Source organism: Pecten maximus, chromosome 7 (assembly GCF_902652985.1).
Source record: "Pecten maximus chromosome 7, xPecMax1.1, whole genome shotgun sequence".
Lineage (NCBI taxonomy): Eukaryota > Metazoa > Mollusca > Bivalvia > Pectinida > Pectinidae > Pecten > Pecten maximus.
This window is the reverse complement of record NC_047021.1, coordinates 21773808-21834755: the sequence shown is the minus strand read 5'-3', so window position 1 is coordinate 21834755 and position 60948 is coordinate 21773808. Positions and strand designations below refer to the sequence as shown.

Sequence of the window (60948 nt, the reverse complement as noted above, 5' to 3'; positions counted from 1 at the left end):
ACAAATTCTACTGTTGGTACATTTAATACCCTGGTACTATTGGAATACAAATTCTACCTTGGTACACTTAATGCCCTGGTACTATTGGAATACAAATTCTACCTTGGTACACTTAATGCCCTGGTACTATTGGAATACAAATTCCACCTTTTGCCCTTGTACTATTGGAATATAAATTCTACTATTGGTACATTTAATGCTCTTGTACTATCGGAATACAAATTCTACTATACAGTGTTCACATATTGGAGCCGAGTGTCCTACATATTTAGGACATTTAGTTTTATTATGTCAGTATCCATAGTAAAAATCTGTGAATTAGCTGTTAGTTGAATCACCCGTGTCGATTAATACATTGTAAAATCTATATTTCGTGACTGATAATCTAGACCTAGTTTAGAACCACTTTTTCTGTTTCGAATGACCTCAAATATTCCGGTTTTAGTACGGTACTTAGGAAGACTTATCCGTCAATACACTTTCTAGTGCAAGATAATCAGTACCATCTAACATGAGCTCAATGTTATATTTATCGTCTTAAATGAGTGAAGGTAATCTATTAAGTCTTAAATGACTGCTATGTAATCTCTACTGTCTTAAATGAATGCAAATATGTACCGTCTTAACCATAGCGCAAGGTAACCTGTATCGTCTTCAATGAGGGCAAAGTAGTGTGTACTGTTTAAAATTTGCACTAAACAATCTGCTTCATCTGAAAATAAGCACAAAACAATCTCATTTGTATGGTCTGAAATAATGGACAAATCCTAATCTACTTGGTAATTGTGTGATGTGGATACCATAGCTTACCCAGGGGGACAGGAGGATGCCATAGCTTACCCAGGGGGACAGGAGGGGGACAGGAGGGGGACAGGAGGATGCCATAGCTTACCCAGGGGGACAGGAGGGGGGACAGGAGGGGGACAGGAGGGGGGACAGGAGGGGGACAGGAGGGGGGACAGGAGGGGGGACAGGAGGGGGACAGGAGGATGCCATAGCTTACCCAGGGGGACAGGAGGGGGACAGGAGGGGGACAGGAGGATGCCATAGCTTACCCAGGGGGACAGGAGGGGGACAGGAGGATGCCATAGCTTACCCAGGGGGACAGGAGGGGGACAGGAGGGGGACAGGAGGATGACGTTTTCTTATTAACTTCTTATAAAAGGAGAAGGAATGTTATTTACAGTACTTTTTTAATGAAGGGATTGGAAAGCTTTAGTAGCTCCTGAACAGTAAAACTATTTTATGACTAATATTCCACGGGACAACAGGAAATAGTTAATTTAATCTGAAATTTGTTATAGGACTATAAAATAATTGAAGGAGTTTGATTTACTTTGATATAAGTTATCATTACAAGAATACAAATGTAGATTATTAATGTGATCACATCTCTGTACAGATGAAGGTACCAGTAAGTGTTCTCAAAGTTTTATCCGACATCCTTGTGTTTGGTGTGGACCCAATGACAATGGAAAATAACAATATGTTGATCAAGCATAATTTTTTTTTATTCTTTTGCACTAACGTCACCATTCACTTGATAAGTCTTTAATCAGAACAATGGAACTTGCAGCAGAAGTGTAAGATAAAATTCTTACATCGTTATTTCAGTAACAACTAAATATCCTTATCTTATAATGTAGACAGACTAATCTTGAATAAGTTATGGTAACATGCTGTTATTTCCGTCTTGAAGGCGTCTTTGTCTTCTCCAGTGCCCGCTTATTTCTCATAGCTCTTTTGTATTTAGCATGGTATGCCTACAAGATAAAAAATTCTGGTACTGTAACTTGATACATTATACATTATTGTAAGTCTTTATTATCAAAACTGATACCAAAATATTACATGTAACCTCAGGATATACCCAAACAAAGGAAAAACATGAAATGCCAAATGGGGAAAATATCATGTGAGATTGGCATACAGAGTAATAAAGAGTTCTACAGAGGATACAAACATTGATCAGGCAAGAGAGAGAACATAGTCATACCGGCACTCAGCCGGACAACAGAATCAGCATTCAGTTCAGAGTAAATATAAGTGAGAAAATGCTTATTTGAGAGAACACAGTTTCACAAATTATCCCGAGTTGTAAACTGAAATAAATAAACGAAAGAAATCTGACAAATTCTGTATTCACTTATTCAACAGTGCTATACAAAAGAACTAAGTAGATATGTAGGTAAAGAGTGAGAATAAGTATATACGAGATGAAGATGTACTGACCTTGATAAGATCAGGTCTTCGTTCCTGCCAACGCTCACGGATTTTCTCTAAGTCTTCTTGTCTGCAAAAGCTTGCTATCCCCTCTGGTAAACAAAACATGTCAAGAAATTAAAAACTGCCTTGTATCAGTTACATTTCTTACAAATAACTGAAAACTTGAAAAAACTCCTATTCAAAAGTCTCCACTATCCACCATTATTAGTTTATTAGGTCGATTACACAAAGGTCAACAGCTATACGAGGCCTCACAAGTTACAAGTACCAACCTATGCCCCAACTCCCTGTCCTTCTCTCCTCTGTCCCTAGCTACCCACTGTCCTCTTCTATCATGCCCTCATTTCTCTATACCAACCCACTGTCCTCTTCTATCATGCCCTCATTTCTCTATACCAACCCATTGTCCTCTTCTATCATGCCCTCATTTCTCTATACCAACCCACTGCCCTCTTCTATCATGCCCTCATTTCTCTATGCCAACCCACAGCCCTTTTCTATCATGCCTTCATTTCTCTATTAAGGGGCCGTGGTGGCCGAGTGGTTAAGGTGTCCTGACACTTTAACACTAGCCCTCCACCTCTGGGTTGCTAGTTCGAAACCTACGTGGGGCAGTTGCCAGGTACTGACCGTAGGCTGGTGGTTTTTCCTCCACCTCATTTCTCTATACCAACCCACTGCCCTTTTCTATCATGCCCTCATTTCTCTATACCAACCCACTGCCCTTTTCTATCATGCCCTCATTCACTGTCCCCAACCACTGTCCTCTTCTATCATGCCCTCATTCACTGTCCCCAACCACTATCTTCTTCTACAATGCCCTCATCCCCTGTCCCTACCAAGTGTCCTCTTCTATCATGCCCTCATCCCTCTGTCCCTATCCACTGCCCTCTTCTCTCATGCCCTCATCTCCCTGCACTTTCACCCAGTCAATGGTCCCCAAACACTCTACTCGGTCTCCTGCCTTGTATACATCTGGAATGGCCCTCAGCAATTTGGAAAAGCTACAGATATTTTATTATTGTATGACTTGCCATGTTTTCTTATCGATAGCATAAACCTCACAATGGTATAGATATAATCATTGGAAAATATATTTTCTTTAATCATATGATATGATTTTACTAAACATTATTATTTTCACTGATGGACTTTTTCGGCATAGCCGTATAATTTTCTTTTGGCCCCGGATATGATGCGAAAGGTGGCGTTACTGGTCAAGATGAAGTATGTGATTGGTCAATGTAGCGGTAGATGCAAAATGCAGTTAAAAACGAAACAAAGTTAAGATTGAATGCAAGCTGCATAAGTGGATGTATCTATTCAAATGACACATTAATAAATCATATTCCTGATTCAAATGCAGTCTTATTATCACCAAAAATGATTCAAACTGATATACATTGTAATTTTGTTATCCGTGCTGAAACTGCACATTAATTTGTTCGTTAATGTATTTCACCTGATTATAACCACCACCAACTATGCCGTTTATCTTTTTTAAAGATATTTCTTGTTCTGAATGATACTGAGTACCAACCTTTAATCCTCTCATCATCTTCTGTGAAGAAAAATGAATCTTTGCTCTTTGCAGCAAAAACAGGTTTTTCCTCTTCTTTCCTGCAATTATGAAAAAAAGAAACCCATTACAAACAGATACACATACACATGAAAAAGTACATCAAACAGATACCAGCTGGTGTCATGAACATCATATTTTATGTTGAATGTCGCATACCTGGTATATTTTTCCGAGATAATCAAGAAATAAAATTCCAAAATTGAATTAAACAGTACAAGATAAGTGACCACTCTAAATAGACTTTTGCTATTCTTACTTTGAATCCTGCCCTCCTTCAGCATCTCTTTCCTCGTCACTATCATTGCCAAGGTCATCGTCATCACTACTGTTTCGTAAATTGAAACCCTGCCACTTGGGAGTGGGGACGGTAGTTTCCTCTGAAAAGTAAAATGTTTACAAAGAAGACTTAGAAGACTTGGACAAAACAAAATTTCTTTATTATATTCAGCGAGACACATTTTACAGACCTTTCAAAACATTGATCCAACAAGGCAAGTAAAGTAAAACATGATCCAACAAGGTAAGTAAAGTAAAACATGATCCAACAAGGTAAGTAAAGTAAAACATGATCCAACAAGGTAAGTAAAGTAAAACATGATCCAACAAGGTAAGTAAAGTAAAACATGATCCAACAAGGTAAGTAAAGTAAAACATGATCCAACAAGGTAAGTAAAGTAAAACATGATCCAACAAGGTAAGTAAAGTAAAACATGATCCAACAAGGTAAGTAAAGTAAAACATGATCCAACAAGGTAAGTAAAGTAAAACATGATCCAACAAGGTAAGTAAAGTAAAACATGATCCAACAAGGTAAGTAAAGTAGCCTTAACTATCAAACTAACGGGGATGGAATGAAAAAATATCACTTTAATTGTATGTAAAATTGTATTTCTAGGGGAGCAGGCCAATGATTTACACTGTTGCAGCCTGTATATGCTTCCAGCATCCAGTGAGGCCGAATTTGTTCCCATCTGAAAACAAATCAGGATTGTGAGACGGTCAAACCGCGAAGAAACCTTTGCGATTTGACACAATCTCATATACAGTGAAACCTGACATTACCGACACTGTATGGGTCTGAGCTATTGGGTTGGATATGACAGTGAGTGTGTCGGTTAAGACGGTGTCGGCAATGACCGTGGAGTAATTGTTGCCATTCTGGTGTATATGGTCGGATGTAACAGGATGTCGGTAAAGTCAATGGTTGGTAAAGTCAGGTTTCATTGTATTTCACAACCTCAGTGTGAAATTGCCTGAGAAAGGAAGATTTAAAGATGAAAGCCCTTATGCTCTACTAAGTGTTTCTAAAGTTGTAATATATATATATGTAACCCTGGTAAAATACTAGCCGCAATATACCGCTCGGCTAGAGAGATCTTCTCTTTAGCTCGATCGGTAGAGCGTAAGACTAGTAAGCCAGAGGTCCCGGGTTCGATCCCTAGCGGAGGCAGTGATTTAAATTTAATTTATCATGCGCTCTGTTACATTGGCACCCATGTAGGGACTCGGGAATGATACTCATCGCTGCTTGCGAAAGCATCGCTGTTACCCCTGGAAACTCGAGGACGAGTTCTTTCCTGGAGGGGGAGTATGTAACCCTGGTAAAATACTAGCCGCAATATACCGCTTGGCTAGAGAGATCTTCTCTTTAGCTCGATCGGTAGAGCGTAAGACTAGTAAGCCAGAGGTCCCGGGTTCGATCCCTAGCGGAGGCAGTGATTTAAATTTAATTTATCAGACGCTCTGTTACATATATATATATACATGTATATAAACTCTCCTACCAATAGTACATGTAGTTGCATACTGTATAAAATCATAGATAACGGGAAAACAAGATCATTGAGTCTGTAGACTACCTAAAATAACAAGATCATCGAGTCTGTAGACCACCTGAAATAACTTACCTTGCATTTCTTCCACTTCTTCATTGTCCTCCGATTTCCTGCCAAATGCAGCCAACAGTGAGAAAGCACCTGGTCCAGTATTACTGTCATTGTCATCAGGTTTCTTGAAGGCGTCTTCTAAGGCGGAGGTGACTTCATAAAACTTCTCACTGCTGACCACAGGCAAGGCCTCAGCTTTCTCCATTTCCTCGTCATCAGCTTTCTGTTTCTTTGACTTTTTCTTTTTCCTATTTCAGAAGTAATGAATGTATTGTCAAAGACATAATACACATTGCATAGCAAAACATTTTGCACACCAATATTATCAATGTAATGCAGATATCAATGTTGGATACCCATGATTGATTGCACAAAGCTACACTACACTTAAGTGTAGTATAGCGTAGTGCAGTCAACAGTCGGCATCCTTCAATGACAGATATTAGGATTACGAAAAACAGCTGTTCAATACTGGTACTAATTTAGAACTACATGGTTAGATTTTCACAGTGACAGCACAGTTAAAGTAAGTGTCATACATTCTTGTACCAATTAAAAAAGCATGAAAATATAACTCCTATTGTGATAATTCACAATAGGATTATATGAATATATAGACTTAGTCTATGATATGCCGTGAACGGCAAGGTGAGTCTACGGTCAAACTGACACAGAGTGAAACACGTCCGTATGGTAACAGCTTGGCTTTGTAGACTGGCGAGTGCCGCGACGCACCGCTGCACATCGCTTTTGGGGCAAGTTGACATGAGCCAACTGTGTCCTGCCAACTCGTTACATACATTCACAACACTACCATAAGAAAACAAATCTACGTATAATGATGATCAAGTCGAAATGTCAATGAGGCTAGTATTATAATTATACTCTTTACAGTCCACCAACACGGAAATGGTCATTAGGGCCAATAACTGGTATCAAGTGGAAATAGCCATAAAACGAAAACAACATCAAACAAACAATATAATATTTAGAATCTCTTGGACAGGAACACTCAGGTATATAGTCCAAAATTACACGTGTGTTTAATCATATCTTAAGGTACAGACCCAATGCTTTCAGATAGTTCAAAATTTTGCTTATGTTAACAGTTTTTAATCAATTTAAATTGAAATAGACAAAACAGGATTGAAACATTGAAGAAAACAGGATTGAAACATTGAGGAAAACAGGATTCAAACATTGCAGAAAACAAAGAAGTATAACTCTTGTTGAATAGACATGCTGCTCAAGGAATCCCACAAAATTCAACAAACAAGTTAAGAAAGGAGATTCACTGATCATTGTATATGAAAAATGGCTGTTTGACAACTCCAAAGAGATAAATTCTAACCAAAGTTTAGATGTTCAAATCCAAAACACTTATTTTAGGACATAATTTTTTCGAGATTTTTTTTTATTAAGTTAATGCTGTAACCATATAATCATGGCTAGGTCAAACTGGACACCAAACATTCCAATGATGATATTCTAATACAGAATACTTACCTGTCTTTCTTCTGGTCTGGAGTAGGCTGGATTTCAAAGTTCTTGTGGTCTTCTCTACTAGGGTCGTACTGCAGGGCTGATATGTCCCTGAAACATCACAGACTAGAAATCAAACTTCAGGTTCTTCTTCAAATGCATGCTACTATATTAGTAGTTCCGTCCTCACTTCAGTCCTCACATTATTATTATACCTTTAAGGATGGTTGGTTTTGGTATTTTACTATTTTTAAACATCCTATCAACAGTTATGGTCATTTAAGGACAGCTCTTCAAAGGAACCCTTACTTGTTGTGATATCTGTATAAGTAAAAGGAACCCTTGTTGTGATAAGCCTCTGTATAAGTAAAAGGAACCCTTACTTGTTGTGATAAGACACTGTATAAGTAAAGTGTTTTAACATGTAAATAAAACTACAGAATCTAAAGATTGTTGCTCCGTCCTTTTATTTCTTGAGTTTACCTGCCTATATGGAGCTCTATGTACCTTATTCTACTGATCTACAACAACCAGGACACTGACTTCCCTGACCTTTATTTGAGAACTTGTTTTAAAGTAAAGCCCCTGTCACACTTGACCGGATTGGTGTACCGGACATCAACGGATAGAAATTTTTGTTATCCGGTGGTATACGGCGGCAAAGTTGTCAGTCCGGTAGAAAAATCCAAACTGACGACGTACTTCCACCGAATATGGAATGGATAAAACGTACCAATAACGAACATGTAACGTACGGCTACCGTACTACCAACCGGGTGTCTCCGAATGAGTAACGAACAACAAATGAACATGAACCGGTGAATCAGGACGTGTACAGGATGCATTCCGGACAAACCGAACACCTAACGGACATAAACGCGCACATGCAGAAAAAAACAAGATATATGCATTTCTCCGGCGATCAGTTGTCAAAAAGTTACAGTGCTGACTGCCTCGCCAAAATGCCTCGCGGTAGAAAAATAAAAAAAAAACGTTCCTGCAAAAGCGCAAGACACAGAAGAAGTGTCTGTCGATGCTGTTGATGCTGTTGCACAGGAAACCGAAACTGAAACTGAAACAGAGCATGATAAAGGTGGTGATGATATTCCAGTTGAAGCTTCCAAGAACCTTTTTATATGCCTGCAATAATTAATCAGTTTCTGTTGGTAGTCAGTTCCTCCCCCTGTAGGTATCCTGTAGGTATTCTGTATTCATCCGTTCTGTGCGTGTTATCCGTTTTCAATCCGTTTGTCTATTCGTCGTGTCCGGTGTTAATCCTGCAAGCATCCTGTGTTTGTCCGTTATGTGTCCGTTATGTGTTCGTTATGTGTCCGCTGAAGGTCCGGTGGCCCGATACGGTAAAGAGTGACAGGGGCTTAAAGTTTGTTGATGAATGCAGACTGATAATTCCCCTACTATTTTTTAATTGAAATGTATCTTCTCTTACTGTTAACATAAACAACAAATACAACAATGATGCTCAGTAACTAACTTACTTAAATAGTTTCTTCATCTTGTCTTTTTTGTCAGTTACCATGGTGACTGGGACACCCACCACTTCCTGTAATACCTTCAGATTTCTGATTTTCTCGTCTTCCACATCCTCTACATCACCTTCTGACAACAAAATCACAAATATACAACTAAACATTTACTACACATATATCAGACAAAATATTTTAAGCCTGGCTGACTTTCCAGGATGATAGTAATTATATGTGATCAATGGTGCTTACAACTGAAGCATATCGAAGTGAATAACACCAAATTCTAGTAAAACATTACAAAATACAGTGTATGCTGTTAAGTAATATTCTCTACTGTATATATACTTGTTACTTTTGACTTGATTCTATGACACTACCTCCATCATCCTTCTCTTCATCACTCTCTGCAAATCTCTGGTCAAGTTTGAACCGGCTGTCACTAGAAAATTTCATTTGCAGCTTCATCAACTACAAAACATTAGAGACAGATCATTTAATTTCATTATCAATGAAACAGGTAATCAGTTGGAGAACATCATTGTATCATATAGTTCAAACTATCAGTGTAGAGGTATGTGTCAGGCCAAGATCAGTTTGGAGCGATCAATAGTGTGTGAATGAGTTTTGGATGTGGTCACTGTGTGAATGAGTTTTGGATGAGGTCAGTGTGTGAATGAGTTTTGGATGAGGTCAGTGTGTGAATGAGTTTTGAATGAGGTCAGTGTATGAGTGAGTTTTGGATGAGGTCAGTGTGTGAATGAGTTCTGGATGAGGTCAGTGTGTGAATGAGTTTTGGATGAGGTCAGTGTGTGAATGAGTTTTGAATGAGGTCAGTGTATGAGTGAGTTTTGGATGAGCTCAGTGTGTGTGAGTGAGTTAAGGATGAGGTCAGTGTGTGAGTGAGTTTAGGATGAGGTCAGTGTGTGAGTGAGTTTAGGATGAGGTCAGTGTGTGAGTAAGTTTTGGATGAGGTCAGTGTGTGTGAGTGAGTTAAGGATGAGGTCAGTGTGTGAATGAGTTTTGGATGAGGTCAGTGAGTGAGTGAGTTTTGGATGAGCTCAGTGTGTGAGTGAGTTAAGGATGAGGTCAGTGTGTGAGTGAGTTTAGGATGAGGTCAGTGTGTGAGTGAGTTTTGGATGAGCTCAGTGTGTGTGAGTGAGTTAAGGATGAGGTCAGTGTGTGAGTGAGTTTAGGATGAGGTCAGTGTGTGAGTAAGTTTTGGATGAGCTCAGTGTGTGAGTGAGTTTTGGATGAGGTCAGTGAGTGAGTGAGTTTTGGATGAGCTCAGTGTGTGAGTGAGTTAAGGATGAGGTCAGTGTGTGAGTGAGTTTAGGATGAGGTCAGTGTGTGAGTGAGTTTTGGATGAGGTCAGTGTGTGTGAATGAGTTTTGGATGAGGTCAGTGTGTGAATGAGTTTTGGATGAGGTCAGTGTGTGTGAGTGAGTTTTGGATGAGGTCACTGTGTGAATAAGTTTTGGATGAGGTCAGTGTGTGTGAGTAAGTTTTGGATGAGGTCAGTGTGTGAGTAAGTTTTGGATGAGGTCAGTGTGTGAGTAAGTTTTGGATGAGATCAGTGTGTGTGAGTGAGTTTAGGATGAGGTCAGTGTGTGAGTGAGTTTTGGATGAGGTCAGTGTGTGTGTGAGTGAGTTTAGGATGAGGTCAGTGTGTGAGTGAGTTTTGGATGAGGTCAGTGTGTGAGTGAGTTTAGGATGAGCTCAGTGTGTGAGTGAGTTTAGGATGAGGTCAGTGTGTGAGTGAGTTTTGGATGAGGTCAGTGAGTGAGTGAGTTTTGGATGAGGTCAGTGTGTGAGTGAGTTTTGGATGAGGTCAGTGTGTGAGTGAGTTTTGGATGAGGTCAGTGTGTGAGTAAGTTTTGGATGAGCTCAGTGTGTGAGTGAGTTTAGGTTGAGCTCAGTGTGTGAATGAGTTTAGGATGAGGTCAGTGTGTGAGTGAGTTTTGGATGAGGTCAGTGTGTGTGAGTAAGTTTTGGATGAGGTCAGTGTGTGAGTGAGTTTTGGATGAGGTCAGTGTGTGAGTGAGTTTTGGATGAGGTCAGTGTGTGAATGAGTTCTGGATGAGGTCAGTGAGTGAGTGAGTTTTGGATGAGGTCAGTGTGTGAGTGAGTTTTGGATGAGCTCAGTGTGTGAGTGAGTTTAGGTTGAGCTCAGTGTGTGAGTGAGTTTTGGATGAGGTCAGTGTGTGAATGAGTTCTGGATGAGGTCAGTCAGTGAGTGAGTTTTGGATGAGGTCAGTGTATGTGTGAGTTTTGGTTGGTCTCAGTGTGTGAATGAGTTTAGGATGAGGTCAGTGTGTGAATGAGTTTTGGATGAGGTCAGTGTGTGAGTAAGTTTTGGATGAGGTCAGTGTGTGAGTAAGTTTTGGATGAGGTCAGTGTGTGAGTAAGTTTTGGATGAGGTCACTGTGCGAGTGAGTTTTGGATGAGGTCAGTGTGTGAAAGAGTTTTGGATGAGGTCAGTGTGTGAATGAGTTCTGGATGAGGTCAGTGTGTGAGTAAGTTTTGGATGAGGTCAGTGTGTGAGTGAGTTTAGGATGAGCTCAGTGTGTGAGTAAGTTTTGGATGAGGTCAGTGTGTGAGTGAGTTTTGGATGAGGTCAGTGTGTGAATGAGTTTAGGATGAGGTCAGTGTGTGAATGAGTTTTGGATGAGGTCAGTGTGTGTGAGTAAGTTTTGGATGAGGTCAGTGTGTGAGTGAGTTTTGGATGAGGTCAGTGTGTGAGTGAGTTTTGGATGAGGTCAGTGTGTGAATGAGTTCTGGATGAGGTCAGTGAGTGAGTGAGTTTTGGATGAGGTCAGTGTGTGAGTGAGTTTTGGTTGGTCTCAGTGTGTGAGTGAGTTAAGGATGAACTCAGTGTGTGAGTGAGTTTTGGATGAGGTCAGTGTGTGAGTAAGTTTTGGATGAGGTCAGTGTGTGAGTAAGTTTTGGATGAGGTCAGTGTGTGAGTGAGTTTTGGATGAGGTCAGTGTGTGAATGAGTTTTGGATGAGGTCAGTGTGTGAATGAGTTTTGGATGAGGTCAGTGTGTGTGAGTAAGTTTTGGATGAGGTCAGTGTGTGTGAGTAAGTTTTGGATGAGGTCAGTGTGTGAGTAAGTTTTGGATGAGGTCAGTGTGTGAGTGAGTTTTGGATGAGGTCAGTGTGTGAATGAGTTCTGGATGAGGTCAGTGTGTGAGTAAGTTTTGGATGAACTCAGTGTGTGAGTGAGTTTTGGATGAGGTCAGTGAGTGAATGAGTTTTGGATGAGGTCAGTGTGTGAGTAAGTTTTGGATGAGGTCAGTGTGTGAGTAAGTTCTGGATGAGGTCAGTGTGTGAGAGAAAGTTTAGGATGAGGTCAGTGTGTGTGAGTAAGTTTTGGATGAGGTCAGTGTGTGAGTGAGTTTTGGATGAGGTCAGTGTGTGAATGAGTTTTGAATGAGGTCAGTGTGTGAGTGAGTTTAGGATGAGGTCAGTGTGTGAGTGAGTTAAGGATGAACTCGGTGTGTGAGTAAGTTTTGGATGAACTCAGTGTGTGAATGAGTTGTGGATGAGGTCAGTGTGTGAGTAAGTTTTGGATGAGGTCAGTGTGTGAGTAAGTTTTGGATGAGGTCAGTGTGTGAGTGAGTTTTGGATGAGGTCAGTGTGTGAATGAGTTTTGGATGAGGTCAGTGTGTGAATGAGTTTTGGATGAGGTCAGTGTGTGTGAGTAAGTTTTGGATGAGGTCAGTGTGTGTGAGTAAGTTTTGGATGAGGTCAGTGTGTGAGTAAGTTTTGGATGAGGTCAGTGTGTGAGTGAGTTTTGGATGAGGTCAGTGTGTGAATGAGTTCTGGATGAGGTCAGTGTGTGAGTAAGTTTTGGATGAACTCAGTGTGTGAGTGAGTTTTGGATGAGGTCAGTGAGTGAATGAGTTTTGGATGAGGTCAGTGTGTGAGTGAGTTTAGGATGAACTCAGTGTGTGATGAGTTTAGGATGAGGTCAGTGTGTGAGTAAGTTTAGGATGAGGTAAGTGAGTGAGTGAGTTTTGGATGAGGTCAGTGTGTGTGTAAGTTTTGGATGAGGTCAGTGTGTGAATGAGTTCTGGATGAGGTCAGTGTGTGTGTAAGTTTTGGTTGAGGTCAGTGTGTGGGAGAAAGTTTAGGATGAGGTCAGTGTGTGTGTAAGTTTTGGATGAGGTCAGTGTGTGAATGAGTTCTGGATGAGGTCAGTGTGTGTGTAAGTTTTGGATGAGGTCAGTGTGTGAGTGAGTTTAGGATGAGGTCAGTGTGTGAGTGAGTTCTGGATGAGGTCAGTGAGTGAGTGAGTTTTGGATGAGGTCAGTGTGTGTAAGTTTTGGATGAGGTCAGTGTGTGTGAGTGAGTTTTGGATGAGGTCAGTGTGTGAGTGAGTTAAGGATGAGGTCAGTGTATGAGTAAGTTTTGGATGAGGTCAGTGTATGTATGAGTTTAGGATGAGGTCAGTGTGTGAGTGAGTTTAGGATGAAGTCAGTGTGTGAGTGAGTTTTGAATGAGGTCAGTGTGTGAGTGAGTTTTGGTTGGTCTCAGTGTGTGAGTGAGTTAAGGATGAGGTCAGTGTGTGAGTGAGTTTTGGATGAGGTCAGTGTATGTGTGAGTTTAGGATGAGGTCAGTGTGTGAATGAGTTTTGGATGAGGTCAGTGTGTGAATGAGTTTAGGATGAGGTCAGTGTGTGAATGAGTTTTGGATGAGGTCAGTGTGTGAATGAGTTTTGGATGAGGTCAGTGTGTGAGTGAGTTTTGGATGAGGTCAGTGTGTGAGTGAGTTTAGGATGAGGTCAGTGTGTGAATGAGTTTTGGATGAGGTCAGTGTGTGAGTGAGTTTAGGATGAGGTCAGTGTGTGAGTGAGTTTAGGATGAGGTCAGTGTGTGAATGAGTTTTGGATGAGGTCAGTGTGTGAGTGAGTTAAGGATGAGGTCAGTGTATGAGTAAGTTTTGGATGAGGTCAGTGTATGTGTGAGCTTAGGATGAGGTCAGTGTGTGAATGAGTTTTGGATGAGGTCAGTGTGTGAATGAGTTTAGGATGAGGTCAGTGTGTGAATGAGTTTTGGATGAGGTCAGTGTGTGAATGAGTTTTGGATGAGGTCAGTGTGTGTGTAAGTTTGGATGAGGTCTGTGTGTGAATGAGTTCTGGATGAGGTCAGTGTGTGTGTATGAGTTCTGGATGAGGTCAGTGTGTGAATGAGTTCTGGATGAGGTCAGTGTGTGTGTAAGTTTTGGATGAGGTCAGTGTGTGAGTGAGTTTAGGATGAGGTCAGTGTGTGAGTGAGTTCTGGATGAGGTCAGTGAGTGAGTGAGTTTAGGATGAGGTCAGTGTGTGAGTGAGTTTTGGATGAGGTCAGTGTGTGAATGAGTTCTGGATGAGGTCAGTGAGTGAGTGAGTTTTGGATGAGGTCAGTGTGTGAGTGAGTTTAGGATGAGGTCAGTGTGTGAGTGAGTTTTGGTTGGTCTCAGTGTGTGAGTGAGTTAAGGATGAGGTCAGTGTATGTGTGAGTTTAGGATGAGGTCAGTGTGTGAATGAGTTTTGGATGAGGTCAGTGTGTGAATGAGTTTAGGATGAGGTCAGTGTGTGAATGAGTTTTGGATGAGGTCAGTGTGTGAATGAGTTTTGGATGAGGTCAGTGTGTGAGTAAGTTTTGGATGAGGTCAGTGTGTGAGTGAGTTTTGGATGAGGTCAGTGTGTGAATGAGTTTTGGATGAGGTCAGTGTGTGAGTAAGTTAAGGATGAGGTCAGTGTGTGAGTGAAATTTGGATGAGGTCAGTGTGTGTGTAAGTTTGGATGAGGTCTGTGTGTGAGTGAGTTTGGATGAGGTCAGTGTGTGAGTGAGTTCTGGATGAGGTCAGTGTGTGAGTGAGTTCTGGATGAGGTCAGTGTGTGAGTGAGTTTTGGATGAGGTCAGTGTGTGAGTGAGTTTAGGATGAGGTCAGTGTGTGAGTGAGTTCTGATGGGGGGGTGAGTTTAGGATGAGGTCAGTGTGTGAGTGAGTTTAGGATGAGGTCAGTGTGTGAGTGAGTTTAGGATGAGGTCAGTGTGTGAGTGAGTTCTGGATGAGGTCAGTGTGTGAGTGAGTTTGGATGAGGTCAGTGTGTGAGTGAGTTTAGGATGAGGTCAGTGTGTGAGTGAGTTTGGATGAGGTCAGTGTGTGAGTGAGTTTAGGATGAGGTCAGTGTGTGAGTGAGTTTAGGATGAGGTCAGTGTGTGAGTGAGTTTTGGATGAGGTCAGTGTGTGAGTGAGTTTTGGATGAGGTCAGTGTGTGAGTGAGTTTTGGATGAGGTCAGTGAGTGAGTGAGTTTTGGATGAGGTCAGTGAGTGAGTGAGTTTTGGATGAGGTCAGTGTGTGAATGAGTTTTGGATGAGGTCACTGTGTGAGTGAGTTAAGGATGAGGTCAGTGTATGAGTAAGTTTTGGATGAGGTCAGTGTATGTGTGAGTTTAGGATGAGGTCAGTGTGTGTGAGTGAGTTAAGGATGAGGTCAGTGTGTGAGTGAGTTTTGGATGAGGTCAGTGTGTGAGTGAGTTTAGGATGAGGTCAGTGTGTGAGTGAGTTTTGGATGAGGTCAGTGTGTGAGTGAGTTTTGGATGAGGTCAGTGTGTCAGTGAGTTTTGGATGAGGTCAGTGTGTCAGTGAGTTTTGGATGAGGTCAGTGTGTGAGTGAGTTTAGGATGAGGTCAGTGAGTGAGTGAGTTTTGGATGAGGTCAGTGTGTGAATGAGTTTTGGATGAGGTCAGTGAGTGAGTGAGTTTTGGATGAGGTCAGTGAGTGAGTGAGTTTTGGATGAGGTCAGTGTGTGAATGAGTTTTGGATGAGGTCACTGTGTGAGTGAGTTAAGGATGAGGTCAGTGTATGAGTAAGTTTTGGATGAGGTCAGTGTGTGAATGAGTTTTGGATGAGGTCAGTGTGTGAGTGAGTTAAGGATGAGGTCAGTGTGTGAGTGAGTTTTGGATGAGGTCAGTGTGTGAGTGAGTTTAGGATGAGGTCAGTGTGTGAGTGAGTTTTGGATGAGGTCAGTGTGTGAGTGAGTTTTGGATGAGGTCAGTGTGTCAGTGAGTTTTGGATGAGGTCAGTGTGTCAGTGAGTTTTGGATGAGGTCAGTGTGTGAGTGAGTTTAGGATGAGGTCAGTGTGTGAGTGAGTTTTGGATGAGGTCAGTGTGTGTGAGTGAGTTTTGGATGAGGTCAGTGTGTGAGTGAGTTTTGGATGAGGTCAGTGTGTGAGTGAGTTCATGATGAGGTCAGTGTGTGAGTGAATTTTGGATGAGGTCAGTGTGTGAGTGAGTTTTGGTTGGTCTAAGTGTGTGAGTGAGTTAAGGATGAACTCAGTGTGTGAGTGAGTTTAGGATGAGGTCAGTGTGTGAGTGAGTTTTGGTTGGTCTAAGTGTGTGAGTGAGTTTAGGATGAGGACAGTGTGTGAGTGAGTTTAGGATGAGGTCAGTGTGTGAGTGAGTTTTGGATGAGGTCAGTGTGTGAGTGAGTTTAGGATGAGGACAGTGTGTGAGTGAGTTTATGATGAGGTCAGTGTGTGAGTGAGTTTTGGATGAGGTCAGTGTGTGTGTAAGTTTTGGATGAGGTCAGTGTGTCAATGAGTTTTGGATGAGGTCAGTGTGTGTGTAAGTTTTGGATGAGTACAGTGTGTGAGTGAGTTTAGGATGAGGTCAGTGTGTGAGTAAGTTTAGGATGAGGTCAGTGTGTGAGTGAATTTTGGATGAGGTCAGTGTGTGAGTGAGTTTAGGATGAGGTCAGTGTGTGAGTGAGTTTTGGATGAGGTCAGTGTGTGAGTGAGTTTAGGATGAGGTCAGTGTGTGAGTGAGTTTAGGATGAGGTCAGTGTGTGAGTGAGTTTAGGATGAGGTCAGTGTGTGAGTGAGTTTTGGATGAGGTCAGTGTGTGAGTGAGTTTTGGATGAGGTCAGTGTAGTGAGTGAGTTTTGGATGAGGTCAGTGTGTGAGTGAGTTTAGGATGAGGTCAGTGTGTGAGTGAGTTTAGGATGAGGTCAGTGTGTGAGTGAGTTTTGGATGAGGTCAGTGTGTGAGTGAGTTTTGGATGAGGTCAGTGTGTGAGTGAGTTTAGGATGAGCTCAGTGTGTGAGTGAGTTTAGGATGAGGTCAGTGTGTGAATGAGTTTTGGATGAGGTCAGTGTGTGAGTGAGTTTTGGATGAGGTCAGTGTGTGAGTGAAGTTTTGGATGAGGTCAGTGTGTGAGTGAGTTTTGGATGAGGTCAGTGTGTGAGTGAGTTTAGGATGAGGTCAGTGTATGAGAGTGAGTTCAGGATGAGGTCAGTGTGTGAGTGAGTTTTGGATGAGGTCAGTGTGTGAGTGAATTTTGGATGAGGTCAGTGTGTGTGAGTGAGTTTAGGATGAGGTCAGTGTATAAGAGTGAGTTTAGGATGAGGTCAGTGTGTGAGTGAGTTCTGGATGAGGTCAGTGTGAGTAAGTTTTGGATGAGGTCAGTGTGTGAGTGAGTTTTGGATGAGGTCAGTGTGTGTGTAAGTTTTGGATGAGGTCAGTGTGTGTGTAAGTTTTGGATGAGGTCAGTGTGTGAATGAGTTCTGGATGAGGTCAGTGTGTGAGTGAGTTTTGGATGAGGTCAGTGTGTGAGTGAAGTTTGGATGAGGTCAGTGTGTGAGTGAGTTTTGGATGAGGTCAGTGTGTGTGTAAGTTTTAGATGAGGTCAGTGTGTGAGTGAGTTTTGGATGAGGTCAGTGTGTGTGTAAGTTTTGGATGAGGTCAGTGTGTGAGTGAGTTTTGGATGAGGTCAGTGTATGGGTGAGTTTTGGATGAGGTCAGTGTGTGGGTGAGTTTTGGATGAGGTCAGTGTGTGAGTGGGTTTAGGATGAGGTCAGTGTATGGGTGAGTTTTGGATGAGGTCAGTGTGTGAGTGAGTTTAGGATGAGCTCAGTGTTTGAACAGTGATGGATGAAGGCAGTTTGAGAGTGTTTAATACCTAGCTAAATTCAGAGTGTCTGGGGTGCATAGTTGAGCTGAGTGTAGGAGTGTCTGATTGCTTTACTGAGCTTTGTGATGGAATGTCTAGCAAAGCCTGGCATGAAAGCGTCTGGCTCTGTGTCGGAATAACTAGTAAAGCCTGGCATGAAAGTGTCCGATTGCCTAGCTGAGCTATGTGTTGGAATGTCTAGCAAAACTTGACATGGAAGTGTACGACTGCACTGCTGAGCTGAAGATGTGAGTGTTAATTGACTGAATTCACAACACTGTCTGTATAACAAGCTTTAGTGTTAACGGCCAAGTAACACAGTTAGTCTCACCTGAGATCCAGCTTCTCCTTCAAACTGGGGTTTGTTTTCAAAGGCCTCTTCATCATCGTCACCACCATCACTCGAAGACTCATCAAAGAGAGATTTTTTCTCTTTCTTCTCTTTCTTATCTGCTGTGACAGTTCCCTGCGAAAAGTATAACAATATTTTATATCACTATAATAAGCTAGTGAAACATGTCCTGTTTTATTTTTTCATATATTTTAAATTTGAATAAACATTGTGCAAAGTATCAGTAATATTTCTCTAAACCTCTGACAATGCTATAAGTTTCTGGTATCATAGTGTTACACTACAATCAACTACAATATAACGATTTTGTCACAAGTTAGCATAAGCTACTTTTTTTCAAATGGGATGAAAAATGATGCCCAGTATATCTATATTATCTTTTACCCCAGATTTGATTTCTTCATCCTTTTCTTCTGCACTCCCCTCCTCCTCTTCACTGCTATCATCTTCACTTTCATCTCCATCATCACTCTCCTGTAAGTCCCATGCTTTCTTGTCAGACTTTTGAGTAGCTGATGTGTTAGCTGTAGACTTCCGAGCAGCAGCATCATCGCTATCCGAGTCAAACACTATCCTGTTGGATCTCTTTGTGTTGTCCTATTTAACATTTAATTAACAATGAGTTAATATTGAAACATTTAAGATTATAAAGCTATTCTACTATTAAATTGTCTTAAATATTTGTTTTATGTAAAAAGTTTCCAAAAAAATAAAATCATTTGATAAACCAGTATTGTACTTATTTTGAATTAAAAAACTAGAACTGTCGCCAAGATGGCTGACTAATACCCCCGCAATCTGCACGAGTCAATGGTGAATTGGAACTGTTAATTAGAGGCTAACTAAGATAACACAGTAATATAGTGACCAGTTGCCATAACAACCATAATTTTGAGAAAAAGAAAGTGGCATGCACATCTACACATGGTCCTCTATATTTGTGTGAAGTTTCATTGAAATTGGCCCTTCGGTTTAGGAGGAGTTGTCCGGACAAGCATAAAGTTATGGCTCTTATCGGAAAACCTGTTTATAGTGACCAGTTGCCAAAGCAACCATAATTTCGAAAATAAAAAGAAAGTGGCATGCACATCTATGTATGGTCCTCTATATTTGTGTGAAGTTTCATTGAAATCGGCCCTTCGGTTTAGGAGGAGTTGTCCGGACAAACTTAAAGTTATGGTTCTTATCAGAAAACCTGTTTATAGTGACCAGTTGGCATAGCAACCATAATTTTGAGAAAAAGAAAGTGGCATGCACATCTACACATGATCATTAATATTTGTGTGAAGTTTCATCGGAATTGGCCCTTCGGTTTAGGAGGAGCTGTCCGGACAAAATGCGTCTACAGACAGACGGACGGACAACCTGATTCCAGTATACCCCGGGCCCCCTAACTTCGTTGCGGGGGTATAAAAATCAATTACTTTACACAATATTTCATGATGTCATGCATGGGAAATCTTTTAACAAAACAATCTGACAAAGTCCCACAATGTATGTAGGTCAAAGGTCAAAATGAAGGTCAGACTGACCTACTTTAAAAGATGACACTGCGTCACCTAGGGGAACTGATACCTCAAGTAAGAATTTCCAAAGACAAGTAGTGCAGGAGTTCTATAGTGGGGACTAATCCTAGTACAGTTATAATAAAACTGACTTATCACATAAATGACCTGTTCCATGGTGTCATATACTGCTATGTCATAAATATAGTCTAATTACACTATTGTGACATCAATAAATGATGTATAATTGTCACAGTGATGAAACTTTCTGTCAGGGTCAACATTTTTTTTTTTAAGCGAAATGAATTTGAGTGTTTTCCTTATTATCTCATCAATATGCATTATATAAGTAACCTGGTAAATGATCAATATAATCTGATACATATGTCAATGTTACTCATTAAACTTGTTTTATAAATTGCATATTACATTGAAATTAATGTAAGGTCCTCTATATATTGAACAGTAGTTCCCCTCAATAATAGATGATTACTTAACATTAATTTAATTCTCTAGGAAAATCAAAAAAAAAGTTTTCTCATGCTGTATTTAAATCATTTTTCTGTCACAATTTGCCAGATACAATCAGAGAGGTTATGGTTCATATAGCAAGAGGAATGATATTCACTGAACTATAATCAACTGTATTCTGTTTAGATAGAGAGCACAACAATTGTAACTTACCACTACCGACAGCGCCTGTTTGATGATAGACTTCCGATTGTTGTATTCCTCCTGTTTAAGTCGAAGTGCCTCCTTCTTCTTCCTATTGGCCTCTTTAGATAGCATTTCCTGGTCCACCTTATCTTTTGTTTTTCCTTTATTTTCCTTTTTGTCTACAGTAGATTTCTCAGTTCTCTCTTGCGGATCTATCTTATCCTTTTTTGTGTTCTTCCCTGCCTCCTTACTGACGTCTTTCATCACACTTATTTCTTTGCTGACCTCTGTATTTTCCTCTATAGCTTTGTTTACCTCAGTATTTTCATCCTCACTGCTGGTGCTTTCATCACTGCTTTCCTTTCCACTGTCCTCTTCATCGCCTTCCTCGCCACTGTTCTGATCACTGCTTTCATCACCACTCTTCTCTTCACTGCCACTATCCTCTTCATCGCTTTCCTCCTCCTCCTCACTGTTTCCACTATCCTTATCATCACATTGCATATCTTCAATACTACTATCACTTTCATCATCATCGTCACTATCACCTGTTGTATCATTATTGTTGTCATCGTCACTACTATCCTCAGAGTCCGACTCTTTAGAATTCTCAAGTTCAGGGCTTGGTACTTTCTTTTCCTTTATCTCACCATCCTTATTTTTCATACCTTTATCTGCAGCAAAATTGTTTGTCACTTTGTGGTTCTTCAATATTTTCTTAGCTACCTTTTCAAAATCATTGGAATCATCACTGTCATCTAACTCATAATCATGCTGTTCCATCCAGCTAGCTTGCCCGAAAGCCTCCCCATCCACCAGTCCCCCACCATATTCACTGATACTATTCTTGAAGGAGGTTTGGAGAGACACAGGAGTTTCTAGTGATCCGTATCCCATCACAGTTCCACCACCTCTCTGCTTCTTAGCCGAGGTGATGATGATGTCTGTATCAGCTGATGAAACAGACTCTTCATCAGAATCCTGCTGTATTTCTTTCTCTTTTTCTGATGGCGTTTTCAACATTGAATTTTGGAAGAGCGTTCTCTTGACTCCTGTCATAGCCTCGCTGTGTGGTTGATTTGGTACTGATGCTGAGGTAATTGCTGGTGAAGCAGAGTCCACTTTCTGTTGACAATCTGAAGATGGATTGTCGTACAAACGCCTAGTTCCACCAAATGCTTGCAGTTTAGGTTTACTTCTGTTGTTAACATCACTGCGGTCTGTCTTTTTGTTTGAAAATTTGTTGAGGGAATCATTTGAAAAGTCTTCCTTTGAATTTAATGTAGAGTTAGATTGATTAAGAAGTTGATCTACTTTTGCCCGTGCTTTTGATTTTTTTGAATTGCTAGTATGTGCATCAGGCACAAATTCTGTGGGCACTGTATTCTGTGAGGAATTGGTAGAAGGGATAGTGGACGGTACAGAAGTCTGTTTAGACTCCTGGGTAAGCGTTTTTTTCGAAGGACTCGAAGATTTAGAATTTGTTAATGCTTTATCTTCCCTGTTTCCTGGTCCTTTACCCACCTGTTTCACTATAGGAGTACACTTTGTTTCGTCCAACATTGCTATTTTCCCTGTATTGCCAACTTTGCCCTTCACACTGGGATCCTTTCTTGTATCGACTGTTACTTTCTGCTGTGATTGGGTAAAGGGACTGGGAAATGGAGTGCTTGTTTTAAAAGTTTCAACACCATCATCACTTGAATCATTTTCCTCACTGAAGTAGGTTTTCTTTTGAGAGACTTTGAGGAACTTTTCTGGAACCACCTCAAAGTCAGTCTTTTCAGGTCTACTTCCACTTTTGGTGAATGATTCATAGTAGTCTGCCAGTAATTTCATATCTGCATCAGAATTTCGCTTCTTTTTCTTTTGCTTCCATGTCGGGAATTCCCCTTTCCTGCGTTTGATCATCTCCGAGTCCTTAGTATCTATAGACCAGGTCAGATTTTGTATACCTGTATCTGAGACTTCCATGTTATCTTCTTTCATCCTCTTAGAATTGTGGCAAAACTTTGAAGGGTCAACTTTCATGATGTGCCACTGTTAAGGATTATGATTTATCAATCATTAAACTTCACACTGGTATTAACAAAACTTTTCTGGCACAAAGGAATGAATGCAATGACTGATTTTGCATCTTATCAATACACTGCATTGAAATGTTCAATTTAAGAGTGGAAAATTATGCAATTTTCTGCTATGAACTTATTCAGGAAGTTTTAATTTTGTGAATCATTTTGGAACACTGATAGTTGTTTCACTTCTCAAACTTTGATTGTATGATGGAATGGCTGCGATTAGAATTATTCAAAAATTTTGATGCATTCTCAAAATTATTGAAATTATAAACTTTATAAAAGTTGTAACTACACAGTATTGCAAAATGTTTTGCAATATCACAATCCATTTTAGAAAAATTTACTAGGGAAAAGTCAATTTTCTGAAGAATTAAGTTCCTTTATCCTAAACATATTTTTCAATGTCTCAAGCTATATCCATTACATTACCTCTCTCTTCAACAAGACATACTACTTTAGATATTTGTGACTTGTACACATCACTTATCAATGGATCATGTGTTTGTCTTTTAAAGGATATCTTCCTCTTGTCTCGTCTGCGAATGTTGATGATGGGTAACACTCTGCCATACTTTCCAACCACCCAATTCTACAATTAAATGAAAAAACGTCTACATTTTGCATTTTCTTAACATTGTACATCATTCTACTGTCATCTAGATCTAAAGTTGGTAAAACCTAGAATTTTCATTCTAATTTAGATCCATCAGTAACGAATGATATACTGTAACAATAAATGAAGTAATAGACTTAGTAAGTATCAAATAATTATAATAAGTCCTTATAACAAATAAGTGTGAATAACATCAGTTGTCTAATGTAAATCACTCAGATTTCACCAATACTTTATTTCGCAAACTTTCCTCTTTAGACATATTCACAAGTACACGAATGCTGATCTAGAAATGACTTTAAATTTACAAATTATTAGCCATTAGAGTCATGGACTTTGCACGACTCCAGTATTACTAACCGATAGCTTGTTTACCATCCAAAGGTGTTATTTTTGTACAAATAACTGCAAAGGATTTGAGTTTGCGTTTGACACTCCTCTGGTATAATGAGAAAATAAATCTCAGGCAAAATTAATTGATTTGCAGTATCTAAATAACACTTACCTGGAAACTGATTAACTTGAAAATTTATATTATAATCTTTACACCATCATTTCCTTTATGGCAAACAGATTACTAATGCCTTTTCATACCAATTTTCTCAATATCTAGACTCTTTGGACAAAACATGCAATTTAAAACAAGAGGCCCATGGGGCCTTAACGGTCACCTGAGATTTGAAATATTTCAGTTTATTTAATTGACCCTTTTTGCCCCCCCCCCCCCCCCCCTATCAGCCCCTAGGGGTCAGTCAGGGCCAACATATGCATATTATCAAACTTTCATTCCATGCTGAAAATGTTAACCAGAATGAATTCCAATAGAAATCAAAACAAATCAGTCAAAAATGTGATTTCCCTATATAAACTATAGTAACACAATGGTGACAATGGTTACAAAATTAGAATGAATTCCAATAGAAATAAAACAAATAAAAGTAAAAAATGTTATTTCCCTATATAAACTTTAGTAAAGTTTAGCCCCACCCCAGGGGCAAACTTGAGACCCCAGGGTCCTGAAATTCACAATTTTGGTAAAGAACCTTCAAACCCAGCCATCTATGAAGTGTATTTGATTCCAGCATATCTGAGAGTAAAAAAGAAGATTTTTGAAGTTTTAGTCTATTTGGCCCTTTTTAGCCCCGCCCATCAGCCCCTGGGGTCAGTCAGGGCCAACATGTGCATGCCATCAAACTGTCATCCCATGCTGACAATGTTTACAAAATTTGAATGAATTCCAATAGAACTAAAATAAATTAATGTCAAAAATGTGATTTCCCTATATAAACTATAGTAAAGTTTAGCCCCACCCCAGGGGCAAACGTGAAACCCCCGGGTCATGAAATTCACAATTTTGGTAAAGCACCTTAAGACCCTTCCATCTATGAAGAGTGTTTGATTCCAGCATATCTGAGAGTAGAGAAGAAGATTTTTGAAGTTTTAGTCAATTTGGTCCTTTTTAGCCCCGCCCATCAGCCCCTGGGGGTCAGTCAGGGCCAACATGTGCATGCCATCAAACTGTCATCCCATGCTGACAATGTTTACAAAATTAGAATGAATTCCAATAGAAATAAAATAAATTAAAGTCAAAAACGCAATTTCCCTATATAAACTATAGTAAAGTTTACCCCCTCCCCAAGGGCAAACTTGAGACCCCAGGGTCATGAAATTCACAATTTTGGTAAAGCACCTTAAGACCCTTCCATCTATGAACAGTGTTTGATTCTACCATATCTGAGAGTAGAGAAGAAGATTTTTGAAGTTTTAGTCAATTTGACCTTTTTTTGGCCCCGCCCCTCAGGCCCCTGGGGGGTGGGGACCATATAATTTACAATTTTGGTTGACCTTTAGCCATAGAAGCTTCCTGCCAAATTTCATAGAATTTGGTTTGTGGGTTTTGGAGAAGAAGTTGAAAATGTGAATTGTTTACGGACGGACGACGGACGACGCACGACGCACGACGGACGACGCACGACGACGGACAAAAGGGGATTAGAATAGGTCACTTGAGACTTTGTCTCAGGTGACCTAAAAAAAGTGATTATTTAAAAATAATAGGTTGAAAAAATGCAACAGTTCTTGGTAAGTGTTTACAGAGAGCGCATATTTTAGTTCAGAACCTTTATATAATTACCTACAAGTGAGAATTTTATTTTTTGGGAGCATTTTTTACTTCTGATGGAAAAAACACTTTTTTTCAATAAAACTATTTTGTCACAGATGACATCATATTTCCTTTCTTGCAGCGATAGATTATGATAAATATTAGACTGGAAGAATAAAAATATTACCTTACCATAAAAATAAAAATAATGCTACTGTTTTTACCTTACCATAAAAATAAAAATAATGCTACTGTCATTTTTCTTTTTATCACATAAAGAGGAGTTATATAATTATATCCCCTTTAGTTCTGTCATTTTCTTGGTGTCACAGACCAACATGGCTCCTGACTACATTAGAATATTCAGTACTCAAAGGAAGAAAACTCTTACAAACTGTACTCAAACGTAAGTGTGACGTTCGATTGGAAATCATTTTCTCGGAGGTAGCGGTTTTTTCAGTATTTCATATCACATCACTGGTGTGATCAAGTCTATTTAATACTACCAAATACTCTAGGTCTTGAAGTCACAAGTTCCTGGAACACACCAACTGACCTGATCTTCTGCACCAACTGGTGTGCCAGGCACAGCTCCTTTCATGTGAAAGTTCTCGACACCAGTTACTCCATCCAGAGGGTCCTGGAACACCACTTTCTTGTTTTTGGTTTTAGCTGCCTTCTCAAAGTTATTCTCCCTTTCTTCCTTCAATCTTACAAGTCAACACAAAGGTCAAGTACAGCTCACTTGTATATGCTGGGTTTAACATTATGAAATCATTATGGAGATGAAATGACATAACAAAAGTGAGTTACCATCTACTACTACAGTAACATCATGATCACTTGCAGTACATAATTTTGGAAACATCATTATACTGAGATGAAGCTCAAATATCTAATATTATACATCACTGTTATTTTCATTTTATCTGGACAGTCTACTAAATTTGTCTTTACAAAGACATTTTACACACTGACTTTTACTAAGACATTTTACACACTGACCTTTACTAAGACATTTTACACACTGACCTTTACCAAGACATTTTACACACTGACCTTTACCAAGACATTTTACACACTGACCTTTACTAAGACATTTTACACACTGACCTTTACTAAGACATTTTACACACTGACCTTTACTAAGACATTTTACACACTGACCTTTACTAAGACATTTTACACACTGACCTTTACTAAGACATTTTACACACTGACCTTTACTAAGACATTTTACACACTGACCTTTACTAAGACATTTTACACACTGACCTTAAACTTTACTAAGACATTTTACACACTGACCTTTACTAAGACATTTTACACACTGACCTTTGCATGAAGTCTGCTTTTGCATGTTGTATTTTCAGTTCACTGCCCTTCCATCTACTTCTGTTCAATACTGAGAAACCTATAAAATATCAATCCTTTTAACACTGAAATACCACTAAAACAGGAGTACATTTGTATGCCCCACCAAATTAGTATCATTCTCTCATAAATTCTACAGGTACATGTACATAAGTATAAGAGACCTTAACCTGGAAATCCTGTTACATAAGAATGTACATAACACAAACGGATCCAAGACACTTTCTTTTTCAAAATTCTGAAGGAAATTAACAATTAAATGAAGGAACTACTAGGCATAGGGCTGATTTGAGATGGGATGTATACAGCCATATTATGAGCCCCTGTCAGTGACTGTCTTTCTACCTCAAAAAATTGCAGGAGAATAAGTGATTTATAAACAAAACTAGTAGTGGCACCTAAAGCTACGAATAAAGTATAGTTGGGGACTACTTTACTGACTAATTTATTATAAAGTATAGTTGGGGACTAGTTTACTGACTAATTTATAATAAAGTATAGTTGGGGACTAGTTTACTGACTAATTTATAATAAAGTATAGTTGGGGACTGGTTTACTGACTAATTTATTATAAAGTATAGTTGGGGACTAGTTTACTGACTAATTTATTATAAAGTATAGTTGGGGACTAGTTTACTGACGAATTTATAACAAAGTATAGTTGGGGGCTAGTTTACTGACTAACTTATAATAAAGTATGGATGGGGACTAGTTTACTGACTAATTTATAATAAAGTATAGTTGGGGACTAGTTTACCGACTAATTTATAAAAAAAAAATTACTGACTAATTTATGATAAAGTATAGTTGGGGACTAGTTTACTGACTAATTTATAATAAAGTATAGTTGGGGACTAGTTTACTGACTAATTTATAATAAAGTATAGTTGGGGACTAGTTTACTGACTAATTTATAATAAAGTATAGTTGGGGGCTAGTTTACTGACTAACTTATAATAAAGTATAGATGGGGACTAGTTTACTGACTAATTTATAATAAAGTATAGTTGGGGACTAGTTTACCGACTAATTTATAAAAAAAAAATTACTGACTAATTTATGATAAAGTATAGTTGGGGACTAGTTTACTGACTAATTTATAATAAAGTATAGTTGGGGACTAGTTTACTGACTAATTTATAATAAAGTATAGTTGGGGACTAGTTTACTAACTAATTTATTATAAAGTATAGTTGGGGACTAGTTTACTGACTAATTTATAATAAAGTATAGTTGGGGACTAGTTTACTGACTAATTTATAATAAAGTATAGTTGGGGACTAGTTTACTGACTAATTTATTATAAAGTATAGTTGGGGACTAGTTTACTGACTAATTTATTATAAAGTATAGTTGGGGACTAGTTTACTGACGAATTTATAATAAAGTATAGTTGGGGACTAGTTTACTGACTAATTTATAATAAAGTATAGTTGGGGGCTAGTTTACTGACTAACTTATAATAAAGTATAGATGGGGACTAGTTTACTGACTAATTTATAATAAAGTATAGTTGGGGACTAGTTTACCGACTAATTTATAAAAAAAAAATTACTGACTAATTTATGATAAAGTATAGTTTGGGACTAGTTTACTGACTAATTTATAATAAAGTATAGTTGGGGACTAGTTTACTGACTAATTTATAATAAAGTATAGTTGGGGACTAGTTTACTGACTAATTTATAATAAAGTATAGTTGGGGACTAGTTTACTGAATAATTTATTATAAAGTATAGTTGGGGACTAGTTTACTGACTAATTTATAATAAAGTATAGTTGGGGACTAGTTTACTGACTAATTTATAATAAAGTATAGTTGGGGACTAGTTTACTGACTAATTTATAATAAAGTATAGTTGGGGACTAGTTTACTGAATAATTTATTATAAAGTATAGTTGGGGACTAGTTTACTGACTAATTTATTATAAAGTATAGGTGGGGACTAGTTTACTGACTAATTTATAATAAAGTATAGTTGGGGACTAGTTTACTGACTAATTTATAATAAAGTATAGTTGGGGGCTAGTTTACTGACTAACTTATAATAAAGTATAGATGGGGACTAGTTTACTGACTAATTTATAATAAAGTATAGTTGGGGACTAGTTTACCGACTAATTTATAAAAAAAAAATTACTGACTAATTTATGATAAAGTATAGTTGGGGACTAGTTTACTGACTAATTTATAATAAAGTATAGTTGGGGACTAGTTTACTGACTAATTTATAATAAAGTATAGTTGGGGACTAGTTTACTGACTAATTTATAATAAAGTATAGTTGGGGACTAGTTTACTGAATAATTTATTATAAAGTATAGTTGGGGACTAGTTTACTGACTAATTTATTATAAAGTATAGGTGGGGACTAGTTTACTGACTAATTTATAATAAAGTATAGTTGGGGACTAGTTTACTGACTAATTTATAATAAAGTATAGTTGGGGGCTAGTTTACTGACTAACTTATAATAAAGTATAGATGGGGACTAGTTTACTGACTAATTTATAATAAAGTATAGTTGGGGACTAGTTTACCGACTAATTTATAAAAAAGTATAGTTGGGGACTAGTTTACTGACTAATTTATAATAAAGTATAGTTGGGGACTAGTTTACTGACTAATTTATAATAAAGTATAGTTGGGGACTAGTTTACTGACTAATTTATAATAAAGTATAGTTGGGGACTAGTTTACTGACTAATTTATAATCAAAATGACTTGGTAACACTACATGGTACCTCCTGATCCACCACCTACTCTCACAATCACTTGGAATTAAGGCCAAGGATACTTGCTGGTACACCAGGATGAAACTATCTTACATTTTTTCAAATTCTCTTCTGTAATATTGACATCAAGGTAGGCAAATGTTTTTTCTGGAACCCCTGAAAAAGAATCCTCATATTACAGACAATGTATACTGAAAGCAGTGACAGAGTAGAGCATACTAAATGTCAAAATGCAAATAAGTTGTTATAGCAAAGTTAAAACTGACCCTGTTTGCAAAAGAAATGGTCGAAATTGATCTGAAATCTTGGACAAACCCTAGAAAAGGATCCACAGGACCACACAACATGTATATCCTACAAAATACAGTTGTAAACTTAATCAAAATCTCTGAACTCTCATCATGACATACTGATTTAAAGTGCAAAGGCCTAAAAACAAAATGAAAAGAAAGTGTTTCCGCTTACATGTAAATTAAAAAAAAAAAAATGGTAGGTAGGTGGGGGAAATCTTTTTTTATTTTTGAAAAAGATTTTACTAAGGTTATACAGACAAGGAGACTTGACTTTAATAGTCATTCCTTGAAAATTGCCATAAAAACTTCTGGGTATGAATTAGAACAAAAATATAGGGTTGGTAGCTATATTTAAGGTTAATGGAAACACAAGTATTTATTTTTTAGGCCTAATAAAGCAAAATGTTTAATCTGCAATGTATTCCAAACCATGTAAACCATACATTTACAGGTGATCATGATGAGGAAGTCAGATATATAATTCATTGTAATCAATGAAAAGAGGAACAGACATTATCCAAAAAATAGTGTAGAAAACATATTTCTGAATTTTTCTTCATAAGTCTAAATGACCCTAGCTGTTGAATGGGCAACACATACAGCAAATAACATCCCCTGACAGGTATGTCTATCGATTAAGATGATTTAAAATTAATGGTTAATATATACGTACCTATTAGTACTTTAGATTATGTTCTTGTACATCACTATAAATAGCTGTGTTTGAGTTAATATTCAATATATCTTCTACAAGTAAGCTGAAAATATGGGTCGGATTCCAGTGCATCCTTGTGATTAATTAGATGTTTTCAACCTGATACAAATGTAAACAAGTAATTGTAAATTAAATGCCATCTCTATATGTAGCCTACTCAAATCATGCAAAAGGGTTACATGGCAAGAAACGGGAGCATTCACAACAAATATTTAGCCAGTGACTTTTAATCAGCTAACTATATATATGTCTGCTTTCTGATAACTCTAAACATGTAATTCAATAAATAATATCTCTATTCAGGTGTTTAGCCAAACAGCACACACTTACCATCACTGTTTTTCTTGGTTTTTATTTCAATATTATCAACATCGCCGAATTTGGAAAATCTGTCACGAAGTTCTGACTCCGCTATATTATTATAAAGCCCACCAACAAATAATCTTTTCGTTGATGAATCCATATCATCAGAAGTTGTCGTGAGGATTACTAGCCTAGATTAGATTAGTGGTTGTTTTTCTCACTGATGCGTGATTATGGAGCATTTAGGTAGGTAACTCTCCATTACAACTGGGTTTGCATAAATAAAATATCAATATTCTATTCGAAACCATCCCCTGTAACACCATTAATCAATCAAAATGTGTGCTTCTTTCGACATCAGCATCCCACGTGGAATAAAAAGGTCAGAAAATAAACAACTCAGTGTAGATTTAAAGCTTAATAATGGTCTTCCTTTTACCTTTATAAGAACGCTTACTTGACCCTGAATTCAGGGATATATCGTTATTTAATAATAAAACTAATTTTTAAAATATACTTAGTTTTTATAACAGTAATAACAAACAATATCTAATTTTTCATATGAATAAAAGTTTAATATATGTACATAAAAGGAAGTGTTCAAATTTAAAGGTTATAAAAATATTTTGTTCATTTCTAAAAATAATGAACGATCCTTTGGAATACAAACAACATGGCGGGAACTGACACAGATGGGTTATCCGTGGATTTAGCAGCTGTTTCACAGAATATAAAAGAGTGATTATTATTATACACTCGTACGGGACGTATCCTGTTATAGGTTACATCCTTACGACCCTCAGTTCTCTCTGTTCCACACTATATTTCCAATTACCGCAAAAATTTGTGGGGTCACACCGATACCTGTGTGTTGTGATAATATATGAGACCGAATTTCCTCTGGCCCCCACACATGGTGTCAGGGCCCGGCCAGAGTAAACTGGGGCTACACCTGTATCAGAGTGCATGTTTTACAAACAAATACAAAGTCGTATAAGATAAGACTGGACATGTCCCTGGGCAAGGACTTATATTAGATATGCGTGGTTCCCTCAGTAGCTATGCTCAGGCATTTTTATTTTTTATCAATATACTTGCAACCTGTATGTTTATGCATGAAGCATCTCTTAGGCATGTCAATAAAAAAAACAGAATGAAGATGTGTGGATTTTTGGATTTTTAATGATTTTTTTTAATTTCGGAAATTTGGTAATTCTTGTCAGCTTTGTCAACCATTTTTCAAAAAATGTGTCAGTATGAAAAAAAAATAATTTCAAAGTGATTTCGGCAATATTTACATAAACCACAATATAAAACTATATGTATTTTATCATATGAAAGCAAATTTGGCGTCTAAAACATAAACAATTTTTTTATCTCTGCGCAAAGATGCCACAATTTTTAAAAAAACAAGCAAATTATCTCCCTTTGCAATTATCTACAATTTTGCTTTCTTCGCCAATGAAAATACACACACCTGTCTAAAACATGCAAACTAGAAAAATAAGAAGTAACATTTAAATATCTGTATGAAAAGCATCAAATTATAACCAGGGCCTGTGTCTGTGACCGTATCTTTGACATTGTTAGAATTAAGACGACTGTCAAATATATTGAAATCACATGAAAATGTATTCTTAACAACACTTGGAAATAATCATTGAGATTTTTAGGAACATGCCAAGTCTATATCAGTCCCGATTTTACTTTCACTAGTTTCAATTTCACAGTAACAAACTTGCACAATATTAGTCACAATCACGTCGGAACGATCGCTTACGTAACTTGTTGTGACTTACGATACTCAACTAGCTATATATAGATAAATAAGTTAGTGGATTATATATGCTATATAGATAAATTCTTTCATGAAAATGTTTCATTTGGTGCAGTACCATTACTATCTTTTAAATTAATAACTTAATTAAGTTGTACATTGACAAAATTAAAGTGTTATGCATTTTCAAATGCTAAAATCAAACCTGCATGAAAGTGAAAGTAGATAATGTCAACATGGTCTGTGGCTTACCATAGTCGTAACGGACCCCATCTTATTTTTTACATATGGTCATTTCGAACAAAAAGCGGAATAATCATACATATTTTATGGTATGTATGTATAGATAGAACATGTGTTAAACTAAATAAGAGTATTTTTGACATGTAATCGGCGTTTAAAGAAAAATACACGGATTTACAGATTTCAATTTTGGACCTCATCTTACCGCCATTAATTTTGTCTAAGATTTTTCTCATTAACATAGCCTCAATATCATATCTGCATCATCGGTCAATCGAATGTTTGAAAGGTATACGCTTTCATGTGCTAATTTTACGCTATAAAAAGGCGCTTGAGAATGACGTTTTAGGTATAAGGTAAGGTGACAAAAAAAAGTTACCTCCCCTTTGCCTGAGCATAGCTACCCTCAGTGCCAAAATGACAACAAATTAAATAAATGTTCATGCAGATTTAAAAGACTTATATTTACCAGCGAGCTCCCTCTGTGGTAATGAAAGAATTAGAGTAGGAAATTCCGATATGGACTACGAATTAACTGTTTTCGACATTGGTTTATAGGCTAGCTCACTATAATTATTAATGAGGCATTGTATATATAAATACATGTAATTATAAATGACTACATGTTTTATACTGACATTAAAATAACCAGTACAGTACTGTGAAAGATATGTTATTTGTGGTCCATTTTGGCGCTTTATCACACTATGTCCATTTCAGAATTTCCAACTCCATTTAATATTTTGGCACATTTCGTTCATTACCGTATCGGGCTAGCTAGCTAAGACTATTAGATCGAATTGTTAATGTCAAAACCTATCTCTTTGTGTTTGTATTTGGTATACTCAATTGATAATTATGCACCCTTCTAAGTTCTACTTCTACCGAATGATTAAATTTAGCAGTAATATATATATAATGTATACAATGCTGCCGTCGGCAAATTTTACCTTTGATGGAAGTACCAGTGATAAAAAACGGATGCCATTGGCATATCAATAACTTGTATATGTACAATGTAGCGGAAGTAGACTGGGCTGATCATCGTTGACCAAGTAGCTTAATTGGTAGAGCATCCTGCTGATGTTTGGAGGTCCAGGGTTCGAACTTTGCTCTGGCTGTGCAGTTTTTCCAATCTTATATTTAATTATATATATATGATTTGAGGGTGCGATGATTAACCAAAGAACACCTCAAACAGACCCCAATGTTATATTATATAGATGTTAACATGTGTATTACAACCGTTTTCACATACAAGAGGCCCAGAGGGCCTGTATCGCTCACCTGGATTTCATGATATATATATGAAACAAGAATGATGATTAAGTATATTTGTCACTAGTATTGCTATGTCAATATATCATATGCATTTTATATGGGTAATGAGGTTTTTATGCCAAAAAATGACTTTTGGCGCAACCCCTTAGGGATGCTACCACACAAATGTGAGTGATATCCATTGCTTAGTTTCAGAAAAGAAGTTGTTTAAACCCATTGACCCCTTTTGACCCCGCCCTCTGCACCCAGGGGGTCAGTTCCTTCCTTTATAAAATTTTGAATCCTTACCCAAAAGAATGCTACCAAAAGAAGTTGTTCATATCAATTTAGCCAAATTGACCCCTCTTGGCCCCGCCACTCAGGCCCCCTTGGGGTCAGCCTCACCATTTGTACAATTTTGAATCCCCAACCAATAGTGATAATACCAGGCAAATATGAGCAATATCCATTGCTCAGTTTCAGAGAAGAAGTCGTTTATATCAATATAGCCCAATTGAACACATTTGGCTCCGCCCCTCAGGCCCTTGGGGGGTCAGCCCCATCATTTGTACAATTTTGAATCCCCACCCCATAGTGATGCTACCAGGCAAATATGACGGACGACGGACACGACGGTATGGCATAAGCTCACCTTGGTCCTTCGGACCAGGTGAGCTAATAAATATTTTATTTTTATTATTTTCTTGACTTGCAATCGTATAGTGGATGTTAACCACTCGTGAAGGGACATAACTCCAAGTATACATTGCAGATTAACACTTCAGTGCCGACTTGTATTCTGTGTATAATAAGTGAAACAAATAAATAATGTGGATTTCATTAACGTTTATTCAGTTGTAAGATTTAAAACACCCAAATACAAATACAAAAGGGTGGTTTTTGCTTCTAGGAAAGCTGATATATGGACTGGTATGTGCTATTATCAATACTTATAATTAATCTGGATGGTATGTGACAGGCCTCCCGTATATGGTCTGTGAGGTAGTCACCAGCTACTACAAAGAGACCTGCCTAAAAATGACCCAGCTGACTTTTCACATGGTGATTAATGTAATAAAAAAAACCAAACAAACCTTCAACGATGTCTTTGATTTTGATCCCGAAGACACACAGAAGACCCTATATTGCATTCCATGGGGATTTAGTCAGATGCCAAATGTACAGTATATAGGGAGAGGGAAAATGCAATGACCAGGCTATCACACTTTGGGCAAATGTGTACTGTAATAGGAAGGAGTAATGAAAAATATCCTGCCTGTGCGAAGTCTTGAACTTGTAACGGTGAACCACTCCCCCTATGAGTGGACATGGTACGCTAGGCTATTAAAAGGGAAATTTCTGCTAGCCTAGTTAGTAAGGTAACCTATAATTTCCACTTTACACTCCTTCCTTCATAAATTCTTTTGCCCCTGAGGACAATTATAACCCAGGTTCTTTGCTCAAAGTAAGCCTTTCAATACAATCTCTGAGTGGACATCCTACCACTAGGCTAGCCTAAGGTGACCAGCTTACTCTCAATATTTTATGATTAAAGACATATAACATATACTAGATTGAATAATGTATACTGATATTGTTATAAACATGTTCATGTAAGTAAAAAAGGAAATAACTTCATATTTTAGATTTTCTGACAATGAAGTGGATCAAGCACTGGAGACATCAATTGGGGCCATTTCAAACTCCATATCAAAGAAATTGGGTATTCCTCCAAAGTTAGCTCATGAACTCGACCAATTGGAAATTGATGTGGCTAAACTTTCTGAAAATGTTGCAAGGAAGAAGGCTCACTTAAAACAACTGAAGAGCTGGATTAGGTAGGCCATTGATTATGATATACAAGAAGGCTCCTTGTATGATTATGTGATTGTATGTATCATGTTCATAGTGAATATTCCCAATTTCAGTCTGATGAACTTTTAGTATACTGGAGGCCACTGATCGGGTATACGTACCAATGCAACCTAGCACTTGAGAGGTTGATGAATATCTGCATTGTCTTAATGGTGTGTTTTTGCAAGTAAAAAACAATGTGCTTTATATTAATTTCATGACTTTGTGAATATGCCTGATGAACTTCTAGATCTAGCTACATATAAAGGTACTACTGTATTTTTAAACATAAATAATTAGATGTTATCATTCCAGTATATAGTTTTAACATTGAGTTTATCTACTTAAGGAATTGGTGAATTATTCAGAATATGACTATATTGAAGAGAAAGAAAGCAATGTAATTACTGTTAATTATATAAACAACATCACACACAATGGTAGGAAGGCAGGATAGCTTTACCCGTTGTTGTTTTCTGAATTGTTCACACATTTTGTCCACAAAATTGTTGTTTTATCAACAAACACCAGACCTATATAAAAATGTCAATGAATCATCAGAATGATTAAGGCCACATTTTTAGGGATACTTTTCACAATTACAGGAGTACAGCGATGTATACTGATTAATATATATTTAATGTGTTATCAGAGATGACAGAGATAAAGATGAGCCAACCTCAGCTGCAGAACTCCACCAAAACATCCAAAATCTGGAAGACATGGTAAGATATGTATAACAAATTTTACACCTCTGGTATAAGTGGTACAAGCATATAGGTTATATTACAAAGACTTTTCCCAGTTTGCTATCTGCTTCTCCAAAAATCATTTTTTTTATTACCATTAACTTAAATTTAGCTTTCTGGTTTGAAGGAAGATTAATGCAAATCAAGTTAAAAAGCAATGAACATTTCTAAAAAAAATTCTGCTTCCTTTATTTGGCCAAATCCCTCTTCCCCTTGTGAGAATAGAATCTCTCCTGACCAAACTTGATCAAAATCCATCAGGCATTAAGAAGACATTTTTTAAATAGTTTATCTTTGATATCCCATTTGGCCATACCTCTAACCATTGTGGAGCCAGATCCATTGCTTATACATGCTAGAATTTGTTCCTTTTGAACCAAGGATGTTTAAGACCAAATTTAACTTGGACCAAAACCTTTCATTCTTACATAAGTATGATTTCAAAGAATTCGCTAAATTTCCCTTGTTGCCCCCTCCCCTCAGGCCCCAAGGGGGATCAGACCAACTGCTAATACAAAATTGGTTCCCCTTTACCCAAATTTAAAGATGCTTCAGATCAAATCTGGTCACAAATTTAAACCACTGGGTCGCTCAAAACAATTAGGTACTAATTTTAGGGGAAAATTGATGGATGGTGGATTCTGTGACATGACATGTACATAAGCTTACTAGTCCTTAGGACCAGGTGAGTTAATGTGATAGTGAGCTTACTAGTCCTTAGGACCAGGTGAGTTAATGTGATAGTGAGCTTACTAGTCCTTAGGACCAGGTGAGTTAATGTTATAGTGAGCTTACTAGTCCTTAGGACCAGGTGAGTAATGTGATAGTGGGCTTACTAGTCCTTAGGACCAGGTGAGTTATAGTTATAGTGAGCTTACTAGTCCTTAGGACCAGGTGAGTTAATGTTAAAGTGAGCTTACTAGTCCTTAGGACCAGGTGAGTTAATGTGATAGTGAGCTTACTAGTCCTTAGGACCAGGTGAGTTAATGTTATAGTGAGCTTACTAGTCCTTATGACCAGGTGAGTAATGTGATAGTGAGCTTACTAGTCCTTATGACCAGGTGAGTAATGTGATAGTGAGCTTACTAGTCTAGTGACTCAAGGAACTTACCACCTGTCAAATTGGAATAACCAAACATTGTCCCTGTAGTAACATTTGAAACTACCAGAAACATTATGGAATCTTTGATTGTACAGCAATTAGAGAGGTCAATTTGATTACAGATGTCAGTTACCAGTCTTGACATCAAATATTTTTTGTCTGTCAAAATAGTACTGTAGATATGTGATAGAAAATCTAAAATATGGATTATCATTTCTGATCTTGTCATGTTAATGAATTCTGGTGACAAAATCAGGTTATAATTATGATTCTATCTTGTAATCAGCTGAAACACCTGGTACAATGACAAGAATCTGAACAGTGGATTGGTACAATGTATATGCATGACATTCATACAGACTTAGACTTACTATCTTAGACTTTTTTTAAATTGATCTGAGCTAAAAACTTATCTCTGTACATATTTTGCTGAATGGCTGAGGTCATATCAATTCAGTAGGTTATTCCATATTCTAGTTAAATATCACTCCAATAATTTTTTTTCAGATATTAAGAATGCAGAAGATAACTGGTGTCTGTTTTACAGATCTTCAAGAGGAGACTCTGAAGAATGGTAAGATTTATAGACAAAAGATATAGACCAAATTAAACCAAATTAGTTGAGGAGGCGGGCAGGGGGAATTTGTTGAATACATGTACAAAATGTACTAGCTTACTTTGTCGATGGGATCCAGTGTTTCTATACGTGTATCATGAACTCAACAGATTTAATGACTGTGGATTTGTTGGGTGGGGATACCTGTGGATTTGTTGGGTGGAGATACCTGTAGATTTGTTGGGTGGGGATACCTGTAGATTTGTTGGGTGGGATACCTGTGGATTTGTTGGGTGGGGATACCTGTGGATTTGTTGGGTGGGGATACCTGTAGATTTGTTGGGTGGGTGTGGGAATACCTGTGGATTTTTTGGGGAGATACATGTACCTATAGATTTGTTGGGTGGGTGTGAGGATACCTGTGGATTTGTTGGGTGGGTGTGGGGATACCTGTGGATTTGTTGGGTGGGTGTGGGGATACCTTTGCATTTGTTGGGTGAGGATACCTGTGGATTTGTTGGGTGGGTGTGGGGATACCTGTGGATTTGTTTGGGTGGGTGTGGGGATACCTGTGGATTTGTTGGATGGGTGTGGGGATACCTTTGGATTTTTTGGGTGGGTGTGGGGATACCTGTGGATTTGTTGGGTGGGTGTGGGGATACCTGTGGATTTGTTGGGTGGGTGTGGGGATACCTTTGCATTTGTTGGGTTGAGGATACCTGTGGATTTGTTGGGTGGGTGTGGGGATACCTGTGGATTTGTTGGGTGGGTGTGGGGATACCTGTGGATTTGTTGGGTTGAGGATACCTGTGGATTTGTTGGGTGTAGATACCTATATGGATTTGTTGGGTGGGGATATACAAATGTGTTCCCTCCATCTTATAGATACAGTTTCTGGAGCATACCTCAAAACTGTTCTAGATAACTAGAAATCTTAATGAATGCTTAGTTCTACCATTGGTATACATCGTAGTAGAATTGAATTCAAACTTTAGCTTTTCATTCATATATATTAATATGGTGCCCTATACCAGTAGTGTATTTTGCTTTGGTGGAATTTTGATCACAAAATACCGCTGACAGGAAGGCGGGAAACTGAGCATGTCCCATTTTCAACAGTGATGTTAACAACTATGGCCTGTTCCTATCTGTACCTTAATACTGTAACAACATCAAGGTCAACATCTGGTGAGATTTGGCGGTCTTTGGTGAAAGTAAATATAAAAAGCCAAAGCTTACGTAACTGTTTTACAATCGTTTGCTGATCCGGTAGTGGGTTATATTATATCTGTGTGAGTTCACACTGTTAATCATGGACAAGTCCATGCCAATATCCTGAGTTCAAGTTAAGGTCATGTTTGTGGCATTATTTAATTTTTTTGATGTGTTTTTATTTTTAACCAACTTTTAACATTTCAGAAGAGAAGTTTACACAGAAACATTTTGACATCAGGGGAGAATGCAATGGTCTGGAGTTTGGACTGGAGTTTGATACAGAGGAATCAGTGATGGTGAGAACGTTTTTCTTTACCTGGTAATAAGTCTCAGTGATTCTTGTAAAGGGTCTAAACACAGGATTGAGTTTTAGTCTCCTACAATCTACTTTCAGTGAGAATTTTTGTTTTGAGGTATTTTGAGGTGACATATGCACTAATTTATATAGGTTAAAAAATGCCAAAGACTTTGTGTTCTTATTTTCAGGAGTAAACTTCCAATTTTGGGAATTTGGTTTAAATATGAAATAATTTCAATTGGGAATGGAGTCCATTAACGGCCCTAAAAAGTCCCTCGAAAAAGCCCTGATAAGTGACTGGATGAAGCAATGGTTTCTGCTTCTGTATTTGCACACTTTTGTCTTTGAACATCAGTCTTGCCATCATTGTTGAGTCCTAGAAGGTTGAGACAGCTGTATGATGTTCCTAACATCAATAACAAGACCTAGAAGAACGAAATAGTTGTATGATGTCCTGATCATCACTGACAAGTCCTAGAAGGATTACACAGCTGTTTGATGCAGTTTTTATATTCGCTATTTGACATAAACTGCATATAATTATTATTGAAAAAATTCAAATTTAAGATGAAATTCACTTGTAGCTCTTAAGTGTCATAATTCTATAATCCACTACCTTGACAAGGTTTGTTCTACTTGAATTCTGTCTAAGGGATACGTACCTTACATTAGCTGTTTCAATGATGTTGATCTCTGACTCAAACATGATATAAATTGATCAGACACAAATATATTTTTGTTCTATTTGTCTGTGGGTTGTTGTGTTTTAGTGTACTGTCCACTTAAGGTTTGAGGTGCTGTGACAGCAGTGTGAGGATCAGTTCATATACAAATACCCGACACTGTACTCTCTTGCGATGTGGACATGTTAAGTTAAGCTGGTATTTCTGTGGTTCTTATCTTGCATTTTCAAGCGAAAAGAATGTATAAAGAAAAGAAAACTATTGATATTCATTTCTCTTTTTAGGAGGATGAACATTCGGAAGTTGAAATAAAAGAATTTGTTGCGAATGTTCCACAAGATGTTTGTTCAGAGCTGGAAAAGCCGCTGGAACGGTTAGTATTATCTGCCTGTGGATGAAACACAGTATGCAGAAATATACGAGTAGGTTGTACTACTTGTATTTATTTAAGCATTGAACTGTTACCAAATGGTAGTATACAGTCGATATGAATACAATTTGGGTGACAGATAAATAGAATGTCGCCCTAACGGGCGACATGAAATATTTATCTGTCACCCAAATTGTATTCATATCGACTGTATACTACCATTTGGTAACAGTTCAATGCTTATATTTACATTCATAAAGATTTTTTATTTACTGTACGTTATGACGCTTTTAAATTTGCCGCTTACTCTATCACTGACGTCATCAAGTTTAAATACTGGAACAGCCGAAATTTCCAGAAGGAATAATATAGTCCCTGATGACGTTATTAATAGCAAACACATAAGATGGTTTTTGCACAATTTGGCTTTATTCTTTATTTCAAATACGTTTGTAGGTATCGTCGAATTGTTCACAATTGCATGATTTCTGATTGTTTAAAATCGAAACTGTTTTTCTGCGCAATGATATACAGTTAACATTTAGAAGTGATGCGGCGTTGAACGGGCATTCAGCAATGGACAGACTCGATTCCTCAAAAACACTTATGTTTCTATCGACTGGATTTACGTTATTTTAAGAAGAATATCAGCTCTTGAATTCTAAATGAAAGTCGTCTTCACAGTAGGGGAAAACGATTCCAAGGATATTTCGTTCGAAACAGATTCCAGTCTAACCGGTCACATCAGTGTCGCTAACTTAGCAGACGATTTTCAACTTCACAGGGGCTCGATTTTGTAAGGTAGGCCTTTGACATCAGTGAATAACCACAATACTAAAAACCAGTAGGCCTACACATCCACAACCGGAAACCATGTTGATACTCCCGATGATTATACAAGATTTTTTTTATAAATACAATGTACTTAACTTTCAATGTTGACGTGTCTTGCATTTCTGAAAATTCGGAACGAGCCCCTGTGAGTGTGACGACATTGACTATTTGATCATATTTCGTATAGATCAAGAATGGCACTTAAAGTAATATCGTGTTGACTACATTTTTCTAATTATAAAATTATACTCTCATAACTTGTGACGTTGCTTTATTTTTCGTTGTGGCTTCTGCTAGAATTCCAAAGCTCTCTAGGCCGAAAGTAAACTGGCGGCCATCGTTCAACCTACAACACTTGGAGCTGTATTCCTACACTGACCGAATCACTGTAAATTGTAGTATACAGTCTCATGAATACAATTTGGTTTACTAGCGACATATAGACAAATGCAACACAGAATGTAAATATATAAGTGATATGCATATTTATTTAATATTATAGAAGATACTACTGTTTATCACATAACTGGCCTGTTCTACCTGTAATATAGCCATGTCATAAATATCATCAGACAAATGTAATAACACTATTTATTATTCACAATAACATATAATATCCCACAATTGTCTCTATGCAGAAAAATGTACTGTCCAACAGAATCTTACACTCTCATGGATAAGTCATATGGAATTTATCAAACTCGCTAATAATTTGATATGCCACTTGCAATTGTTTAAAGGCTTGTGGCATATTAAAATATAAAATTTATGAAATAAATTCCATATGACATAGCCACTTTCCATATGACATATCCACCTTTCCATATGACATTGTCAACTTTCCATATGACATATCCACCTTTCCATATGACATTGTCAACTTTCAATATGACATATCCACCTTTCCATATGACATTTTCAACTTTCCATATGACATAGACACCTTTCCATATGACATTGTCAGCTTTCCATATGACAGACACCTTTCCATATGACATTGTCAACTTTCCATATGACATTGTCAACTTTCAATATGACATAGCCACCTTTCCATATGATATAGCCACCTTTCCATATGACATTTTCAACTTTCCATATGACATAGTCAACTATCCATATGACATTGTCACCTTTCCATTTGACATTGTCACCTTTCCCCGATATAGCCACTTTTCCATATGACATTGCCATTTTCCCATAACCACTCGTGTAGGATCCTCTATTTATAGGTTGAGTTAGAGAAATTTTGAGCATGGAGCAAAAGAAGTGTTTTGTACACTTTCTTGGATTGGCAGTGTCAGAAATAAGAATGGATCAAGTTAATGCATTGTAGGATATACAGTTTTACAGATGTGTAGTGTTGAATTGGTACCAGGAAAGCATGAAAATGAAATAACTGGTAATATCCTGCTATAGAATGGTTGTAAAATTAGCTGTTGTACTCTACATTAAGTGAAGTATTCAGTCACCTAGCTCAGTCAAACTGCAAAAATAACCAATATTTCTAATGTTTACATTCATTTTAAAAATGAATTTAATGGAATTCAATTTGTATTGTGTTACATTCATACTTGGATTTTTCTTTTTTCAAAAAGGGTTGTAAATGAGCAGACCATTGGAGGATTTTTTCGATTGATTATGCCATACTCAAAATGGGAATCTCATCGGCAGAAATTACTGAACCATTTTGCTGAAAAGTATCCTGATTTTGTGACAGTATATACAACAGAGACGAATCGAGTCCTTGTGATATCACATCCGAAGTACAAACATAGGTATGTATAACATTGACACCTTGTAATCTCATTGGTTGGTTATAATTAGATATGTAGTTAGTTACATAGATGTACCGGATTACTGCCTACCTAACTCCATCTATCTCTAGATTTTGTTTCACCGATTATAGTCGGTGTTCTGTCAGCATATCAGTATAAGACATTATTCAAAATTGAAAAAAAAAGAAAGAAAAAACGAAAAATTAGAGGACTTTATGTAAGATATGCAGACATCATTTTTAGCCCACCATCATCAGATGGTGGGCTATTCAAATCGCCCTGCGTCCGTGGTCCGTCGTCCGTCCCTCCGTCCGTCCGGCTGTCCGTCCCTCCGTCCGTAAACAATTCTTGTTATCGGTATTTCTGAGAAAGTACTGAAGGGATCTTTCTCAAATTTCATATGTAGGTTCCCCTTGGTGCCTAGTTATGCATATTGCGTTTTGAGACTAATCGGAAAACAACATGGCCGACAGGCAGCCATCTTGGATTTTGACAATTGAAGTTTGTTATCGCTATTTCTGAGAAAGTACTGAAGGGATCTTTCTCAAATTTCATATGAAGGTTCCTCTTGGTGCCTAGTTATGCATATTGCGTTTTGAGACCAATCGGATAACAACATGGCCGACAGGCAGCCATCTTGGATTTTGACAATTGAAGTTTGTTATCGCTATTTCTGAGAAAGTACTGAAGGGATCTTTCTCAAATTTCACATGCAGGTTCCCCTTGGTGCCTAGTTATGCATATTGCGATTTGAGACCAATCGGATAACAACATGGCCGACAGGCAGCCATCTTGGATTTTGACAATTGAAGTTTGTTATCGCTATTTCTGAGAAAGTACTGAAGAGATCTTTCTCAAATTTCATATGTAGGTTCCCCTTGGTGCCTAGTTATGCATATTGCGATTTGAGACTAATCGGAAAACAACATGGCCGACATGCAGCCATCTTGGATTTTGACAATTGAAGTTTGTTATCGCTATTTCTGAGAAAGTACTGAAGAGATCTTTCTCAAATTTCATATGTAGGTTTCCCTTGGTGCCTGGTTATGCATATTGCGATTTGAGACCAATCTGAAAACAAATGGCCGACAGGCAGCCATCTTGGATTTTGACAATTGAAGTTTGTTATCACTATTTCTGAGAAAGTACTGAATGGATCTTTCTGAAATTTCATATGTAAGTTTCCCTTGGTGCCTAGTTATGCATATTGCGATTTGAGACCAATCTGAAAACAACATGGCCGACAGGCAGCCATCTTGGATTTTGACAATTGAAGTTTGTTATCACTATTTCTGAGAAAGTATTTAAGGGATCTTTCTCAAATTTCATATGTAAGTTTCCCTTGGTGCCTAGTTATGCATATTGCATTTTGAGACCAATCTGAAAATAACATGACCGACAGGCAGCCGTCTTGGATTTTGACAGTTGAAGTTTGTTATCGCTATTTCTGAGAAAGTACTGAAGGGATCTTTCTCAAATTTCATATGGAGGTTCCCCTTGGTGCCTCTTTATGTTTATTGCATTTTGAGATCAATTGGAAAACAATATGGCCGACAGACCGCCATCTTGGATTTTGACAATTGAAGTTTGTTATCTCTATTTCTCAAAGTACTGAATGGATCTTGCTCAAATCTCATAAGTAGGTTCCCCCTGGTCCCTTGTATTGCATTTTTGGACCAGTCTGTCCTCAAAACAACCTGGCAAACAAACAGCCATTATCGTTAAATCTCAAATTTCTTATATAGCTAGGATTCCCTTGTTTGAAAAGTACTGGAGGGATGTCTCAATTTGCACAGATTAGTAAAATGAAGGGAAAAGTAGAGAAAAGATCAATCTGACATGGAACTTATGAAGATCATTCAATGGTGGGCGCCAAGATCCCTCTGGGATCTCTTGTTGTGTTTTAATACAGAATTTTATGGGTGAGGCAGAGGCAGCTTGATATTATTATAGTATAGATATTATCAATGGGGGGTTGGAGACCAAATGTCCCTGTAAGGAATTCAGTTCTATAGTGGCGGTAGGGATCCTAGGGTCAATACCTTCAGTAATGGTATTCAAGCGCTCATCAGCAGAGTAAATGAAAATAAAGATGATGAGCAGAAACACCACAGAATCCGGTCCAAAATGTAATGTTTGATTTACATCCAACATGCCAAAATATGTCTGCAATATTGTGATCGATAGTGTGTTCTTTCTATAAAGGTACATGTATAATATAATATTGATGTAGAATCTTGTTCTTGATGATATAACTCAGCTGGGTTTGCTGAGAAAGAGAATATAAATCTGTTCTATGTTTGACATCTGACAGTCCTGTTCTGATGATTAGCTGGGAGTTCAATACAAAGTCTTTGGACAGAATAGTGCCGAGGATCCGACTGGGTGTGGAGGGAACGGAGCAATGTAAGTTAGTCACACAGGAATAAGTGTAGCATATTGTTTAACAAAAAGTATGATTGAAGAATAAATATGTACTGGGTATGTGTTTAAACTGCAATTGATTGTACTTCTCCAAATATTAATAGTCCGGAGAGACATCCTCTGCATCTGTTCATTGGGGTTTGGGGGAAGAGAGTGGGGGGCATAAGATAATCCTGAAAAATCCATTACATGTACATAGTATGTAGTTTTATAGGTGTGCAAACTTAATTGTTGTGAACTTTTCATTGTTTCCATCCAAACTTAGATGTACATATGTCGGAGAATTCATAGTCAGGGTAATTTAGGACAAGAGGAGTGTGAAGTAATTTTGAATCTCCTGTCTATAAATATTTCACATTTAATCTTTTTAATTTTTTTTTCATCTTGTTAAAAATTCAGGAAATTGACTAAATTACATCCTGTTATATTCTGACTTGTAACCATTTCCTGGTCCTAGGTTCTATCTGCTTTATAATATGACCTCGTTAGATGATCTTACACTACATGTTAAAAAATTATCAATAATTTTGTTTGTGTTATTTAAGCTGTAACAGATTATACATTTATCTGATGTTACTTGCAGTAATCGACTTGGACAAGACAAAAGCTCTGGAAAATGCCCCAGAAAATTTTGAACTTTTGATTGAAGAGCTTGGAATAGAGCGAGCAGTGGAAGTGATGATCAATTTAATTCGAATGCAAACGGCAGAGACAAGCTTCAGGAAAAAGAAAACCAGCTAGTGTCTTGTGATATTAAGTGACAAGATGTGAATTGGTGACTACAGGTCATGTTATGGAATAAATGGGTGTCATGTGGAGTAATCGGCTCAAAAATTAAAGGAGAGAAAACTTTGCTTGAGTGGGTTACATACTCAGAGTGATTCAGACTTTTAATAGTTATGCAATACTTTACATCTTAGGTGTAAAACAAGATTGTTAAAATATTCTGATGTGAATCAATAAAGTTAATTATCAGGAATCAATGGAGTGAATGGTCTATCACTTAACTGCTGTCTAAACGTCCTACATCACTTACCTGTCCGTCTTTACCTTCCCTGTACCTGTCTGTAATTACGTCATCACTTACCTGTCTATCTTTACCTTCCCTGTACCTGTCTGTAATTACGTCATCACTTACCTGTCTGTTTTACCTTCCCTGTACCTGTCTGTGATTACGTCATCACTTACCTGTCTATCTTTACCTTCCTTGTACCTGTCTATAAATACGTCATCACTTACCTGTCCGTCTTTACCTTCCCTGTACCTGTCTATAATTACGTCATCACTTACCTGTCTGTCTTTACCTTCCCTGTACCTGTCTATAATTACGTCATCACTTACCTGACTATCTTTACCTTCCCTGTACCTGTCTGTAATTACGTCATCACTTACCTGTCTGTTTTACCTTCCCTGTACCTGTCTGTAATTACGACATCACTTACCTGTCCGTCTTTACCTTCCCTGTACCTGTCTATAATTACGTCATCACTTACCTGTCTGTTTTACCTTCCCTGTACCAGTCTGTAATTACGTCATCACTTACATGTCTATCTTTACCTTCCCTGTACCTGTCTATAATTACGTCATCACTTACCTGTCCGTCTTTACCTTCCCTGTACCTGTCTATAATTACGTCATCACTTACCTGTCTGTCTTTACCTTCCCTGTACCTGTCTATAATTACGTCATCACTTACCTGACTATCTTTACCTTCCCTGTACCTGTCTGTAATTACGTCATCACTTACCTGTCTGTTTTACCTTCCCTGTACCTGTCTGTAATTACGTCATCACTTACCTGTCTATCTTTACTTCCCTGTACCAGTCTTTAATTACGTCATCACTTACCTGTCCGTCTTTACCTTCCCTGTACCTGTATGTAATTACGTCATCACTTACCTGTCTATCTTTACCTTCCTTGTACCTGTCTATAATTACGTCATCACTTACCTGTCTATCTTTACCTTCCCTGTATCTGTCTATAATTACGTCATCATTTACCTGTCTATCTTTACTTCCCTGTACCAGTCTTTAATTACGTCATCACTTACCTGTCTATCTTTACCTTCCCTGTATCTGTCTATAATTACGTCATCACTTACCTGTCTGTCTTTACCTTCCCTGTACCTGTCTGTAATACGTCATCACTTACCTGTCTATCTTTACCTTGTACCTGTCTATAATTACGTCATCACTTACCTGTCTATCTTTACCTTCCCTGTATCTGTCTATAATTACGTCATCATTTACCTGTCTATCTAAACCTTCCTTGTACCTGTCTATAATTACGTAATCACTTACCTGTCTATCTTTACCTTCCCTGTACCTGTCTGTAATTACGTCATCACTTACCTGTCTATCTTTACCTTCCCTGTACCTGTCTGTAATTACGTCATCACTTACCTGTCTATCTTTACCTTCCCTGTACCTGTCTGTAATTACGTCATCACTTACCTGTCTGTCTTTACCTTCCCTGTACCTGTCTGTAATTACGTCATCACTTACCTGTCTATCTTTACCTTGTACCTGTCTATAATTACGTCATCACTTACCTGTCTATCTTTACCTTCCCTGTATCTGTCTATAATTACGTCATCATTTACCTGTCTATCTAAACCTTCCTTGTACCTGTCTATAATTACGTAATCACTTACCTGTCTATCTTTACCTTCCCTGTACCTGTCTGTAATTACTTCATACATCACTTACCTGTCTGTTTTACCTTCCCTGTACCTGTCTATAATTACGTCATCACTTACCTGTCTATCTTTACCTTCATTGTACCCGTCTGTAATTACGTCATCACTTACCTGTCTATCTTTACCTTCCCTGTACCAGTCTATAATTTCGTCATCACTTACCTGTCTATCTTTACATTCTCTGTACCTGTCTATAATTACGTCATCACTTACCTGTCTATCTTTACCTTCCCTGTACCTGTCTGTAATTAAGTCATCACTTATCTGTCTGTCTTTACCTTCCCTGTACCTGTCTATAATTCCATCATCACTTACCTGTCCGTAATTACGTCATTACTTACCTGTCTGTCTTTTCCTTCCCTGTACCTGTCTATAATTACGTCATCACTTACCTGTCTATCTTTACCTTCCTTGTACCTGTCTATAATTACGTCATCACTTACCTGTCTATCTTTACCTTCCTTGTACCTGTCTATAATTACGTCATCACTTACCTGGCTGTCTTTACCTTCCCTGTATATGTCTATGATTACGTCCTACATCACTAATTACATGTCTCTATCTTTACCGTTCTTGTATCCTTCCGTAATCACATAACATTGTGATATTATACACACACTTTCTTTATGTTTAAGCTATTGGTTAGCTTTAAGCTACAATGTGCCTTGCTACTTTCATTATTAGGATAAATTGTACCAATATCATTCTTTTTGTGGGTAATACACAAAGTATACTAGAAGCAACAAGACAGTAAAATTGACCGAATTTGACTTGGATGTAGTTCATTCAAAATTTTTACAGAACAAGTGTCAGCAAAATATTTTCCTTTTTATCTCACCTGCTCAAATGGCAGGTGATCTGATGCCGTAGTGCAGTGTCCATTGTCAGCTTTTTCACTTCAAACCACACGTCTTCACAATAATTAAGAAGACCAGGGACCCGATATAGGACTGGGGTGAGTTGCTACCAAATTTGTTCAAATGAATTACCTTGACCTTCATTCAAAGTCATGGGTCAAATGTGCTGAAAAATTCCACGACTCTATCTCAAAGACCAAAATGACAAGATGCCTGAAATTGGGCATATACATGTAGCATGCTGGCATGAATTCTAAATCTTTGTATAAAAGAATTACTTTGACTGTCATTCAAGATTACGGAAGTCAAATATGCTTAAATCTTTGAATGGCTTCTTTTAACTCTTTACCACTAACATATCAGTTGAATGACCTTGATCTATATTCATGGTCAGATGGGTCAAATGTATTTGACATCTTTAAACCACGTCTTCTCAATAACCAAGAAAACCATTAGACATGTTATTGGGCCAGTAGTATGCTGGAATGAAGGGCATCAAAATTCAATTAAATTGATAAACCTAGCCTGCACTTATATTTAAAGGAAGTGGTACTAGCAATCAGCTTAGCATCTGCCAAAATGACCTAGATTAACTTCAAAGTTGCATTAGAAGAAGATGATCGATACAGGCCCATTGAGCCTTTGTTTAAAACACCATACCAGATTGAGTTTCTTCCCAGGATCATTCGACATTACCGTGACATCCTTCATAAACAAGGACTGATTTTTTTTCCGTACATTCATAAATTACGGTGGCCTTCATTCAGACTTCAGAAATGCCTGTGTTCTGACTTACATAAACTTAATGTGAGGCCTTGGGAAAGCCTTAGATGTTATTGTTCAGAATAAATTCTGTGATGCAGCCTGATTGTGTGCTGATTCAATAGTCTGCTTTATACAGAAGCAATTAAAAAGTATGTGGTGTTCTGGAGGCGCCTTTGACAGTAAAGATCAAAATTAATGTAAATGTGTCTCATTTTGAAATGAAACTGGACTATGATAGCCATAAGGCAAATTAATGATCGCGAACACGAAAATGATTCATTTTGAGATCACGACAGCGATAAAATTATCTTGAAGCATATTGCGTTGCACATAAATCTTGATAAAGATAGCGAACCGCAATATGGAAATTGCATCGAAAGTGAACTCAGAGGTTTAGTCTAATATGTTTTATCCAACATGGACAGCACATATTTTTGGTCATGTATGGCAAGCGTTTGGGTTTTTACCTATTAAATACAGATATCTGTATTCAAAATAAAGATATCATTATTAATATAAAAATTAAAGATATCTTTAATTCAAATAGAGATATCTTTAATTTAAATAGAGATATCTTTAATTGAATTAGAGATATCTGTATTTGAATTAGAGATATCTCTATTTAAAATACAGATATCTCTAATTAAACACGAAATAGAGATATCTCTAATTCAAATACAGATATCTCTAATTCAATTAAAGATATCTTTATTTCAATTAGATATATGTGCATTTCATTGTAAATAAAGAAATCTGTATTTAAAATAAAGATATCTTTAATTCAAATACAGATATCTCTAATTCAAATACAGATATCTCTAATTCAATTAAAGATATCTCTATTTCAAATACAGATATCTCTAATTGTTGTAGAAATACAGATACCTTTATTTTAAATACAGATATCTCTATTTGAATTAAAGATATCTTTATTTGACATGAAATGGAGATATCTGTATTTAACCATCAAATAGGAAAAACAACTGGTCCCTTGATTCTCCCTTTTGCGCGTGACGGAAGTAAAGCAGTAGTGACGCAAAATGGCGGGAAATGCAGACTGTGTGCTGCTTTCAATGGTACTGCATATAGCCGCAACAGATCGCTCTATTTCCCGTAGAACAGTTGCCATGTTCTGTTCTTTAGAAAACCCCTCCAAGTAACAAGTTTATCGGTTTAGACCTACATCTCTCATGCATGCATATGGGATCCAGATAGTCCAATTTAATTACAAGCGTTTCGTTAACACTGATCAGGATTAGGGAGTAATCATTATTTTCTTTGTGTTTCAATATTAATCTTCGCACTGAGCAAACACGTGTAAATACAGATATCTTTAATTCAAATAGAGATATCTGTATTTGAAATAGAGATATCTGTATTGCAAAGTAATTGCAGATATCTCTAATTCAATTAAAGATATCTCTATTTAAAATAGAGATATCTTTAATTGAATTAGAGATATCTGTATTTGAATTAGAGATATCTATTTAAAATGAAGACATCTCTATTTAAACAAAATTAAAGATATCTCTAAAATAGGGATATCTTTAATTCAAATAGAGATATCTCTATTTTAAATAAAGATATCTTTAATTGGACAAGAATTCAAGATATCTCTATTTAAAATAAAGATATCTCAATTACAATTAAAGATATCTGTAATTCAAATAGAGATATCTGAATTTGAAATAGAGATATCTGTAATTTAAAAGAAAATATCTCTATTTTCAGTAGAAATAGAGATATCTGTATTTAAATTAGACATATCTTTATTTAAATTACAGATATCTCTAATTGAATAGAGATATCTTCATTTTAAATAGAGATATCTTTAATTAAATAGAGATATCTTCATTTCAATAGGTAAAAACCCAAACGGCTTGCCATAGTCATGAACTGTTTCATAATCATGTTAATGGCATTAAGGTATCTTAAGCCAGAAAATATGCTGAACCCGATACATCTACCAGAGACCATATAACTATATGATAGGTCTCTGCATGTACTGACAAGTAAAATCTATGCACTTCATTTTATCATTGAAGCACAGGGGCTTGGCACGATTTTCCAAATGATGGTCCATATATATATGTATATAGTGCCAAGCCCCTGTGCATTGAAGGGAACTATTCAGTTCATCAAATGTTAGACACATTTAGGCATATGGTATGGCTTGACTGAAACGAACAAAGTTACAGGTACTTGTGGACATGATTAGGATGTTTTAATCAAAATATTACATTATAGACGAGTAAATTATTGTATTACAATCGCATGTTTAATTTGTAAAAAAAAATATCGTTTCTTGGCCTTATAAATTTTACAAATTAAGCATGCGATTGTAATACAATAATTTACTCGTCAATAATGTAATATTTTGATTAAAAACATCGTAATCATGTCCACAATTACCTGTCAACAAAGTAGGACGTCCAAAGTCTCGAAGCGACGATCATTAAATATATAAGTGACGTCATAGAAAATGGCCAAACTGGTCTGTCAAGTGTGAGCAGAGTAAATATTCATCCGTCCCTTTAAATAATATTTGGAATATGTTTTCGTATATCAATTCACTTTAACATCATACAGTTATAGGCCGTCAGTGTGGCTACACGTGTAATAAACAATTTAAATAATCCCGCTTTATTTTTGGGAAAGTGGTTTCTAATTTAAGAGCTACATGTATACCGGAAGTAAACAACACGTGGTCGATGTTTTTTAAGCTGATAAGAGACCCGGCATCGTACTCGATACGTCGAGTCATCTCGGACATAAAACTAGCTTCACGGGTATAAATAGCACTTTCACAGGTGCTCATAATTTATAACCAGGAAAATAACAACAGTTGTTCTCTTGTGAAGTTTTTATGAGAAGCTGAGGTACGTCAAAACAGGTTACTGAGCGAGTGATTTCTTCATATTGGCCGCAGATACGCAGTATTTGTCCGATATCGTAAGCAAGGACACACATATTCAATTTTCAAGGTAGTGTTCCAGATCGCTAGTGGAGACATTAGAAGTTCGCAATTGCTTGCAGGCCATATTCAGTAAGCATGTACACGTATCTCTCGGCTGTCGGTAGCTTAGACAAATGCACTGTTAGGCTAGTGTTACATGAAAAATAGAGTCAGTAGTAGGTAGTTTGTTAGATATATATATAATGTCAGCCATGATATTGGACGCTGGTTGAAAGGCCCTGTCACTAGGCTGTCATGTCTGTTCAAAATGATCGATGACCTTAATCTATACATAAGTTCCTTCAACGCAAGAGGGGTCGGGATCGAATGGCTTAAACTTAAAGTAAATGCAACAAATGTTAACAGATTTTCTTCAAACTTGATAAAAAGGTTACATGTCTATTTAAGGGTTAAGTTCGATTGCCACTTTTGCTGGATGTAATTTGGCACAAATATTATCTGATTATCTTCAAATTTAATTACAGAGTTATTGTCCCTTGCTTGATGAAAAAAAATGTTAATTGCTGTTAGATAACTCTCTCAAATATTTTCTGAAAGTTTTCAAACTTCGGAAAAGGATTCAGTGTATTGAGGGTTCAGCCAAATGAGAAGAGAAGTCTAGTTTACTTTATCTTGTAATACATGATTGATAAAACATCTAACCTCTGTATAATGCTCTACTTCTTTTTCTAGTTTCAAGCAATACATCTTGGCTCAATAGAAATTATCATTCTGTCAAGCTATAATTACATATTTACTGCTCACCTCAAAAATGTTTCCCTACAATATGTCAGGAAAGCGGGGGATATAAATTCCACGAATTTACTTGTTTTATCATTTACAGGTGTTAATCTATTATATCTGTGTTTGTTGACAATCAGAAGAACACATCATGGAGAATGTTTTGATGCCGAGGGATGCTGGTAGATTGATAGCAGAGACGAGTAAAGATGTCACCATCAATGATGAAGGCGTACAGAAACTGGCTAAACTGGTGAGATAGACAGAGTTTAGGAAAGGAAAAACAAACTTTGAGTGTTGTAGAAAGACACTTTATTTTTGTTGATGGTAATGATATTTAAAACCTTTTACATGTTTATAATATGGAAGATCAATTTGAGGGAAAATGAGTTAATTCAGATTTTATTTCTTAGTTCACATACACATCTTTTGATGTTTATTTCAATTAATGATTATCAATATGGAAGTATATTTTCCCATTGTTTGATTTGTTTTTAAAATCTGCCCCACCATTGATTGTTAAGTGATTAGGTTACTGCATTCTAAATCATTATTTTACATTGTTCTCATGTATAATGTGTCTATTGGTAGATTTATTGTAATACTATACAGAATGCTTGTTTGTTTTGAAGTACATTTTGTATTGAGTATTTGAAGGTGATGTGTACTGTTGTTTCATCCTTAGATGTATGAATGTGTAAAGACAAAGAAATATACTATTGCAAACTGGAAAAGTGACCACGAATTGAATCCTAGTAAGATGACCAAAGCAGAAGTGGACTGGTGAGTAATGCTGAATTCTTCAGAGAAACGGAGCCAAATTATCAGACGGATGTGTTGTTTTTTTTTGCTGAAATGCATGTGTGCAAGATATCCCATTGTATGCATTGGAACTTTAAAATTTGTGTTATGTTTTTACAGGGTATTTGTGGCAGACACATTAAATTTCTCATTCTGGTCGATGAATGACAATGAGAAGTTCAAGGTCACATACAAGGGCACAGAGTACACTGGTTACTGGTCCTGGGTGGCAGCTCTCAACCGTGCTCTAGATGTAAGTACAATTGTAATTAATGTAGGCCAGTGTTGACAAGTAATGGTTGTAGCTCTAAATCGTGATTTACGTTGGATATGTATATCAGTATAATTGTATTATGCATAAAGTTGTCCAGTGTTTATTTTAAAGGCAGATAATTTTCATTGATTTTCTTATTTCAATACTTAACACTATAGTCATTAAGTATCAGCTTAATACCAAAATTTTATCCTGATATGATCACAACTGTTACATTCTGTGTGCTCTCGAAGTAAGCAACAACATTTTGAACACAATGATGCCGTGTTTAAATTATTGGACAGTGCATTGGATGAGGCATTCATATTTCAACAAAACAACACTGCTTTGATTCATTGATTAGACTTTAAGATATAAGGGGTTACCTGCTTGGACTGTTGTTTGTTTTCTCCAGGTTTTCCAGTTTCCATCATAGTTGATACCCCTTCATGCTTCCTCCATCCAGGCCAATAAAAGTGTTGTAATTTGTTGTGTAAATTGTTGTAGAATAAAATGTATGTAACACTAACTCTTGGCCTGTTTTACAGAATGGCATTCCACTGACAGACCCTAGCTACTATGCCAGTGTCAGTAAGGAAGAATTGTGTAACATATTCAAGTCAGACACTGATTGTGATGTCCCACTTTTAGAGGAACGGTTACAGGTCCTTCAGGAAGCAGGCAAAGTCCTGCTAAAGGTGTGTTAATCATCCAAATATATACCAGATATGTTATCGTTTTATGAATAGGGAAAAAGAGTTATTTCATTCAGCAATTAACTTCTGAAGGGTTCTTACTTGTACACTTTGCCGACACAGTATCAATTTGATAATTTGATTGGTGTGAGCTTCAAGTAACTATTTGTATAATGGATTTTGATATTAACGAGAAAAAGTAATAAAGGTGTGTATACATGTACCAGGCACTGTACATGTATATGTATATGATTTTCATGAATACCTGTACAATTGTGTATATTCTTCCATTTTTCCTGCACCTGCTTCATCAGTGATGGCAATAAATGACTTATGTACCTATCTGCCTTGTATACATTGACACAATGTGTCATAGTTCCTTATTCTTGACCATTTGACTGTACCAGTAAGACCATTGTGATACTAGTACATTCCAAAACCATTTCACCTATGACGTCAATCAAGTTAAAATTGTTTAAAGACTCCGTTTTGCCTGCCCCAGAAGTTGTAAGTGCATTGGTATAATAGGTTGTTAATTCTCAGAGGTCTGTTGAATGGTTCCATCCTATACTAGTACTAGTGTCACACACTAAATATAGGCCACTGACTTCTATATTATAACCTTTGACCTCAATCAAGGAAATTAGACCCAAAATTTTGAAATAGAAAGTTGATCACCTTGAATTAATATTTGTATTTGTACATTGTAGAAATATGATGGGAGTTTTGTAAACTGTATAGAAAAATGTGGAAAGAGTGCTCAAACCTTATTGAAGCTGGTAGTTACAGACTTCCAGTCATACAGGGACGAGACAGAGTACAATGGCAAGCAAGGTGAGACTGTATGTGGTAGCAATGTTATAGCATTTCCTGGGTATGTCAGATATCAGGATGTTATCAGAAGGGCTAGAGGTGATAATTATAATAACGTCATCATCAGGATTTGTATTGAATTCTTATCTATCTCTCTAAAGCTAGTAACAAAACACCTATTTATACATAGACATGTTACATAGTATAAAAATGTACGTACATATATGATCAATCGGAAAATCAAATATCCTTACAGCTACTGTTATTAAAAAAAAAATGCAACAGATGGTTTTTTTTTTTCATCTTGATGTACATGTATTTGGTGTTGTCTTAAAATGTGTTTTTTTCCCCCTTTTATAGTTGCATTTTACAAGAGAGCACAGATTCTTATTGCTGATATTTGGGCCTGTTTTGAGGGAAAAAATTATGGAGAGTTCCACGATATAGACACCATGACCATGTTTGCAGATTACAGGTACAGTAAAATCTGTCTATAAATATACACTTTACATTAACACAGTACAATGATATCTTATTTATACACTTTATTTATTTTACAACAATTGTGAAAGAAGTTATATCAACTTATATTGATCACACTTGTTAGTCTGTTTGGGGTATTTGTGGGAGAAAAACCCCAGAGTACCCAAGGAAAAAAACAGGTGGTGGGGCAGGTGCCCCCTACCTTTTCGAATCCTGGCCACCTAGATGAAAGGCAAGACGTGTGCTATCGCTGTGGCATCCAACCACCCCACACATATTTCAGGTCCCTGTGTATATCTTGTTTATTGATATTTGATAATATTCAAGTGTTATAGCCTTCAGTGTATAATGCTTAATTTGTGCATCAGCATGATTGGGGTGAAAATAGTCATCACACGACAAATACAGATAAGTTTTGATGAGATGGCTGATCTGTGATATCATATTCATTCTACATTCGTTTATACTGTATCAACAGGATTCCTCAAGCATTGGCCTATTTTGATGCTATGTTGTATTCTAAAGAGCTGACAGAATATATGAAAGCAGGTCAGTATTTACCAGTAACAGACTAAATATTTCTGTATTCCCACTAACAGGAACATCAACCCCTATTTGTACACCCTCCACTTTTTTTTTGAGGAAAAGAAGATGTGTGGGCTATTTGGAGCACATAAAAACTTCCTTATCTTGCTGATCTGTCGATGTAATTTTCAGTCTTTTAACCAAATACTTTAGATTGTTTTTGCTACATAAAGCTAAGAAAATGAAAAAAGTAACTTTTTGCTACATAAAGCTAAGAAAATGAAAAAAGTAACTTTTTCTGCCCAGATTTGACACAGAAACTTGTCCTTGTACATGGTTTTATTAAATCGTCCCTTTAGAGTTTTTGTAAGTAACATTATGCTTATTAGATCGAATATGCTGTATATGTTACAGAGAAAATACAGAAGATAATTCAAACCACAATTACCTCTACTAAACGCAGATAACTAATGCAATGATAATGCTTTGACCACAAATGTGGTGAAATATGTTAGGTATTTAATATACACATGGTTAATTGTCAACCTTTCGCCAGATGTTATAGAATTCTTTTTTCATTCATCATAAGTAGCTAGTGTATGCTGTTATATTGTCCAGCAGAATATAAAGCAAACACCAGGTACAGTGATTCTGACCCCATGGCCTAGAACTGTATGTTTATATACTAGAATTCTATATAAACTTTCAGACAAAATGATGAAGACCGGTGACCGATACGAGATGGAGATCAGAGGCTGTAGTATATGGGCCACTGAGGTAAGAACTGGTTTATCTCACTAATTACCTGGTAAATCGTGATTATAAAAATGATCATACCTGTAGATATTATATAATAATTACATATAAAATGATATCAGTAAAGTTGAGGTCCATTATTAATCTAGATATGGAATCTGGGCCACCAATCAAATAAAATGTAGGTTAATTTATAACAATATGGTGAAGTTATCATATCATGATGTGTATTAAGGTCTGCTTAATTGAATTTATTGTAGGAACCAGTTACTTAGATTTAAAAAATTCCTAGACTTTATTCCTTTATCCTTACAGCTAGTATGTGAGGAAGCTAAGAAGTTGTTACAGGCAGATGCGGAGACGAAAGATGGCCACATTAACTCTATTATTATTGATCATTATCTGTGGGACTACAGGCGGGACCACGCTGATGACCCCAAAATGGCCGACATTCCATTCCACAAAATACGCTGCATATATTACTGACCATGTTATATATATGACAGTCGACCTTCTGTGAGATGAAGGTCAAGGGAAGCGATGACCTAGCTTCTATAATATAAAGGTCACTAGATACCCTACATGGGTTAGTAGGTGCTTTAAGTATACGGTTTATGTATCCCATGTATTGTTATATGCCCATGTCAATGTTCTCATTCTCACCATGTTTTGTCGTAACTCATATTTACTAAAATGAGTTTATCTTTTGAGTTGATCACCATAAATTCATCGTCATTCTCTTCTCTTAGTATAGTAATAACTTTCTCGGTCGATAAGTGTGTCCGTTACACAAATCTTGTGTACACAAGGTTCTCATGAACCCCTCTAAACTGACTTCATATTCTCACCATTGTATCATGATCAGGCTAGGGTTTGGTGGTCATTGGTCAAGATCAAAGTAAGGTTTTACAAGTGCTTGACCTCTTCTGAAATAGATTCTGTACAAGATATCTCAGGAACTCCAACAAGGTTAAAGGGTCAAAGGTCAAACTTAAAAAGTATTTGGCAGATCTATATACACCTATATAACCACATGCACCATTTACTGACAAGCTAGAGGTATATGTTCTTACCATATTTTATACACTGACTCGGAGGTTGCATATTACTACTACTTTCTAGAACCGAGAATTGTTCCTATTACATGTATTTTGTCTCCATTTCAGATGCAAAATATAAACTTTATAACATTTTTTCTTCTGATTCTTACAGAAGTCTTTTCCAGGTCTAAACTTTTTCACTGGCTCCATGCAGTACTGCCAAACTTTCAGGATCTCAGACTTTAACTAGAATTGATTCACAGGATTGATTGTTATCTATAATTGCATGAACAGTGTAACTTTTATTTTCTTGAAATGTTAAATGTATAATTTTATAATTCCATTCTACATTGTATATTTTTTTAGGTACTTTGTATATCTAGGATTACATACAGTTGTTTTAATGTAAATTTGTACTGTAATTGTTCGGTAATTCAATCCAAGGAGTGGGAACAATACAGTAAAGTCGAAAACATATCAACAAAGCTCGATAAATTTGTTTCAAATTAGTGCAAATCAGCAGGTTAAAACATTTCACACAGCTACAGAGAATTTACAGGTCTATTGAATTGGAACATATCGGCCACATAGTTATAACTCCTTGGGTTGTACAGATCTGTATTGGTGCTGATATATTGAGTATATCCATGGACCTCAGAGGATGTAATTAGAATGTTTTTCCACCATCTGTAAGTGATTTTATTGTTATATTTTTGTTTTATAATAAATACATCAAACTAGAACATTGTCTATCTTAATTACATTCAATGAATCACAATAAAATGTTCTGTACTTTTGTGCAAGTAACTTTCTAAATTTTTGATACTGTTGACTTATTTATCAATACATTCAACATCTACAAAATTTATAGTACATGTATACATGTATATAACTGTTTTCTTCTGCATAAGCCCATAGACAAATAACCTTTTTCTTCATTTTTGCAGACTCATCAATTTAAATAATTATAACAATAAAGTTTATTTATTGAGGATAAAATATAGGTTTAGCCAAATAGTTATCTGCCATATAGGCCTCTAGAATAGTAAAGCTAAAAGTATACACAAATAAGCCCTCCCCCAAACTTTAAATCATTACCTAACTTTAGGGAAGGGAGCTTATTTGAGGATGGTATATGTTAAATAATTCCTGCACAGTGAAACCTGTTTCAAGAGACCACCCACGTGCACAGAGTCTTAAATTAGCCACTTGTTGGACCAATAAATCCGCTGGAAATAATCTTGACCAAAAACATCTGGAATTTTGATACAGTATTTCAATTCTACTACAGACATGCCCGTATCTGCGGCTACATTGAAGGTTTTGGTTTTGTAGTGTTAACCCTCCAATCAACAGCTCTTATCATTTAAGGATGGCCCATTAAGGCCAGATATACAATGGGTCAGACATGGTTCGATTCGTAAATAAGGTTTTGTTAAAACAGGTTATCAAACAATAACTTTTCAAAGATTCTCTGTGTTTGTGTTTATAGATATAAAACTTTGTCAAGCTTAACTTCACAATCCCCTATGGGTTTATCTTCATTCAAATCTGCTCAGTTACATCAACAGTTGATAAGGTATGTAATAAACATTAGCAATAGAATGTTAACCAACCCTGCATGCACCGTTATAGATCAATGGACAATAGATAGAAAAGCAAATGTTTTTTTATCAGATACCGAGCAGATTCACTGCCAATTCATGGTGGGTTTTCACTTTGTCTATCCTTTATTTTTGTCTACCATACTCATATTGACACTGTAAGTGGTCGATTATGCCTCTTCTCATATGTGGCTTTGATCCCCAGTCTGCCAATCTTCAAACATCAGGTAGCGCATGCATTTATGATATATATTTTCCTCAGCCCATTAATATATAGAAAGTAGAGCATCGCATTAGAGATTCCCTGAAATCAGTGGGTAGTGATTCCTGGTTTTAATTGCAATTATGAAGAACTACCGTACTGATTCTCGCATCATATCATTAAGGTATGCATTCTATCATTTAACATATTTTTGTAGTTTTGGCATGATTTAAATGTTACAAAAACATATTGAGGTTTAAAACAACGAGTAACATATGTGCATTTTTA

At 36.9% G+C, this 60948-nt stretch overlaps 3 protein-coding genes across 9 annotated transcripts; 2 read left to right on the top strand and 1 right to left on the bottom strand.

Annotated features, from left to right (window-relative positions):
• Positions 1 to 1489: 1489 nt before the first annotated feature.
• Positions 1490 to 30728, bottom strand: LOC117331905 (nucleolar protein 8-like). 2 transcript variants are annotated; one of them, XM_033890875.1, is made up of 16 exons: positions 30359 to 30728; positions 29114 to 29176; positions 26246 to 26324; positions 25467 to 25620; positions 22714 to 22782; positions 20143 to 22149; positions 18338 to 18550; positions 17933 to 18067; positions 9041 to 9131; positions 8673 to 8793; positions 7201 to 7287; positions 5716 to 5942; positions 4065 to 4185; positions 3767 to 3846; positions 2233 to 2315; positions 1490 to 1763 (listed from the first exon to the last, which is right to left on the bottom strand). In XM_033890875.1, the coding sequence occupies exons 1-16, from the start codon at positions 30489 to 30491 to the stop codon at positions 1683 to 1685; spliced, it is 3744 nt and encodes a 1247-aa protein (XP_033746766.1). In that variant the 5' UTR covers positions 30492 to 30728; the 3' UTR covers positions 1490 to 1682. The 2 variants fall into 2 exon arrangements, with proteins under 2 accessions (XP_033746766.1, XP_033746768.1); XM_033890877.1 differs by having other exon boundaries at positions 8673 to 8790.
• Positions 30729 to 30986: 258 nt separating this feature from the next.
• Positions 30987 to 46450, top strand: LOC117331904 (centromere protein P-like). Its single transcript, XM_033890874.1, has 9 exons — positions 30987 to 31069; positions 35258 to 35449; positions 36118 to 36190; positions 37824 to 37890; positions 39292 to 39383; positions 40353 to 40441; positions 42868 to 43047; positions 45362 to 45453; positions 46055 to 46450. Exons 1-9 carry the CDS (start codon positions 31005 to 31007, stop codon positions 46210 to 46212), a joined length of 1008 nt encoding a protein of 335 aa, XP_033746765.1. The 5' UTR covers positions 30987 to 31004; the 3' UTR covers positions 46213 to 46450.
• A 6017-nt stretch (positions 46451 to 52467) lies between these two features.
• On the top strand, positions 52468 to 59670 carry LOC117331902 (queuosine salvage protein-like). 6 transcript variants are annotated; one of them, XM_033890868.1, is made up of 10 exons: positions 52468 to 52580; positions 53592 to 53741; positions 54174 to 54271; positions 54410 to 54542; positions 55091 to 55240; positions 55948 to 56071; positions 56411 to 56525; positions 57012 to 57082; positions 57768 to 57835; positions 58130 to 59670. In XM_033890868.1, the coding sequence occupies exons 2-10, from the start codon at positions 53640 to 53642 to the stop codon at positions 58298 to 58300; spliced, it is 1032 nt and encodes a 343-aa protein (XP_033746759.1). In that variant the 5' UTR covers positions 52468 to 52580; positions 53592 to 53639; the 3' UTR covers positions 58301 to 59670. The 6 variants fall into 6 exon arrangements, with proteins under 6 accessions (XP_033746759.1, XP_033746762.1, XP_033746763.1 ...); XM_033890871.1 differs by having other exon boundaries at positions 52493 to 52580; positions 53629 to 53741; XM_033890872.1 differs by lacking the exon at positions 52468 to 52580 and adding an exon at positions 52586 to 52670 and having other exon boundaries at positions 53629 to 53741.
• Positions 59671 to 60948: the final 1278 nt, after the last annotated feature.

Bases quoted from the DNA above. Each gene is read 5' to 3' on its own strand.
- LOC117331905 (XM_033890875.1), bottom strand. From the start codon at position 30,491: ATGGATTCATCAACGAAAAGATTATTTGTTGGTGGGCTTTATAATAAT. The intron at 29,177-30,358 runs GTAAGTGTGTGC...ATTCTTTTTCAG, and splicing joins AACCAAGAAAAACAGTGATG to GGGTTCCAGAAAAAACATTT. The intron at 4,186-5,715 runs GTAAGTTATTTC...TTTACTTTTCAG, and splicing joins AGAAGTGGAAGAAATGCAAG to AGGAAACTACCGTCCCCACT.
- LOC117331904 (XM_033890874.1), top strand. From the start codon at position 31,005: ATGGCGGGAACTGACACAGATGGGTTATCCGTGGATTTAGCAGCTGTT. The intron at 40,442-42,867 runs GTTAGTATTATC...TTTTTCAAAAAG, and splicing joins CTGGAAAAGCCGCTGGAACG to GGTTGTAAATGAGCAGACCA. The intron at 43,048-45,361 runs GTATGTATAACA...GACATCTGACAG, and splicing joins CATCCGAAGTACAAACATAG to TCCTGTTCTGATGATTAGCT.
- LOC117331902 (XM_033890868.1), top strand. From the start codon at position 53,640: ATGGAGAATGTTTTGATGCCGAGGGATGCTGGTAGATTGATAGCAGAG. The intron at 55,241-55,947 runs GTGTGTTAATCA...TGTACATTGTAG, and splicing joins CAGGCAAAGTCCTGCTAAAG to AAATATGATGGGAGTTTTGT. The intron at 56,072-56,410 runs GTGAGACTGTAT...CCCCTTTTATAG, and splicing joins AGAGTACAATGGCAAGCAAG to TTGCATTTTACAAGAGAGCA.